The sequence below is a fragment of the Copadichromis virginalis genome, linkage group LG12, assembly GCF_057382275.1.
Source record: "Copadichromis virginalis isolate Kocher_CV1m ecotype Utaka linkage group LG12, C_Virginalis_male_GT1.1, whole genome shotgun sequence".
NCBI lineage: Eukaryota > Metazoa > Chordata > Actinopteri > Cichliformes > Cichlidae > Copadichromis > Copadichromis virginalis.
This window is the reverse complement of record NC_140629.1, coordinates 20,651,363-20,722,533: the sequence shown is the minus strand read 5'-3', so window position 1 is coordinate 20,722,533 and position 71,171 is coordinate 20,651,363. Positions and strand designations below refer to the sequence as shown.

General features: G+C 40.0%; 5 protein-coding genes across 10 annotated transcripts in view; 4 read left to right on the top strand and 1 right to left on the bottom strand.

Moving 5' to 3' along the window:
- The window catches only part of dimt1l (DIM1 dimethyladenosine transferase 1-like (S. cerevisiae)), a 6,414-nt gene extending 6,067 nt beyond the window's left edge, over positions 1-347 (top strand). Inside the window, exon 12 of the mRNA XM_085475247.1 lies at positions 1-347. This exon is cut by the window's left edge and continues 617 nt beyond it. The gene's annotated coding sequence lies outside the window, so the exon portion shown is untranslated.
- Positions 348-1,267: 920 nt separating this feature from the next.
- kif2a (kinesin family member 2a) lies at positions 1,268-26,411 on the bottom strand. 5 transcript variants are annotated; one of them, XM_085475244.1, is made up of 22 exons: positions 26,364-26,411; positions 12,991-13,085; positions 11,104-11,226; positions 10,285-10,339; positions 9,170-9,286; positions 8,887-8,931; positions 7,451-7,551; positions 7,244-7,339; positions 7,105-7,159; positions 6,851-7,013; positions 6,082-6,172; positions 5,889-5,952; positions 5,711-5,802; positions 5,483-5,625; positions 5,063-5,267; positions 4,779-4,889; positions 4,616-4,683; positions 4,213-4,338; positions 3,279-3,426; positions 2,551-2,652; positions 2,294-2,429; positions 1,268-2,206 (listed from the first exon to the last, which is right to left on the bottom strand). In XM_085475244.1, the coding sequence occupies exons 2-22, from the start codon at positions 13,066-13,068 to the stop codon at positions 2,121-2,123; spliced, it is 2,205 nt and encodes a 734-aa protein (XP_085331370.1). In that variant the 5' UTR covers positions 13,069-13,085; positions 26,364-26,411; the 3' UTR covers positions 1,268-2,120. The 5 variants fall into 5 exon arrangements, with proteins under 5 accessions (XP_085331370.1, XP_085331368.1, XP_085331371.1 ...); XM_085475242.1 differs by lacking the exon at positions 26,364-26,411 and adding an exon at positions 26,157-26,357; XM_085475245.1 differs by lacking the exons at positions 4,213-4,338; positions 26,364-26,411 and adding an exon at positions 26,157-26,357.
- On the top strand, positions 26,234-28,850 carry LOC146696900 (uncharacterized). Its single transcript, XM_085474228.1, has 2 exons — positions 26,234-26,262; positions 26,798-28,850. Exons 1-2 carry the CDS (start codon positions 26,234-26,236, stop codon positions 28,848-28,850), a joined length of 2,082 nt encoding a protein of 693 aa, XP_085330354.1.
- A 3,873-nt stretch (positions 28,851-32,723) lies between these two features.
- On the top strand, positions 32,724-39,608 carry unc45b (unc-45 myosin chaperone B). Of its 2 annotated transcripts, none has more exons than XM_085475239.1 (20): positions 32,724-32,898; positions 33,512-33,673; positions 33,771-33,807; positions 33,921-34,096; positions 34,353-34,442; positions 34,527-34,694; positions 34,828-34,993; positions 35,169-35,339; positions 35,433-35,604; positions 35,723-36,023; positions 36,124-36,218; positions 36,719-36,860; positions 36,948-37,088; positions 37,234-37,361; positions 37,516-37,582; positions 37,754-37,867; positions 38,019-38,134; positions 38,271-38,388; positions 38,484-38,639; positions 38,996-39,608. In XM_085475239.1, exons 2-20 carry the CDS (start codon positions 33,512-33,514, stop codon positions 39,266-39,268), a joined length of 2,793 nt encoding a protein of 930 aa, XP_085331365.1. In that variant the 5' UTR covers positions 32,724-32,898; the 3' UTR covers positions 39,269-39,608. The 2 variants fall into 2 exon arrangements, with proteins under 2 accessions (XP_085331365.1, XP_085331366.1); XM_085475240.1 differs by having other exon boundaries at positions 32,724-32,950.
- A 3,228-nt stretch (positions 39,609-42,836) lies between these two features.
- On the top strand, positions 42,837-68,610 carry LOC146696898 (uncharacterized). The gene is made up of 5 exons (XM_085475241.1): positions 42,837-42,922; positions 67,553-67,609; positions 67,712-67,948; positions 68,320-68,340; positions 68,424-68,610. Exons 1-5 carry the CDS (start codon positions 42,916-42,918, stop codon positions 68,561-68,563), a joined length of 462 nt encoding a protein of 153 aa, XP_085331367.1. The 5' UTR covers positions 42,837-42,915; the 3' UTR covers positions 68,564-68,610.
- Positions 68,611-71,171: the final 2,561 nt, after the last annotated feature.

Sequence of the window (71,171 nt, the reverse complement as noted above, 5' to 3'; positions counted from 1 at the left end):
GTAAAGAAACTAGAAATATTAAAACATAGTCTGGATAAGCTCAGAACAAGGATAATCAATTAATGAGTTACTAAAGAACAGACTGAGGGGTATAAAAACGCAATAAATGTTATGAAAGAAAATGGTGACCATTTGTTTTCTAACAATAATACACGTCTATTGGAAACACCAAAGAAACATGGATACAGAAAGAACACGTGTGGAAATTGTAGTTACTCACTCTCGCCGCTGGAGGGCAGTGAATAGCAATTAATGTCTTGGTCATGTTAAGGTGGAAACATTGGCTACTGATGCTGAGATGACTTTCAAAATAAAATAAGTTTGCCATTTGAGTACAATAATACACTGCAGGCTGTTACTGTTGTAAGTTAATATTTTCCTTTTTAATATAGAATAAAACATTTTAAGTATTGACATCACGCTCTGAGGCGTCTACTACAAAGGAGGATTTCGTCTTGAGCAGGTAATTTCAGGGTTAACCCTGAATATTCTATACCGCGAAGGTGGTTCACTTACCAGGGTAAATCACTATGGTGACGTATTCTACTTTCCTCATAAGAGATCCTGCTGACCAATCAGATCTCCAGAATACAACGCTCAGCAGTGAATACAGATTCTTAGACGTACCATTATTACTTTATTTTCGCCTCTCTTTTACCTACATTTTTGCGATTACTTTTGTTTTCTAAGCATCAGTACCTGATCTTAAAACAGGAGGATGCCTATACTGCTGCAGACTAAGCCTATGTTTGAATTCTATTTTTATAATTATCTTTTACAGCAGAACAGAGCGAACTCGGTGATAAAATAATTTGAGTTAAATGTTTATTTTACTGGTCTGTGCGCTAAATCACAGATTCACGGGTTCTTGTTCTTTATAGATTTTTGACAATCATTTTATCATCTGATAAAATCTCTTGATTGGAGCAGGTGACACTCATAGGGGTCATTTTATGTGGAAGAAAAATGAGCCATGAAACTTTTAGATTAGTCAGATACCGCTAACACCACCCCAGGGGAAACCTTGGGTTAACTTAGCCAGTTTATAACCAGCTTTGTGTGACTGCTTATCTTGATCGTTAGCGATAGGATAAGTGAATCCAGACAGCGCAGAGATACGGTTGTGTTAAACTCGCACTGATGGGAAAACTTAAAGTAGCGCAGTCAAATTCGAGGTGGTGAAGCGGAGCCCACCTTTAGATGCTCAATTTCTACTCAAGCTTGACTTTATGTTTGTGGCAAATAAAGATAATTTGGGTCACAGAAGTCATTGAAATGAAACATGACTTTTTATTAATTCTTCCAGCATTACATCTGGTGCAAACACTGAGCAACATAACCAATGATAGGTCAGTGATCTTCACTATACATTTATTAATAGTTTTTCTAGTTCCATTTTTTTTTAACAAAGTGTTAAATGGGTGGAAAACATGTTTTACATTAAGAGTTTTTTGAGTCAGTTGCCACATGGCACAGACTGTAGCAAACTACAAGTAAAAATCTGTCAGGGATGACAGAAGGAAAGAAACACAATGTGGTTTAACGCTTCCTCCAAACTGGTAAAAACTTTGAGAAGGAAGGGAAAGGGAGAAGAGATTACTTACAATGAAGTATGACTTTACGATGCCGACCGGGGGGACCCCCGGACCATGAAACAGTGGTGAACATAAGCTATCACAGAGTGAACATGCAGAAATGTCAGCCAGAGCAAACCAGAAATCAAATACTGGTTTTGTGTAGTAAACTTCGAAGCATGTTCAACTGAGATCTCCTCTGAAAACCGGTCGAAAAGTTTTAGTTCAAAGGAAGTACAAACGGGTATAAAAGAAAAATAATTTAAGTACAAGGAAAGGAAACTAAACATTCTCCATTTAAAAAAAATCATCTAAAGTGGAAGGAAATAAAAACTAGTTTCCTTCCAGTTTTCTAACAAGACCAAAGAGTGAGTGGAGAGCCAGTTTCTGTTACTAGAGGGATCAAAACAAACGATATTCATTGAGCCTGTTGGTACATTAGACAGTCTTTTAATTTGTGTTTTCACAGCTGCTAGCGTCAGCTCGACTTGTGCCAAACATCTAGTGGTTATGTTTCTCAACATGCCACTTAAACCTCTTCAGACTCTAAAGAGCACGTGGCCTCTTAGGATTGATCTGCTTACTGGCTTGCTCCTCCTCCTGCAGTGCAGAGCGGAATGACTTCACTTTATCTGTTGAGGAGAGCAAAAGCATTTCACACATTTAAAAAATGTAGCAGGATGGCTTTATTCTATTGTTAAGTGATGTTTCGGGCATACCTCGGAGCTCAGTGAGGATTTCTATCTTTTGATCTAGGATCTGCTCCAGCTGCGTGGCGTAAGACTCCACGTCATAATCCACCTCCTCCGTCATCTCCAGCAGCACCTTTTCATCTTCCAGCCACCGGATAGACTCCTGCTCAGAGGAGAACAAAGAGAAGTTATAAATTCACTGTCAGGAGCTGCAATTTATCTGGATTCATATAAGTATGTATGAGAAAAAGAAAGAAACGAGGAGAGCTGGAGTGTTTTCTAACCTGGAAAACAGCTCTGTGGTCCTCTAGGACCTGCTCCTCCATCTCCACCAACTGTGACACGGCCTCATGGAAGGTGAAGAGCTGAGGAGACACTTCTTCCTCCTGTGTTTACAGATCCAGCAGAAGATCCAGATTTAAACAAAGGAGATCAGGCATTTTTAAATAGCTACTTCTAAACTGTGGCTTCTTTCCCTTTATACGTCACGATGTCTCCAACAAACAAATATTCTTTAAACCTGAGTAAAAACCCATGTTTATAATTTGGGTTTTAAACCAGACTGAGTTCTTCTATTTGTGTTATTATTATATTATCTCACTCTTTTGTATGACGCATTTTAGTCAAAAATCTAATTTTCTTAAAATTGTTCAATTAAACGTACTTAACAAAAAGCTACAGCACAGAGATCATTTCTGAAATCTGGTTATCAGTGGACCTCACCTTCATCACTGATAAATAAAAGTTTCAATGTTAATCCAAAAACACTTGGGGTAGTGTAGGGGTAGTGAAATACGTGGCAGCTGCGATATGGTAAATAGGCTGGTACTTATTTAGTGCTCATATACCAGTATCTTGCACTCATTGCCCCTTGTAGGAGTCAGGGACTGAACTACTGAGTAATATACAGCCTTGTTTTACCTCCTGTTCCACAGCAGCCCTATTTTCAGATATAAGTTCCAGATGTAAACAGTCTGATTTGTGCTTCAAAGAATCAACTGTGAGCACTTACATTCTGCTCACAGAGAAGTTTAAGGTCGTCTCTTTGTGGTGAGATGCTCAGCCACTCTTCATCCAAGAGATCCAGCTGGTTGACAGCATGGATATTGGGGCGTCCCCCTTCCATCACTTGGTTGGGGTCCACCGTTAGTTCCTTTACCCTGCAGACCAAAAGAAGAAATAAAGAAACACATCAGATCGCAGCGACCACAGGTCAGACCTGTTCTTAACAAGGCTGATGTTTGGTTTGCGGTTCATGGTTTGTGCAGCATGGCAGCTTCATGACAGCAGTGATGTCATGCACAGGCACAGATGACAATGCTCAATTTCCAGATATCAGTTTTCATGGTAACTGGAGTCTGGGTGTTCAGAGCTCATGTTTAACTAGGCTCTCGCAGAGCTGATGAGGGATTACAGCACTGTACCCAACCTGCAGGTGCCAGCGCCAATTAATTAGGACTACGGCCGGGATAAGGGATTACCCGCTGAGTGTTTGGCTCAAACAAAAGCTCACCGTGGATGCATTTGCCAAACAGCTAAAAGTCGAGTTTTGCACCAGCATTCTGACTTATCACACCCAGCTATCGCAGTTATCCCTGACATCCGGGGCATGAACAGCGATGAAACAACAGAGCAAATAAAAGACACACCCACACACACAGACAGACAGACAGACAGACATATTGTTCTTCAGGATTTAGCAACACAATTTAAAAAAAAAAAAAGTTTTGTCTACAGTTCAGATCAAAGTCAGAGCAGGGATGAAAAGATGAATCACATCAAAACATGCAGATGAAAAACAGAAAGGGGAAGACAGGAAGTGTAGCGCAGTGAGGAGCTGATAAATGAGCTCATGGGTGTGTTCTATAATGCATTAGATACACAAAGGGACAGCATGCACTGTGTGTATTTGTGCGTGTGGTGCTGTGCTTTGGGGAGTGCTTGACCTGCTGGGAGAGGTAGCAGCAAAGTCATCATACTCAAAGGTATTGGTGGGCGAGTGCTCAGGGCGGCTTCCCTGACCGCTCTGGGAGAAGGGGATATCTGACGGACTAATCCCAAACTCCTTCACTCTAAACAGTCATCATACCAGCACACAGAGCAGCAGAGGGCGGGAAACAAGAAGGAAAGAAAGTAGGAAAAAAAGGGGAAGAGGATACAAGAGTCAGAACGAACAAGAGTAAGCAGAGAAATTTGGAGTAGTACAGCTAATTTCAGATTCTATAAAAGCCACTGGACATTACAGAGGAATCCAAAAGAGCTAAAATTTCATAAAGGTGAATAATCCAAGAAGTTCCTGTAGCAAGAAGATACTGTCTAAATCACTGGAGTGGGTTATCTCAACCCCACCTGTTAGCGTAGCGTAGTGTGTTGAGTGTGTTCTCACAGGATGTCATCCCAGGAGAAATGGTTGCAATCTGGAGCAAAAAACAGAATATGTCATTCAGATTTATTTCATATTTATTAACCTGTGGAAGAGATTTGATAACATGGCCAAAGACAGAGGACTGACCATGCATGTGCGTGAGTTTTCCCCAATAAAGGAGTCTCTGAGGACCTGGGTGAGCTTACTGGCTCTGAATGGTGTATGGGGCTTGTTACGACCCAGAGCTCTGATACACTCCTGAAACAACAAGAGAGACATACTTGGTAAATTAAAAAAAAAAAAAAAAAATTACAAATGGAAAAAGTATACATGACATTTCTTTGTTATTTTACAAATCAACAACAAAAAAACGAAGTGGTAGCCAACACTTGGGAAGGAGCTACTCCACTATCCCTTCACTGCACACAGACCTTCAGGGCTAACAAGCTTTTGTTGATCTCTGCTCCCTCCAGACGAGTCTGCCGGTCAGCGCTCGATGTATCCGCCCCCCTCTCATTGCCCGCAAGGTCGATGAGGGAGAACTTTCCATGCATCTTCCCCTTCCTCCGGAGAATGATCTGGAAAACGGCGTGGCTGCGAGATGAGTGAGCGTTGGCGGACGTCTGCCCTGATGTTCTTTTGGGGGGTGATCAAGATGATGATGAAGCAGCAGCAGCGAGGGCAAAAAATTAATAACTTCAGGAGAAGGAATAACATCCCCAAAGAACATGAATATTGTGCTAGACGACGTCTGCATGACAATAAACGAATTTCAGAGTTTTGATCTGATCACTGATCAAATACAAGAACACAAAGTCTTGGAATTCCTGAGAAAGTTCCTGCTGTCATACCTGCAGCTGTTTCCCACTTCAATGAGTTTCAGGACATCCTCTGTGCACTTGACCTCCTTCTCCTGCAGCCCCACCACCTGCACTTGCTGTTTCCCGTCCTCCAATACCCTCAGCTTAGCTTTACGATTCAGCAGGTCAAACACCTACAAACACAGTTCTGTCAGCATTAAATAAAATCTCTCCTTCAGAAAAAAATAAGAAGGAAAAAAATGATCACACATCACTTGCCTTCCCACTGTAGATTTCAAAGAAAGTTGCGTACACTTGTAGATCTAACTTTTTGTAGCTGGGTTTCTTCAACATGAGAAATACATCCCGAGCTGCATAGAAACACACGAGAGATCGAATTCCAAAACAGATCCAACTTATCCTTCAGTCAACAAAGAGCTACATCTAATGTGCTTACCAGCTAATGCATAAATTCCTTTAGAGCAGTCTTGGTTTTTCCCAGAGAAATCGCCACCCATAGTCTGTGACACAATGAAAAAATAAATATATACAAGTTAAAATGTATTTTATACACAAATTATATAAGATGCACTCCAACTACAAGGATAAAAGCCTTCTGTTTTCTTAAAGGCACATTAATTGTAACTCACGTGTGTTTTTCCACTGCCTGTCTGTCCGTAGGCGAAGCAGGTGGCCATGCCTCTCTCAAAAATGGTTTCCACAAGAGGTCTGGCTGTGAACCTGCAGGAGAAGACAAAACACAGTCATGCGCTACTCCATCCCCAAATTTATACATAAAATATTAACAATTCATTCATCTAATTTTGTTTGTTAGTCACCTTTCTTCTGACTAAAGGAATTATATTAACATGCAAAAAAAACAGATTTCAGTTTTTTATTATCTATGAATTTGCAACTTGAAAATGTCAAACTATGGCTGTTATTTGAATTAGTTTGGTTTAGTAACAATGCAAATAGATAAACAGTCATTTGTAGAATGTTTGTAAATGATTAAAAAACCATAAAACGATCACAATCAACACATTTCGGTCAAATTCCGCTGGCCGAGTGGCCAGGTCGCACCCCTCAATGAGTGTGGCTGCGCTGATCCAGGGTTTCCTTCCCCTAGCCGATAATTTGTGGCAAAACACTGACTTGTTCATTTGTAGTTTGTGCATCAGAAACCGTTCAACAATTTTTTTTCCCAGACATAGCTGTCTGCAAACATCTCTCAAAACTAAGCTAAGACAAACACTGCAAATACTGGAAAGTCTGGTTGTTCTTGATTGTGCGCCATTGCTTGGCAGAGATTCTCCGTCTGTGTCTTTGGTTGGCTTATCATGTGCTGCGTCACATAATATGAATCTGACTTGAAATTGAATAAATCTAACAGCTCAGATGTCGCTTCGGGTCACAAACCTGTAAACCATCTCGTTTGTGGTGCTGTCGTCAAAGGCGTAGTCAAAGCGGAAGGTCTGGTTCTCCAGGTAGCGGGTCAGGTCCACTTTTTGTTTAGGTTCATGAACCATCACCACATCCTTACTGGGAATGGTGATCACATCCAAATCTTTCACGGACAACTCTGAAACACAGCAGAGGCGACACTTTCAAATACAACAATATAAAAAAGTACTTAGCACGCAACATGAGGCGAAACTCATCAAAGACCTCACCTTTTTTGTTGAGTGGGCGTTTCCTCACACAAACGCATATTCTGTGCTCTTCAATCTGGGCAGTGCAATGAGAAGGACATTTATTAAACTTTGGATGAAGGTCAATTCTTACCGATCAGGAGCGAAGAAGAATTTTCACCAGGTCTGCTGTGGTCAGGGGCCGGTAGTCTAGACTGGCTCGGAAATCTCGGATCATGTACATGATCTCATAGTTGGGGATGGTGGTGTCCACCTCCTGAAGGACAGACAGACAACATGACAATTACTCTCATGTCAAATAGATACTCACTTCAATGTAAACAACTCTATGGCAAAAAGAAAAAAAAGAAGAACAACATCAGTGTACCTGAGCTCTTTTCTCCCTGAGCTCCTGCTGCTGAAGCCGGCGTCTTTCTCTTTTCTCTTGAAGCTTTTCCACCTCCTTCACGCAGTTTGACTTCCTTCGTGCTGCCATTTAGAAAAGAAAAACAGTAATTCTCCCAGCTTTCACATCATGTATCAACAGCTTTCTCTTCCCCTTTCATCTCGCTTACAATATGTCACTTCTACTACTTTCCCAGCGTCTTCTATCAGCTTTCCTTTCTGTTGGCCTTTATTTAAACAGCAGAGAAACCTTGGGCTGGCTCCAACAAAGCAGAGCAGTGATACAGCTACTACACACCCGGATGCAGCGGCTGGCACACAGTGTCTCCCGCATAACATTAGCTGCTTGCTCTACATAACCAACAAAAGGCCTTTGCAGCACTGTGTTTCAACACCTTTTTATTTTTATTTGTGTCCTCAAACACAACAGGACATGTGACCTCTGAAAGGAAAATTAAAAAAAACAAAGACAAAACCAAAAAACACTTACAATGCAGGATATGTGCCTTGCATTACTGTTTTAATCCAGTCTGATTACAGTAAGAGGCTGTTTCAAATCAAGAATGATCGTCTTAAGAAGGTTATTCCAAAGCTCCCGAGCACCACACCCCCAGATTAGTTTTGTTTCAGGTCAATCAAACTATTAGTCACCATTATAAAGGAACACAAGTTAGCAAACATGTGAGTAAAAGCCACTTTTAATTCAATGCAGAGTTCATCAAAACTATGTTATTCGATTAGCCCCGGCTCAATGCTCGCCGCTGCAGCCCCAGCTTCCCGCTGCAAAGCCCAGCCCAAGCCTTGTGACACAGTCCTGGCCTCCTGCTGGCTCCAGTCCCTGAAAACCCAGACTATCGGAGCAGAGGGATTAATAATCTGCTCTAATCTGTGAGGAGAAGATGAACTGGGTCAGCACCGGGACAAGAAATATAAGACGAACTCAGCACCGTTACTGCTTATGGGCTATTCAGTCTGTGTGGAGGGGAGCTGAGGGGGTGAGGAGGGGGGACAAGGCGTTCACATCATCCTCTCAGCCTTCCAAATGACAGCGAGCACTTTGAATAAAAGGCTATCATTGCTGTCTGAGCCCAGAGACGTAACACACATTACCGCAGGCTCTTCCACGTGTGTGCCCATGTGTGACTCAGCAGAAACCAGACACACACACACAAAAAAAAAAAAAGCAGCACAGCCAAACGACACCACAATTTTTTTCCCCTCCTAATACCCAGAAAGCCTGTCTGCTGGATGGATTGTGAGTGTGCTGCTTCTTGTCCACACAACAGCTCTGAGCAGTACGTGGCAGACATTTGGCTGAGCGATCTTCTTGTTTGACTAGCGGTCTATCGGACTCTATTGGAAACTATCAGAATCACTGTGAAACACTGAGGGCAGGGGTAACATGCAGGTGATACATACAAAGCTGTCCAAACTCCTTTCTGGATAGCGGCTGATGTGAGGACTCTGTGATGAACATGTGGTCAACAAAGACACGACATTAAAAGATTTTGATGGTATGCTTTTGTGCGATCGATGCATTTTTACTAACGCTGACAGTATATTTGGATTAAAAAAAAAGAAAAATCTTATATGGATTATACTTCACATTTACATAAAGGGATTAGGCTAGAAGCTTTTGGCCAACTGCTTAAAACTGGTTTCTTGAAATGATCATTTTCTTGACAAATGTCATGATTGTTACCGTTCTGTAGCTGCTGCTGTGTCTGGGCCTGAGTGGGCTGTGCAGGCTGCTGCGATGGAGGAGGTGGAGCAGGCTCTGGCTGCTGAGGCTGTGGAGGTCTGGCCCGGGTTGGAATTGCTTAAGACACAACACCACAAAGATTAAAATACAAATATCTCTGATCCAAATGCCACTACCAAGCAACACTAACAGCAAACCCCCCCCCCAAAAAAAAAAAAAAACCTTACACCAAAATAATTAAATGAATGAATATTAAAAAAGGAGGAAGGAGGAGGAAAGAAAAAAAAAAGATAATAATAATAATAATAATGAATAAATACCCAGAATATGTTTACTTTGGTCAAATTTGTTAGCACAACAAACGTGGATGGTTCACGTGTACTGAAACTATAAGGCTGTGAGTGTTATGTTTGTATTTCAGAAAAATGCTTTCTTATAAATAAGGAAGTAGCTGAAAGTAGTGGGTAGTTCTATATATAAATGGATTAGTCAGTATTTATTTATTAATCTTTTTTTTTTTTTTTTTTTTTTTTTTTTTTAAACACCGGGTGTCCGTACTGATGCTCCACCAAAGGGATTTGTGTCTCCTCCTGGTAGCTTTTTCTTGTTTGCCAAAAGTGTAAACGACTACACTGGAGTCACTATGTTTGCATTGGAGAACATATTCTATTAAACTATCAATTTTACATTTAAACAACTACTGCCTGTCCATACTACAGTACTGTTTGACCAGTGTTTGCTGCTTGCCATGAAATGAGTATGACAAGAAGCTTTTATGAGACCATAGGTGCATAAATGCAAAACGGCATATGTGTGGATGTAAATGAGAAGCTAATGTCAAGAAATAAAAATGATATGATGCTTTTATAAATGCTTAAAAAGTTAGTTCTTCCTGATTGCACAGGAAGAGTTGATGGACAAAAACAAAAACAAAAAACCCCACAGATTTTTTGCATTCTAGTAAAATAATTGCTAAACTAAAGTGGGCAAACTCATGATGGAAATAAACAAAACAAAGACTGACAAACAAAAAATAGCAATCCATAGAAAGCAAAAATTTCAATAACAATTAAACCACCATAAATATGTGAGGATAATGTTGCAGTTCCTCAAACCTCTATTATCTCTGGATGGAGTATCATTCTTAGGAGGTGCTATCGTCCGTCGGTTCTGTGAGGGGAAACCAAATAAAGAGAAATGACTACTGAGTTAGTTAGTGTGATTCCTACTTTTGTTGTCACAAAGTTCTAGACTTTTCTTATCGTGAGTACTCTGCATACAAAAATACAGAAATACACATGCTTTTTTGGAGGCGGGTGGTTAATGTATCCACATGCTGCAAGCCATACTGTGTGGCACAGATGGAGACACAGAGCGGCACAGGTGCAACAGTACCCTGTTCCCTCACTGGCAGAAATTTTCCTGTAATTTCTGATCATTTGACAAATGTGAATATCAGACAAAAATGTCTAATATTCAGTACTGGGTAAGTAACAATTTAAAATTGGACTTTACTAAAATTCTAGTTAGATCTCTGACAAAGGAAAAACCGTGATGATACAGCTCACGCCGCAAAACACACAAAAACAATCTTGAGTCTGGGTGGGCTGGTGGTGAGACAAAAGGATGGTGGGAACCTTGAGCCCTAAATATTTACTGAATTTAGAAAGAAAAAAACCACTGAAGACTCTCACCTGTTAGTCTATATTTATGACACATGGTGTAATTAACAGGACCAGTTAGCTGGTTCCTGAGAAGGATCGAGGTTCTATAAAAAGATCCATCATACTGAGCCGCACAGGTCACCCGAGGAAGCCTGGGTGCTAGCCCGTGAATGAGGGATGAGGGTGACAAAACAAAGAGCTGCAATTCTGAGCAATGTAAATCACACGCTACACCTTTAGGTGCTCATAAGGTCACACAGCACCACTCACCTTTGCAATTTTGTTGACCTTCACACATGTGGGTGTAGGAGGGGGTGGGGTCTCTGGACTAGGGGCAATTTCTTCATCTGGAGCCACATCTGGATTAAGTGCAAATATACTCTCCAAGTCAATCTGTCCAGAAACAGAGCAGCATAAAGTCAAGTGATTCTGTCTATGACAGGGTGTTCAGTCAGTTTGAAAATACAGTGCATCACAAAAGCCTAAAAAGGGCTTAAATGCGACCAGTTTTGTACATAATTAAGGTGGACAAGAGTCTTCAAACTACCCCCAAGTGCTTATATTTAAACTTGGATGTCTCTTGTGTGCTGAGTAGTCAAAATTATTCATCAGATTTATTGCAGTAAAGCCAAAGGGTGTTGACCACTTTCTAAAACTGCTGCTGAATGTAATTTTTAAAGTTCTGTACTGTAAATTTCACCAACGCTCCATGGGTGAAAAAGCTCAGAGACAGACTTGCTCCATGGACACTTTGTCATTTTGATGGGCTGAGAATCAATGCTGCAATTAATGGACAACTTGCTCCAACTTTCTCATTCGTTTTTATACTTTAAAAATCTAGGCAATGTGCACGCTGTATAAGCATTCACATTATTGAGATCCTCCTGCACTTAACTACTTCTGCATACTTTGTGCTACAGAAACCATTCTGGTATCAAAATGTTCAGCTTTTTCTGGAGAAGTGTGCTTTTATGAAGAATTCAATTTTTTATGGCATTTTGCCACCACTGTGTGATGACATCCCCTGCTCTTTAAACGGTGCTAGAAGAATAATGTGAAAAAACTTCTCTTTTTTTCATGCCCAAATCGTTTGCCTTACATGTATAAGATATACATCAAAACATAGCCATCCCTGTCCTCTTTCATCCAGTGTCATTCAGCAATTTCTCATTTCTCTTTCTGTTTTGTTGGAGGGAAAAAGTAAACAGCCTGAAGCTGCCATCCTCTGCAGTGGTTGCTTTGTTTAAAGTTCTTTCCACAAACTAAAGTTTTCAAACAGTTGTAACATCTCCCTCTGTGTGTTTGTATGTCTCTGAGCTTCTGTGCAGGATTATGATTAAAATTCAGCTAATAACCGGCATGATCATAGACTTGTGTCTTAAACACAACTGGGATGACTCCTTACAATAATCAAGAGGTGCACGACCGGCCGACGCACCACAAAGATTGTGTCTAGCGACACAGGAAGTTATGTCAAAATCGTCACACGGCTAAACATTTATGGATAAACATTTCTCATTTGAGATCATTTTTCATTTTGATGAGCTTCAGCTCCAAGTTTAGCATTTTTGAAGCTCAGTTTTGGTACCTTTTTCGCTTTATTTCGCATATTTTCAGTTTTTGGTACTGTTGCTGGCCGATATTTTGCTAATCTTTTGCAATTAAGCTGATTTAGCAAATTCAGCTTTGAATATTTCAAATATTTTTAAACATTTCAGGCAACATTTTCAAATTGCAGCATTCACATTGCATTTTTGGTAGGAAATGCTTTTTCTAGTATTTTTTATTGTCTTATTTGGACTGTGCGTATGTGCTCCAAAGACAGGGCTGAACCAAATGCAGAAACAGACATTTTTATATAAATAATTCTGCTTATCTTTGTGCTTTTTATTATGTCCATGAAAAATAATTATGAAAATGTGATGCAGCAAGCCTGCCGCCAGATGTACTGTTAAATTTTCACACTGTCTACATGTGATCAGAGCTGCAGGGTGTGCAAGGGGTGATGTGTGGTTGAACATGCAGCTTAGTTGCATAATCACAGCAGCTCCTGAATGCTTTTGGATCTATTATTCATTTCTTTGGAAAATAAAAAGCACTTTGTGCTGTTAAGGAAGCTTTAAGAGGTTAAAAAAACGGTGGTAAATAGTGGTTTACCTCTTTTCCCTTTGTGTCTCCATTTTCTATCCACTCCACTGTGACGCTCTCATTGTCCTCGTTAAGTGAGGTCACCATCGCCTGATGTATACGTCCTGTAAAAGCACCAGAGATAAGATGAACTCAAACATCAGATTAGCAGAAAAACATAAATAGCTGAAGGTAGAAAATATTGGGACAAAAATCACTGTAGTGCTATGGAAAATTAAAAGCATTTTATTGTTTAGTAAGTACAACAACAACATAACGTTGTTGCATTTGCCATTCAAACCCCATGATTTATGAAATATAAAAAGGTCTAATTATCACCTGCTACCATGATCAGATCTGCATGCAGTCTTGTTAAAATAAAACTGTTTTTATTTGGATATACACTGACTTTAAAGAATATGTTTTTAAATAATATACTATATAACAGGGTAGGCAATCTTTCTGATGACGAGTGCCATCTAAAATTTTATGATTGCATTAGCAATAAATTTAATAACGCTCTATATTAACAGTTACACACTATATAGAACCACTTTATAGAATTATATTTGTTCGCAGATGTTGGCAGCTATCAGCGAATAGTTATCAGCTATTTTGAAACAAAAAAAGACATTTTTATCCATAACAGCAAATGAACTGTACAACAGAAAATACAAATGCTATTTATGGTCTCCTCACAACAATAAGTAAAATAAACTGGGCCAATATGGCATGTTTGTTAATACAGGGATACACATGTTAATGTGATCTCTGGTCTCCCACTCAGAGACACAGGTCTCCGAGTGTCCAGCATTCAGACGGCTACCTGAGGACACTCTTCATATGAGAGAAAATCTGCTCACACAGATATGTAGAGCCAAATACTGTCAATAAGGCCTCTGCAATGTTCTGAAGACAGTTAAACTTGTCAGGTAGTGATGTCCAGCAGGTGAAAATGCGAGCTCCATGAACACGCACAGCTATGGATTCCAGCTGCTTCGATGTTGCATTAACTGGCATTAACTCAGCCAGTTAATGTGAGACAAATTCAGCTGCTCATTAAAGATTTCTGGTTTGATCAGAAAAGAAAACATTGGTCCATACACCTGAAAGTCCTAAAAACACATTGTGAATTCTGTCTCGAGCACAACGAATGTGTCTATCCGAGCTAATTTGCGATGTGCACCGCTGGCCTGGCCATTTATTTTTAATGCACCTTCTCAGATTAATTCACTGCGTGTCGTGCCAAGGGCTGGACTGGGACAAAAAAATCAGCCCGGGCATTTTGACTAGAGACCGGCCCACCAGGTATTAAAGCCATAAAGCCTTTGAATGAAAACAAACGCTGTTGTGACAGTGATGTACAGTCTTGTTGGTATATGTATGATTTCTATTCATTTTACATCAGATAAAAACTTTGGCTGTAAGCTTCAGATAATTATTTAATAACAGCCAGACATTTTAAATGAGAATAAGAAAGTATTTCTTTGTGCCCCCCTTTCCCTGTTAATGCCCTACCTGGCCCCCCTGGCAAAACTTTGCTAGACCCGCCCCTGCACAGTTACCAGCTGTCAGCTACATAGAAAAGGATCCTGGTGTTATTTGTCTCTCAGAAACAGTTCATAACTTCCCGTCAACTCATTCATGTCACCTAAAGGTAAACCTGTTTCTCCATCACCTGTTCAGCTCTGATGATTCAGTAAGGACATCTCCTGGTTTCATCCTCATGTTTCCCTCTCACCAGATAACCAAACCGATATCATGACCAGCAGCTTTACAGCTGTGGCTCCAGCAAACATCAGCTGATACTAGAAATTAATATTAAATAAATTCTAACAACAGCTTATCAAGCTTAAACGTGCTGCTGTTGTTTAGCGCGATGTCCGGCGGTTTCCTTTTTCTGGCGCAAAGTGGGCGACAAACAATAGAGTACAGCTGATCAGCTGATCATTGATCAGTTTCATGATTGAAGTAACAACAGGAGAGAGAGGAGAGAAGAGGCAGCTGTGCAGCATAACGACAGAATAACTCCTTTGTGTCTTTTTCCATTCTAGCTGAAGTCCGGGACAAACTGTTCCTTTTCAGCTCAATACAAAACGCATAATATTTTCTCTGAATGCGGGACGACTCCGTCTTTTTACGGGACGGTTGGCAACTCTAATAACTAACCTTATGAATAAAATAAAGTTCGCTACAACAATGCTGATGAAAACTCCGTCATGCTAGCTAGTACGCAGTACGAGTTATTGTAACTGACTGTAAAAAGTCAGCACAATGAAAATAAACTACACCAAACTTGGTTTATATTTGACCCAGATAGACAGGTAGGTCATAACTTCTTACCTGAAGTTCAGTTCACCTGACACTCGGACCAGCGGCCGCCTCGGGTCTCTGCTCCTCCTGCCTCCCCTCTCCCTCATCCACCTACCAGCCTCCACCACTTGATAATGTTACTGAATCTGTGGAAGCTCCGCCATAGCCACCACCAAACGAGTTATTTTTACACACCGGCCAGCATCTGGCCAATCCACCACCTGTCATTTTTTATACCCTTACAAAAAATAAATAAATAAAAAAATCATCCGCCCACCGAGCAAATGCCCGGTATGCCCGATGACCAGTCCAGCTATGGTCGTGCCATCAGTTAACCCTTCGCGTGCCAACTGTAGCACGCGTGCTTAGGGTTGCCGACCCCTGCTATATTATAATTGTTGTGTGACGACCCACTGATGTATTCTATACATTTTACATTTTCAGTTCTGTTTCTGAAGTGTTGTGCTCCAACTTTTTTATTATTATGCCATATACATTTAACCTAGCTTCAATTAAACCATTTCATTACTAATTATATAAGCTTATATTCACCTTTATCCTCACAAACAAAGAATCTAGTTCCAGATAATGCAGGCGTTTCAGTGAAATGTTACCAACACAAAACCCGCCTATGCTCACCAACAGAGGCTTTTATTTCATTTCCATTGTTCTGTAAGTGACTGAACAAATTGGGTTTCTTGTGAGAGGAAGGCAGCAGGCTGAGGCTAATCTTGGTAAGTTCAGACCAGGAGGTTTGATAATGAAACGTTAGCGAGACTCGGATAACGGAGATGAGAGCAGCTGCTGTTAGCCTCTGTGCTTCTCTCCGCCCCTCTGTCTTCAACACTGCAATACTAACAGCTGGAGAAAAAAAAAAGAAAAAGGACAAAAAAGAAAAAAAGCTGCTCAGCCCTCCCATTTCTGCCTGTGCAGATCCAACTGCATGCTGCAAAATCCCTTCACTATCTAAGCTCCAGTATCCATTATTTAGAGACACAAAGAGAGCAGGCCAGCAAAGATGCTTTCAGTGTTCTCATGTGCTGAACATTTGATCAATTTACCATACAAATGTTTCACATTTGCAAAAAGCAGGGAAAATGATTTTCTCGCAGGGCAGCCATTTATTCAACAGAATGCATATGTTCTATTTGTTAGGTATATATCGCGCACTTGTGATAGCGTTATTTCCTTAAAATTTTGGTGATTTAGCAAGATGTGGACATCCAGTATTTGAGCCATTCCTGTGTGCATTTATAGAGGATACAAACAGCCACAAAAATACACAGAATAACAAAGTTAACCCAACCCCCCACCCTAAAAAAAAAAAAAAAAAATTAGTTGAAATTGATTTACAATAAATCACAAAGTTTTAAAATGTAAGAGTGGTTTTATACTTGGTCCCTTTCAGCCCTCAAAACTAATTTAGTTTCTGAACACTCATTGTGGTTCATGTAATCTGTCACCTGTAAACACAAAGGGTTTTTTTGTTGTTGTTGTCATTACCTCCCAGCTGAATGGATAGATATATAATTAAATTATTAATTGATTTAAGTATCATGTTCATGTGCAATGACAGCTTATCTTACAAGGGAAACTTATACTACAATTCATTTGGTTTTGTTATTAGCAGGCAAGATGCTTTCACATTTTATTATCAGAGAAATCAGCCACATGCTATTATAGAAAACTTCCATACAGGCAGTAATGATAATAGTAACTAATCCAAACATAGACATGAATTTAAACAGGAAATGTACATGTAGCTTTTTTTTTTTTTTTTTTATTCTACTGCTGATCAGATGTTTACCAACAGTATACAGTCATCCCCCACTATATCGCAGTAGAGCAGGGCGATATGGCCAAAAATATTTATCACGATATATATTTGAAAATTTGAGATAACGATATAACTAACGATATAATTGATGTGAGACAAAATACAAAATACAACTCTACAACTTTACTAGCGCAAAAACAAAAACATCCATTTATTTTCACTTAAACAAGCAGCTGTTTTTTATTTTCATTAAAGCTATATAAAAATTTAACAGTGCAAATGCAAATTCCTTGCTGAAAGTTTAACCAAAGGGCATTTCCAGTAGAAATGGGCTGACATATCCTGAGCATAACCATGTAAAATATCCACTAAAGTTAAAAAGAGGTGCTTTGCAACATTAAACTGCAGTGTGCCAAATAAAAAAGTCAAATAGATATTTTTCGGACCATAAGGTGCACGGGATTATAGGGCACATTATGCGAAACAAAGCAGTCAGATAAATCAAACTTTATTCAACTCATTCTTCTTGTTTCCTCCACTTCTGTACCATTGATTCATTAATGCTGTATTCTATCACAGCTGCACTATTCCCATGTTGTTGCAGTATATTAATGACTAACTTCGTATTGTGGATGGATTATCTCAGTTGTTCGCCTGACTGAAGTTTGGTCCGTTTACTGCATCCTGCCATGCGATTGCATTTGTCTCTAACCATCAGGAACCCTCATGTTAACTTTTATCGAGTGGAAAAGTATTAGCATTCATCCAGTGGCGTGTCTAGAAAGTTTTTGTTGGGGGGGCCAGGTAGGGGCACAGATTTGGAGAAGGGTGGCAGATGTAATTGGCAGATAATGTTAAAAACAATTCTACCAACCGTTAACCATAATTCAATAACCCTGTAAACCTAATAACCGAATGCGCTTTTAACTCTTATTAGAATGAGATTTTAACCACTACGGTGCAAAGTTTTTAGATACTGCGTTGATAAAGTACAAGAGATACAATCAGTCAGTGTTTATTCAGCAGTCAAGGACATCAATATTTGCATAGTATTTTTACTGACATGTAGAGCACATATGTTTTGGGCAAAAACATTTTTGAATATTAAAATACGAACATTTTTAACATACAATTGGCAAATTAGCCAATGCAAAACCAATGCCTGTTAAAAAAAAAAAGAAGATAATCTTCTCACAAACTGGTGTTTGATTTTGAAACAGGAAAAAAGTGGGGAAACAAATGAAAAGACTAACATTTGAATAACACCTGAAAGCAAGTAAATACTTTATATGCTGCCTTATGGTAAACTTTGGTAATATTGATGTATAAAGAACAACACTGACTGATGATGAAATACAGTCAGCTGGCATGGTGACACTGCCAGTATTAACCTGCAGGGCTGCACTGGGACAAAAAATTGGGCATTTTCACTACAGACCGGCCCACCAGGTATTAAAGCCATAAAGCCTTTGAATGAAAACAAATGCTGTTGTGACAGTGATGTACAGTCTTGTTGGTATATGTATGATTTCTATACATTTTACGTCAGATAAAAACTTTGTGCCCCCCTCTCCCTGTTAATGCCCTACCTGGCCCCCTGGCAACACTTTGCTAGACCCGCCCCTGCACAGTTACCAGCTGTCAGCTACCTAAAAAAGGATCCTGGTGTTATTTGTCTCTCAGAAACAGTTCATAACTTCCCTTCAACTCATTCATGTCACCTAAAAGGTAAACCTGTTTCTCCATCACCTGTTCAGCTCTGATGATTCAGTAAGGACATCGACTGGTTTCATCTTCACGTTTCCCTCTCACCACATATCCAAACCGATATCATGACCAGCAGGTTTACAGCTGTGGCTCCAGCAAACATCAGCTGATACTAGAAATTAATATTAAATAAATTCTAACAACAGCTGATCAAGCTTAAACGTGCTGCTGTTGTTTAGCGCAACATCCGCTGGTTTCCTCTTTCTGACGCAAAGTGGGCGATAAACAAACAAGAGAGACGATCAGCTGATCATTGATCAGTTTCATGATTGAAGTAGCAATAGAAGAGGGGGGGGGGGGGATAAGAGAAGAGGCAGCTGTAAATACAGAATAACTCCAGCTTTGTGTCTTTTTCCATTCTAGCTAAAGTACGGGACAAACTGTGTCTCTTCTCAGCTCAATACGAAACGCGTAATATTTTCTCTGAATGAGGGACCATTCCATTTTTTAAGGAGCTGTTGGCAACTCTACTAACTAACCTTATGAATAAAATAAAGTTCACTATCAGTAACATCATAGCAACCGAACAGCTGTATAGAAACGCATCATGCTAGCTCACGCAGTATGAGGTATTGTAACTGACTGTAAAAAGTCAGCACAACGAAAATAAACTCCACCTAAACTTGGTTTATATCTGACCCAGATAGACTGCAGGTCATAACTTCTTACCTGAAATTCAGTTCACCTGACACTTGGACCGACGGCCACCTCGGGTCTCTCCTCCTGCCTCACCTTCCCTCATCCACCTGTTGCCTCTGTGGAAGCTCCGCCATAGCCACCACCAAACAACTGAGTTATTTTTACACATCGGCCAACATCTGGCCAATCCACCACCTCTCATTGTTCATGCCGTTACAAAAATAAATAAATAAATAAGTCATCAGCCCACCATACAAACGTCTGATGGCTAGTCCAGCTATGTTAACTTGTTAATCTTTCGCCGAAAAAATGTTTTCCGCAGTGCCGTCTTTCGTGCTTGGCTCTCCTACCTTTGCTAACATGATGCTCATAGTGCAGAAGCCGGTGCTGCATTCACTTACCCTCGAATATCTGAGCTTCACTGTGAAACCATAATCGTACATTTGATATTTCATTAAATTTTATTGTTTTAGCTTCGGGGTGGCACCTGGGGTGGCCAGTCTGGTTGGGGGGGTGGCCTGTGCCCCCCCAGGCCACCCCGTTGGACACGCCACTGCGTTCATCCTCCAGCTTCACTGTTTATGTTATGCTAACTTAGCTGTGTTGCTAGCGATCACATAGCACATCATTATATACCAGCTAGTCCAACTTCAGTAACCCTACAAACGTCACTGCTATTTCGTTTTCTGTCTTCATTTATGTTGGAAGTGATAGCAGAGCTGTAAGTTTTAATTTTTTCAGAAATCTCTCAGTCAGAACATGGTATACCATGGTTAGGTAACTAGCGAAACTAGCGAGCTACCTTCCGCTAACTTCCTGCTAACTTCTAACTCCTGTAAATGTAATAAAGTCTGTTTTCATGGATGTCTGGATGTTAAACTTAATTGTTACACCTGTTAAGCAGCAATCGTGATTGTTTTATTAAAGATGAAAGAATTTAGACAGTTCTTAACTCTCAGTGTGCCACAGTGTTCGTTTGACTTTGGGACCTGAAACGGATGGAGTTTTGGACCCAGATTACTCCCAGATTTACAAGCACCTTAGTCCGACATATACGGTAATAATGACGGTCCGCTTGCATGTTCTACAAAAAAAAAAAAAAAAAAAAAAAAAGTGCTTTGGTGGGTATCTGATGGATGAACACCAAACCAGTTCTGCATCACTGAAGTTGCACCATTTTTATAAACCGATTCTGTTCCATCCGTTTCATTCAATGATCCGCTTTCCCCCTTTTCATTTTCCGCTGCTGCCATGCTTCTTCGGCCATGTGCGTATGAAAACAAAGGCACTGCGCATGCGCGTATTACCCATATTCTATCGCAATATTTTCTTATCGTTGCCTAACATTGTACTGGTATTACCGTGAACGGTATAATATGGCCCAGCCCGATATCGCAGTTCACTATTTGTGGCCTCGCTGTTTCGCAGATTTTTTTTTGTGCAATTTCAATTTGTCAATCAATCTCATGCAGTGTCTCCTGTACAGTAAAGAATGCGTTCGGCTTATCAAATTTACATATATCTTCGATCACTAGCAGTGGGACTTGTCACCGGCGGGTTGACTGGAGTAGACAGATCTACTCTAAGATCCTGTGTGGCTGTTACGACTAGGTCGCTTTGGACCCTAGGCACGAGCCCTGAATGGTAACAAGATATTTCTGCCCGTTTTCTCCTCATACACATCAACTTGCACTGTAATGAAGGAAGTATTCACATCCTTTACCCAAGTAAAAGTACTAACACTATACTTGTACTAATTAATTAGTTACTTAATTCGTTAGAAAAAGCTCCAAAAACAGTCGAGGAGTCGAGGTCTGAGGGCTCTAAAGAGTGAACAGGAAGATGACCTAGAGTCAGAGTTGAAGGGTACCAGAAAAATCAGGTCTTTGTTTAAAATGCAATCACACTATAAACACAAAAAGAACTAATTTCTCTTTTGTTGGTCCACTTTAAGATTGTTGAGTTTGCGTCTTCTAAAAAGAACGATATGTAAAAACACTCTTGGGTGTCAGAAGCTATAAAAAGTTCTGTTTCCATTAGTGCTACTCATAACCAGATGGGTGACCTATCACAGGTATTGGTCCACCACAAACTACATTCATCCACAAAAACTGGTCTTTGGAAAGATAGACTCTGAAAAAAAATCTAGCTAAATTATACAGTGACTGGGGGGAAGAGACATGTGACATTAAATGTCACACCTCCAAGAGTAGCAGCACTCAGAGGATTTATGGAAACAACTGTGCTAAGCATGGCTCTCCAAATCACTGCTCCATCCTGCTAACCACCCTGGAAAAAAACGGCTGCCTGCTTTTGCCAATGTCAAGCAGCAAGCCACCGACCACAGACTTCCTGTGGCTTCATCGCGATCAGACTCAATAAACTACTTGGTGCATAAGTAACAGCAGCAGAGAAGAGAACAACTTCGCCCAAACTACTTTGATAAAACGAGACAAATGTCCTATTATTTTATAATATGTAAATCTGAAATTTAAAAATGAAACAATATGGAATGTAAGGGGTTATAAATAACCAATAATTATCTAAAACATAATAATAGCAACAACAAAAATATAATTTTACACAAGAAAATCTGCAGCCCGATACATGTACTACTTAGGTGGTAACCAACAGACACCGCACGATGTTATCACATTACTTAATTAATGATACGATACAATGACAATTTTTAACATTTTTCAGCATGCTGAGTACTGCAGTAACATATATTCTGATTTATGGCCGTTTTTCAACTCAAAGTTAAATAAAGAAGGCGGCCATGAAGTTAAAAGTTAACACAATTAAGTACACTTTAGTTATTATTTTGAGATTGTCAAGCACACCAACACTGTCAGTGAAGCCTGGACATAAATGGTGCCAAAAAGACCGAGTCAGCATGCTATCAGCCTGTGACTGAATGGGATCAAGCAAGCAATTACATCCAATCAGTTTCTGATAATAAAGTAATTAGCTGTGATGAATCATCAAAAAATGCTGTCTACATAGGAAGAAATTCACATATAATTATTAAAGTTGGTCTCAGTAACCTTCCTGATCTACAGGAATATCACCAGAATACAATCAACTGGCAGCCAGTTAAGCTGAGTCCCCTTGAGTTGTGCTCATTGACAAAGACTCATTCAGACTGTCTGTCTGCATTTATAAATTACACAGCAATTATTTATGAGTCTCTAACAATCTCTGAGAGCGACTGCAGTGAGTCCAAGTCCAACTGTGAGTGTTTGCTGGTCTGTCTCTCTGTGCTGGCCCTGCGATACAACCCGTTTAGGGTCTAGTTTGCCTCTCACACTGCGACAGCTGGGATAGATCCACCCCTAACGCTGACCTCAGTGGATAAGTGGTTAAGAAAATGAATGGATTAAATGATACATAAACACACTATTCTGTTTTTTATTACAGAGATGGAGATGTATTTATTTCCCAGACACAAAGGAGGAAATAAATAGCAACAACCCCCTCCCCCTCCAAATCAATCATCAGCCAAATTGTTATTTTAATCACCCATGAACACCACATCTCCAGTTAGAAGTTCTCTTAAAATACAGTACAATACACCTATTAATGGCCAGACCTCCCTACTATTATACATACTGTTATAAAAAATGCCCAATAAATATCAAACCGAAGTCCTTGAACTATACTATTATAAAAGGGGTAGATCTGTTACATTAAAGTGACAGCTAAATGACACAATGCTCAACAGGTACTAGGGGTTGAGTGGATAAAGTTCGTCTCACTCTAAATGTCAATTTTACACAGGTCATTAGGTTCAGATATAATAAGGACAAGGCTTGTTTTAGGCTCATTCATAACAACCCACAAACACAAGAATAACACTAAGGCAGTGTAACATATGATCCTGCTGAAACTGATGAAGTGATCACTTTCCTCCCAAGTCTGCTAACTTTGCAAGATGTTTGTTGTGTCAATGAGCCAACAGTTGGATCTTCACTGTAAAATGCCAGCAATTCGTCTTTTCTGCTATCAGACGAGACTGTTTAACTGAGCCTTATAGTGAGTGCAAATGCCAAGAGAGGCAGTCATGATGAACCCATAATGCAACAGTACAAGACATTTCCCATGAAGAGGCTAAGCAATGGTGCTGCTTGTAGACATTTGCTGTTAGCAGTGGCAGGAACTATGTAAACTGAACCTCAATAGCAGTAAATGGCACTAAACACAACACTGAACATCAGGAGCTTGTGTAACCTGTTGTACCCAGAAACGCATGTTTTAAAGTACTAACAGCATAGGTATTAAAAAACGATTTATTGATTTAATTAAAAGTAAAATTATTATTTTTGTTATTACATTTACTTTCAAATGGCAAGGCAGACATGCCTTTTAATAATCGAGAAGTGACAAATTTCCTTAACTGGAAACTATCCTACCGTTCTTTCTGCAAAGCTACAGACCCAAACGGACAGGTTTCAAGGACACAGCATACGTCCAGACACTGTACATCTACAAGATCCACATGAGCTATTGTGCAGCTGTACTCTCTGACCTTGCCAAAGACGGGAATATTTATTTCCCCCCCCAGACTTTAATAAACTCTAACGGCTGCCTACATCTTCCTCACAGACATACACTGTATCCTTAGACTTAAAAGAGCTGAAATACCAAGTCACAACCGGGCTTGTTTTACTGAATCCCCCATCAAGTGCCCCACTTTTTTACTAAAACCTTGCTGAATGGGTACACTGACACCTCCCAGGAGCAGAAGGGGCTTAAAATGGTGTGCTCTAGTTCTGCTAAGCCTGTGGAATAAACAAAACCCTCAAAGCATCGTTTTCACCCACAGAACCAGAGACACCTATTAATGAAACCATATCAACATGGCACACATTCAGAAAAAAAATGATGTAGTGTACAAACACCACACAGACCCTTGCCTCTCCGGTACTCCACTCTGCTCTGAAAGACTTTAAAATATATAAAATGCCAAACCATAATATTTTACTTAAAAACAAACAAACAAACAAACAAAAAAGATAAAAAGAAAAGAGGAAAGCCCAAAAATTAATACTCAATATTGATATCCAGGAACAATTAAGAGTATAATACCTTTAAAGGTGCACACATCATCCTCTGATGACTGGAGGTAGTCTAATTAAACTGCTCCTAATTATTTTCTATAAGACCTAGCTCTCAACAGGAATAAATATGAAATGGAAAAAACACAGAGGGAGCGAGTGAGTCCTGGCAGAACAGAGGGAGCCGGCTGCAACAGATGGGGTGGTGGCTAATAGCATGAATCTGGCTTGAATCTGAACCAGTCCCCAGAGAGAGAGAGAGAGGGCAATCCCTGCTCTGGATACAACACCAGACAGACAGAACTGGTTCTTTCTGCAGCCCTGCTGTGCATCTAGTTCACATCTCACTCTTGATCTTAGGACAGAGATTATGGATTTAGGGACATTACCAATGATACTAACCAGCACCAGTGGCTGCAGCACACCTCTGGCACTAGCTTTCAAGCTTATTCCCGTGTGCTTTGTGTACAAGATTGGTGCTGTTTGAGGGTTTGTTGCAAAACAATTTCACTGGGTGTAGCAAAGTCCCAAAAGGACCAGCAGGAATGACACAAACTTCTGTGTCATCTTTGGCTCTATAGCCCTGAAGCAATGCCGAACAACTACACAGAGCAGCAAGAATAAAGCTGGCATTCACAGAAAGGAGAGTCATACAACAACCAGCCTCTCCCTTTTCTCGGTCTACTCATCTGCTAGCCTTCAGAAACAACTTCAGCTCATGTGAATGCAGTTTAACCCCCCTTTTTTGTAAGCTATTATGGCTACATTTGTAGTACCACTACAGAAAACCGAGGGCATCAGTAGATGCCTCATATTTAAGGTTACACTATCTACAATTATATATCCTTGGCATTGCCTCTATTAAATAAAACACTATCATCTTTTATGACCCATGCAATACCAAGAGTAATAGAGGAAATAAAGGAAAGAGTTATAAAAAATGGCTTACGTATATGCTCTTATTACAAATGTATTTTTATGGCAAATGACCGTGATAAAAGACAATATTAATACAGGATTTTAGACCTCAAAAGGGTTTCCATAACAACTAGCGGTTCGGTTTATTGACAGAGCATTTAATAAGCTAACAATGAAAGAAAGCGGGGATAAAATATAACCAAAAACCAAAGTGCATGTTAACGAAACCGATTTTACTGCAGAGCCACTGCTGTGTGAAGCCGGGAAACAGCACACAGCCTTTGGCTAGCCATAAGCTAACGCTAATCTTGCCGTCTACGTTAGTTAGCTAAGCTAACCGGGTTAGCAATCCCGCTAGCTTGGCTAATTACAATTTTGAATTCCCTGTTATAATAAATAATTTAAGAGACTAGGTGGCGCTAGAGTTAATGTTTGTATGCTTGATAAATTCCAATCAAAGACATTTGCAGTTATCTAATGATAAGAATCTAGAGGTATCGGGAAATATCTTCTGAATGGGCATGCTAACAAAGGTAAGGCGCCCATTCAAAGGCTTAGGCCGTGCTGAAACTCTCCGCCCTGACAACTAATATGAATCTGCAGCTAGCGTTACGTTCTGCAGCCAGAAACAACGGTTGCTATATTCAACAGCAGCGCAGCAACAAAGATCCCCAAACAACTTACACATCGCGACGGGAAAAATAAATAGACAGGGTGAAACTTACCATCGCTGCGTTTTATCTCCACATAGGTACCAACGACTATCTTCCCAAAGCCAGACGCCATTCTACATCACTTAAAAATGAACAAATACAGGACTAGAGACTTATTGTAAGCCGAGTAAAATCAGCTTCTTTGGCAGTCTTTGGTTTGGGAGGAAGATGCAGTCAGTGGCAGCATTACGCATTACGTCAAGAGCATTACGTACCTACCAAGAATAGCAGTTTCTTTCCGGTCAGCTTTTTCAAAATAAAAACGTTATGCGGCTCATAAAAGCATTGCATTTACTACAGTGTTTATAATTGTTATTTCTTTAATCATAGGCTGTTCCTGTAAAATATTGGATTTCCCATTAAAGTTAATTGCAAAAACTATTACCTTTACTTGTACATGATCACTTTGGGTGCAAACACACCATAATATATTATAGCTATTATAGGCTGTTGTAATTGACTCCAAAATGAACAGATGTTGTTAAGATTAGTTTCCTCCTAACCAACTCAATGATTTAAAATGCTAGGTAATAATAATAAATGCGCATTTTTCTGTAAAACGAGCACTTACATTGAGCTCATGTTTCAAATATATGATACTAATCTATAAACATATATGACATAAATAAATAACTGATAATAAAGCCCATTAGACTGGATGTAGACTGGTGTATTGGTATACAATATACACAGAACAATAGTAGTTTTATCATTCTTAATATTTATACTCCCTATGAATCTTGTCAAAATGAGCAAGAATACCTCAGTAGGCTGGCTTTTATTAATGCATTTATTCAAGACAATGATACTTACAGCATATATGTTTTGGGTGATTTTAATGCTGATCTCACAGACAGCAGTTCTCAGTTTGCTGACCACTTAACTCATTTTTGTCAAGTTAATAATCTTATCTTGTCTACCAAAGTGTTACTGCCTGCAGATAGCTATACATACATAAGTGAAGCCTGGCATAGTACATCATGGCTGGACCACTGTATCTGTACAGCTGATGGACATGCAGCTTTAGCAAACATGACTATTAGGTATGAGGTAACTGTGTCAGATCATATACCTTTTGGTTTTACTGTGAATGTGGAACAAATGCCAGCAACAACTGGAAACAATATTGCTAATATTGCTACCAGTGTAAAATTAGACTGGTCAGCTTGTAGTGAAGATGATTTCTTAGCTTATCATAGTAATACCGATATACATCTGAACAACATTTCTTTGCCGAAAGAAGCTATTTTGTGCAAGGATGTCAACTGTAAGAATGCTGTGCATAAACATTTACTCTGCTCCATGTATGATGATATAGTGACTGCTCTGCATGAAAGTGGTACACTGCTTGATAAACAATATAAGCATAAGAAACCTAACATCAGACCTGGCTGGAAAGAACATGTATCCATGTACCATGATGAAGCTCGCATAGCTTATAAATGTTGGGCCATGGCTGGAAGACCTAAACAAGGCCCAGAATTTGAACAGAAAAAATGTGCGAATGCCAGATATAAGTACGCTGTTCGCTTTATAACTAAAAATGAGCAAATGCTGAGAGCAGATTCTTTGGCCAGGAAAATGTTGTGTAATAATATGGCAGATTTTTGGAAAGAGGTGAAAGCTCTTAATAACTGTAAACCATCTCTACCATCAACTGTTGAAGGTGTTTCTGGGGCAGATAACATTGCAGCATTATGGAGACAGCATTACAGTGCGTTGTTTAACTGTATAAAAAGTGATCCATATGAGGACAATCTTGACATGAGTAATGACACAATAAGTGTAAGGACACATGAAGTATATGAAGCCATTCATAGGTTGTCTGATAATAAATCCTCTGGTTTGGATCACATCACTGCAGAACATTTAAAACATGCTAGTTTAAGGCTAGCTCCTCTTTTAGCACTCTGTTTCACTGGGTTTATGATTCATGGCATATTACCAGACTCAATGCTGTGTATTTTACTGGTACCAGTTATGAAAGACAAAGCTGCAAAAGTGAGCTGTTTGGATAATTACAGGCCGATTGCACTAGCCAGTATTTTATCTAAGGTGTTAGAAAGAATCCTGTTTGATAGAGTTAGTGTGTTCATCTCTTCTCTGGATAATCAGTTTGGCTTTAAACCAAAGCACGGCACTGACATGTGCATATATGCACTCAAGGAAATAGTCAGGTTGTATAGGGCTAAAAATTCATCTGTCCTCATGTGTTTCATTGATGCCTCTAAGGCTTTTGATCGAGTGAACCACAGAAAACTTTTTGATAAATTGAAGACACGGGGAGTTCCTCAATACATCGTGAGGATTCTCTCTTACTGGTACGCTCATCAGAACATGCAGGTTATATGGGGAAGCAGTATTTCTGCCCCCTTTGGTGTCAGCAATGGTGTTAGACAGGGTGGGATTTTGTCTCCAATTTTATTTAATTTATATGTCGATGATTTGTCCATACAGCTGAGAGCCTGTAACACTGGGTGTATATTAGGTGAAGCACTGATAAATCATCTTATGTATGCAGATGACCTGGTTGTTTTTAGTCCAAGCAGTGCTGGGTTACAGGATCTTCTTAATGTCTGTACTGAATATGGTGTGCAATATGACATTGAGTACAATGCTGCTAAAAGTGCTGTTTTGATATGTAGAACTAAGCAGGATAAACAGCTAAATTTCCCTTTGTTTAAACTGGCACAAAAAAACTCTTGAAGTTCATAAAAAGGTGAAATACCTCGGTAACTTTATTACTGAGCAAATGAATGATGATGATGACATATACAGACAACGATGTAAGCTCTATGTGCAGGCAAATACTATTGCACGCAAATTCAGCTTTTGTTCACTTCCAGTTAAAGTGGCTTTGTTTAAAGCGTATTGCACACCGCTATATACTGCCCCCTTGTGGTCATCCTACAAACAATGTAGCATGCAGAAGCTGCATGTTGCATATAATGATGCGATGAGAATCCTTTGCAGGATACCTAGAAGTGGTAGTGCCAGTCAGATGTTTGTAGCTGTGGGTGTCTGGACTTTTAAAGCACTTTTAAGAAAGTTAATGTTCAGTTTTAGAGAACGACTGGATGGTTCGAGTAACAGTATAATTTTAGCACTTACAGATCCGACAGTGAGTGGTTCCCGTTACTCATCCAGTCTCAGAAAGCACTGGTTAAAGTGTTTGTGTATTTATTGATTTATTTTAAGTAATTGTGTTTTATGTATATTATGGTTTTATATTTTTACAAATGCTTTATATACTTATTTATATACACATATATATTTAATGGTATACCTTGTGTTGTGTGTGTGTGTGTGGGGGGGGGGGGGGGGGGGAGTTGTGTGTGTGTGTTTCTTGTCTTGTTTTTATGGACATGTAGTCTGCCAATAAAGATTGAATTGAATTGAATAACTGATAAGTAATGCATTTTTTTTGGTATGAACAAAATCCCTCTATTGTGCAATTTATGCTGCAGTGGATGCAGTATACCACCTGGTGGTACTACTGCTCTAATAGGTCCAGATAAGATGCATCACAGTTCTCTGACTTCTTCACCACGTACGTAATGTGGAAAAGATGCCAATAATTTACCTACGACATTTATGACGTTTCATGTGTAAACCTCTAGGACTATCACTAGGATATGGAGAGGACCAGCACACCCAACAGTCGTCATTTACAAAAAATGAAAAAAAATATTACTTGCACTTTGCATAACACTGAAAGTGTAATTTTGGTCTTTAGCAATATTTTACAGGCATTTTTTTCAGCCCAGTCCTTGTACCTGATTCTCAGGGGATTTTTTTCATGTTTTTTTTTTTAAGCCACAACCAACCTATGAATCATTCAATAATAAAAAGAATGCATTCAACTTAAGGAATGAATCAGTTTTGCGTCTACACATAACGAACAAGTTAGAGATGTAACATTATCTTTAGATGCTTTGTTACCAGCAGCCTGTCAAAAAGAAAAACATCATTTGTTTATACAAAAAAAATGCAAAAGAAAACATAGTTCGATGGGCAGAAGATAGTATTTTTGCATCAGAGATCAATTCTCAAAGAGCTATTAACTGAAAAGCACTTCCTGCCATGCTGTGAACTGTATCTTTAAAAAAAAAGTAGGAAAGTGGACAAGTAGAGGACAAAAGCACAAAAGGAGAAGTTGCAGGATTTACAAACTATTTACAGCAGATGAAGAATATTGAAAGTCATATCTTAAGAAACAGGACAAAATAACACCAAAGTCCCGAAACAGAACCTGAGACACGCCTCTGACCATTCAGTTTATCCATCTTCTATTCACTGAAATCTACTCTGAAATGGTCTCAGCTGTAAAGATGTCACCCTTAAAGAAAGAAAAGGTTGAGGCACACCAAATTACAGAAGAACTAGACTGAAAATCTGTTGGTCTGATGAATCCAAATGAGAATTTTTGGATATCAAACACGCAATGGATTACTATTACTATGGCTTCCCCAGAGCCCGGACGTCAGCATTATTGAGGCAGTGTTGGATCATCTTGACAGAGAACAAAAGAAAAGGCCTCAAGACTTTAGCACAGCACTGTATGGGCAAAAACATTTGAACTCAAATGTTAATGAAAAAGAAGCAACAGTAGGTCTCAAGAAATTCACTGTGGCAATAGAAGACGAATCTTTGCTGGGTTGTCTTGTATACAGGTGTAGTACTGTATGTATTAACTATTTTTGTTTTTAAGGGACAGTCATGACTTGGCCCTGCAGTATGCAGATGGCCAAGGCAAAGACACACTGTGACTACTGGGGGTCTGGTGGAGATAGTGTCTATCATTTAGGAAAATGTCATTTGTTGCAAGGCTCAAAGTGGGATATGAAGTCATGCTGCAATAATGCTTGAGGGGAAGCCATGTAAGGTTGAACATACCATGTGAATGGTCTTTTGAAAATTTTTGAAAGGACTGGTCTTTTAAGCAGGTACAAACCCATTTTAACAGAAATATTAATGATACAAAAAAAAGAAGAAACAATAAACTGCTTTCAAACACACTTGCACCCTATCATCCACATCAGACAGTTGCTGGTGAGTTCGGAGGTCAGTGCAAATATAATTAGTATCTCTTTCCCCAACACTAACATCATTATTGATCTTTCCTCTGGTCTGAGTCATGTATCAAAAAATGTCTACACAGTTCACAGATGGAGTTTAACACAGTTCTAATACAGAGCATGAAACTGATGTGCTGCACATGGAGTTTATAGTTACTGCTAGATTTGAATTACATTGAGAAAATGCAATTACATAAAACCATAATACACTATAAATACAAAACTACAATATATGCCCAAAATAGAAAAATTATTTCCAAAAGTATGAATAATTGTGAAATGATATCAATAAAATGCTCGCAGCTGTCTTTTGATATGCATGTCTACTTTAAAATCCAATCCAAAGCAAACTGATTTAAGACTCAAAGCAAAAGGCAGGGAGGCAGCGCCAGAGGTTTTATGAAGATGAAGGCCAGACAAGGTAAACATTTGAACACAATGGCCTGCATGAGTTGATCATAACAAAATAAGTAAGCGGAGCCCCACAATACCACTGTGGAAAGCTGAACGATCTGGTGATGTTGGAGAGGAAAATCCGGTCTTAAATACTGCAGTGGTGATGAGACAACACAGTTGTGTCAATAACCACTGCAGCTGCTGAGACGCATGCTTCTCAAAACCTCAAACCAACCACTGAACCTGGGACAGAGTAGGTGGAGAGAAACAATGAGAGTCACTGGTCTTCAGGACAATGACAACTCTTCTTAAAACATATTTTTATCATTATGCGTGTGCGTACTTGCTCTCAATTTTTTCCATGTAATTTGCAGTAATCATAATTTCTATTTTAGATGTTTTGAATTTCTCAAAGTCTTCACAGATTGTTTTCTTTTTGCGTACTGACTTGTGAAGCCAGAGCGCTTCTTCATTGGGGCGTCACAAAATGAAAAACATCTTGGGACCTCTGTTGGGTGTGTGTGTGTGCTGAGAGGATACCAGTTACGATGGGACATTTTTAAGAGAATTGCTGAAAACCATTTGAGCGCACATTCAAAGGATGTAAACATACACTCACATTTACACTTGTGAGTCTTTCCACCTTAAACCCTGAACTCTCCCCCTAACCATCAAAACTAATTGCTTGATTCAATATCAAACCTTATGTATGTGCTCTTTCCAGAAGCTACCAGTTTCCACCAGGATCCCCCCCCCACACACACACACACACACACTCTTCACCCCCCCCCCCCCCCAATCAGGCAGTTGCTGGTGAGTTCTCAGCTGTCTGTGCCCTAAATAGACCTCATCAGGAGCAGACCACCTTTGAGGGGTTACTCTCCACTAAATTACCAAATCTAAAGTTTGGGGTTTTTTTTGTGAAGCTTTAGATTATTCAACAACCCTTAAATTATATGTTTTTCAATACAAGTCGTCATAAACGTACACCAACCTTAAGCACAAAGCTGTTTTTTGGGGGGGTTGTCACTGTGGAAAGAACCCTTTTGGTCACTGGTGGTCCACCTTAGTTCTGTCCCACCTCCTTGAGAGTCACTATAAATATAAATTGTGATACTGGTAGGGGGAGGTAACACAAGACAGATAAAGTTTGTAAGAAACACTCGGGACTACAGGTCCAGATCATCTACGCAGGAGGAAAAAGAAAAAAAAAACCCACAAGAGCAAAGAACAAAGAAGAGGACTGAAGAAGAGAGACTCAACAGAGATACAATCTAACGGTACAAAACAGCTTCCACACAGAGCTGTGATTCTCTTTTGAGGGACACTCAGGTATGCAGAGGTACTTAGTATAAGGGTAGACTATGGCTATCAGGGGAGCAGGTGGAGATAGTGTTGGTCATCTAGGAAAGTGCCATTTGTCTCAAGGCTCAGACTAGGGTGGGAGATCGTGCCCAAATAAGGCCTGAGGGGAGGCCATTTAAAGTTAGAGATAGCATGTGCATGGCCATTTTCTACGGGGGACCCAGGTCAGTGGGACAGGGATTAGCAAGAAGGTGAGAATGAAAATAATTTCTAATTGTATGTTAAATTATTTTCATTACCACTCTGTCGTTTGTTTGAATGGTGTGTCTTTATAACTTTGAACTGCTTGCACACTGCTTTTCTAACACAATTTAAAGAGACAAAAAGAGTCAGCCACGATCATTATATGTTCAGCTTATTTGACGTATTTGTTTTTCATCCAGAGAAAAAGTAAAAAGCTTAATTTAAATTTGATTGGCAGAATTTGTTAAAGTAAGCTTTGCCTGGTGAGCACAATAAAACAACACACAGGTTTGATTTTACATTTCACATATACATAAATATATATATATTCCAATTTTTTGCCAGATGGGAGACCCAATCCAGTTAAAAGAGGAGGGAAACAAACACTTTCAGGCAGGCGATATTGACAAGGCCATTGAGTGCTACACTAAAGCCATCAAGGTGTGCCAGGACAAAAAGGTGCTGGCTGTGATTTACAGGAACAGATCTGCATGCTACCTAAAAAAGGTAAGCACTCTGATATGGGACCAAAACTATATCAAACTGATTATGCTTGCAGGTTCTCTGACAAACTGTCTGTGATTGTCTCTGTTTTTTCTTATAGGAAAACTATGTTAATGCAGCATCTGATGCAACTAAAGGTAGAGTAATACGTTAAGAACTTTGAACAGCTGTAAATATTCAGTCAACAGCAGAACAAAAATCCATAGATGAAAGCTAGTCATTAACTTAAACAATTTGCCCTCATACATAGCGATTGATGTTGATGCAAAAGACATAAAAGCTTTGTACCGGCGCTGCCAAGCTCTGGAAAAGCTGGGAAAACTGGATATGGCTTTCAAAGATGTGCAGAGGTGTGCCACGCTCGAGCCAAAGAACAAAGCCTTCCTGGAGACACTCCGCAGACTGGGAGCAGAAATCCAGTCCAAGGTCAGCATTAGGCAGATACAACTGCACACAGAGCACCATACAGGGCAGTAGAAAACTACATATACTACTTATCTAACTGCAATAAGTATCCATTAAACTCTAACATACAAGTAATCAGCAGGCTAAACACTGAAGTAATTTTCATGACTGTTCATGGCCATATCACCAAACAATATAAAATGTAGTCTACATAGCAGGAGCTTAGATGATATGATCATTTATAGTCATTTTTCTTTATCATTTTTTCTCTCCACAGCTGAAAACTACATTTTCCACAGATTCGAGGGTACAAAACATGTTTGACATTCTCTTCGATGAAGAGAGCGAAAAGGACAAGAAGGAGAAGGTGAGGATTTTCTAAACTTCCTATTTCTATATTTGTTGTGGCAACAACGCACAGTTCACACAGTTTTGCTTCTTCAACCTCTAGGCCGCCAACAACTTGATTGTCCTTTCGAGGGAAGACGCTGGAGCAGAGAGAATTTTCCAGAATAATGGAGTGACTCTGCTACTCAATATGATCGAGACTGGCAAACCAGAAATGATCCTGGCTGCTGTCCGTACGCTGTCAGGAATGTGCACGGGACATAAGGCTCGCGTGAGTCATGGTGCATGCAAAGTGAAACTTTCAGCAACTCTTTATAAATATATAAAATTCCCATGCCCATGTCACCGGATGTATGATTTTCTTCCCATTTTCCTTACAAAACCCTTTACACTTACTGCAACAGGCAATGGCCATCATTCAGATGGTGGGTGTTGATAAAATGTGCAGCATCATGGCTGTTGACAATGAGGAGATTGCACTGGCAGCCTGCAACCTCTTCCAGTGCATCAATGATTCCCTCACTGGTGGAGATACACGAGAATATGGGAAAGAAGCAGACCTTGTTATGGGTATGAGAGAATAATTACAGTATGTGTAATAAGTATCGGTTAGATTTTCTACTTCTTTTTTCATCCTTACTCCTAAAAACACAGACTTCATTCTAAAAGGGCTCCTCTATTGGTGGTATTTTTCACTGTATTATTGACTGATGGACAATCTTTGATTTAATGTGTCTCCCCACAGATCCGTCTAAAGACTTGAAAACTATTCTTCTTTCTCTGCTGGAGATGGTTGCCAGTAAAAAGGTGTCTGGCCATGGCAGAGACCAGGCATTAAACCTCCTGAGCAAGAATGTACCTCGCAAAGAGAAGAAGGAGATGGATCATTCCAAAAGCCTTTTCACTATTGACCATGGTGAGCCCAACACCTGATTCCCTAACAGATTCCCTAACACAGGCTTTTTGAGTGATACTAATCATTCAACATCTGTTTTTGTTTTTTCTTTAGGTTTGAAAAAGATCCTCAAGGTTTGTGGCCAGGTTCCTGAGCTGCCAGACCAGTTGCCCTTGACAGAGAATACACAGCTGATTGCTAGCGTGCTCCTCAACAAGCTCTACGACGACCTTAAGTGTGACCCAGAGAGAAACAACTTCAGGGACATTTGTGACGAATATATCAAGTATGTCCATGAAACATTCAGTGTTAATAAAGACACTATAAATGAGGCCCAGCAAACATATCTTGTGTAATAATCAGATTTTTTTTCTTTTCTCTAATTCTCCATTCATTTTCTAAAGATCCAAAATAGACCCCAAAGACATGGACAAGACCATTCATGCCATCAACTGCATCTCAGGACTGCTGCAGGGACCGTTCGATGTCGGTAATGCTTTAGTTGGTCGGCAAGGCATCATGGAGATGATGGTGGCACTGTGCGGCTCAGAACGCGAGGTGGACCAGATGGTTGCGGTGGAGGCCCTGATCCACGCCTCCTCAAAGATGAGCCGTGCCAGCTTCATTATTACGAATGGTGTCTCACTGCTCAAGGATATCTACAAGAAGACCAAGAATGAGAAAATTAAAATACGTGCGCTGGTGGTGAGTGTGCCAAAATGCAATAAAAGCTTACTTTATGTTTTTTTCTTTTGTCTCAGGGTCTGTCTGTCTTTATGCATACTCATGCGTCTGTCCTCTCCAGGGTCTCTGTAAACTCGGTTCAGCAGGAGGCGATGATTACAGTTTAAGGCAATTTGCTGAGGGCTCCACAGAGAAGCTGGCCAAGCAGTGCAGAAAGTGAGTATTCACAGAGACTCTGTACTAACTATATGCTAATGACAGTAATATTTTAAAAATACGATAAACTACCTTATAGGGCAAGGATGTTAGAGTCATTTTACAGCGTGGGCGAAATACAGCCCACTTTGACTGCCCTGCAAGTATAAAACATGAAGTTTTCATTAATTCAAAGAAAATGTCAGCTTTTGGGTTTTGTTTTGTTTTTAGACTGTGAACAATGTAAGAAGAAACACACAAACAAACAAACAACAAAAAGAAACATTTCTATAGTAGAAAGTGGAAAAAAAATTAACTTTGTCATTTACTTGTTTTTGTATTACTTAATTACTTGAAAATACAGTTAAAAGTCTGTGCACTCCTTCACATTTGCTAAAGCTGTCTAGTGGCCAGTCTTTGCTGGGCCGATTCTGGCCCTAATCCAAATGTTTGACACCCCTGCAGGCTTCATATTTGTCAGGTTGCAATCAATGATTCATGATCATTTTTGACTTTTCTAGGTGGCTCTGCAATCCCCAGATTGATACCAAAACCAGGAAATGGGCTATAGAGGGTCTTGCATATCTGACTAATGATGCTGATGTAAAAGATGACTTTGTGGATGATGAGCCTGCCATGCAAGCCATGTTTGAACTGGCTAAGGTACGGAAATAACAACCTGAGAAAAACTCAGAAAAGACTAAGAGGAGACCTCTTAGGATAACCACTTCCTTTTCTCTGTGTTTTTAGTCCAGGGATAAGACGATCCTATATGCAGTTGCTTGCATCCTGGTTAACTGCACTAACTCCTATGAAAAGAAAGAAATTCTCCCTGAGCTGGTTCAGCTGGCCAAGTTTTCAAAACAGCATGTGCCTGAGCAACACCCCAAAGTAAGAGAAGAATGTAAAAGTCAGACCTAAACTGATGATTCAACAAACAGAACAGGAAATGTCACACACACACACACACACACACACACACACACACACACACACACACACACACACACACATATGATGCATTTTTTCTTGTCAGGACAAGAAGGACTTTGTTGACAAAAGAGTGAAAAGGCTGCTGAAGGCCGGAGTCACATCAGCTCTTGTTGTCATGGTGAAAGCAGAGAACATCATCTTGACGGATCAAACCAAAGAGATGCTGGCAAGGTGCGAAAGAAAAAAAAAGAAAAAAAGACTGATGAGGCTTAACAAAATATGTAAAACGACATCTTGTGACGTTTGTAGTCTGGAGGGGAATTCCAGTTTGGTGACAGCTGAATAAATGACATCATGACTCTTTGACACATTTTTTAATCTTTAGGGTTTTCTTGGCCTTGTCAGAGGATCCCAGAGATCGCGGTACTATTGTTGCCCAGGGTGGAGGAAAGGTAAGCAGTGTGAAAAAAAAAATCAAAGTAGACTTGAATTTATGGCGCTCTATAAAGCCACGGTTAGATACATGGTCAGCGCAAGCATGATTTGTACTGATTAACTTAAAAAAAAATTCCACACGTGTACGTTACTGTTATTTAAACATATAAATGTGGTTCTGCCCTCAGGCTCTCATACCACTGGCTCTGGAAGGAACAGAAGCAGGAAAGGTGAAAGCCAGCCATGTCATTGCCAAAATAGCTGCCATTTCCAACCCAGAAATCGCCTTTCCTGGTGAGAGGGTAAGACAGAAGCTCCTTTGTTTTCTTCAGTGACAGTTTTGCCTGTGGCAATGATTTTTTTTAAATGGTTTAAATGAAAGTGTTTAGACTTGTTTTTACTTGGAGTCTGTGTCATAGCTATTCAGCTCTCACATCTTTTATTGTTTCACAGGTGTATGAGGTAATACGTCCATTAGTGAACCTCCTTCACACAGACAGAGAAGGCATGCAGAACTATGAAGCTCTGAGAGGTCTCACCAACTTGGCTGGTTTCAGTGAAAAACTGAGGTGAGATTTTTTTTCTTTTTAAGATCACATGAATGAATGGACACTGTGACATTAAATAACTCATTTTCTATACAACAGTTTGCTACATTCTGCAGATTTTTTCATTTTCAATTATAACCTTCATCTGTTTTTGTAGAGTGAAGATTGTGAAAGAGAAGGCTTTGTCCGAGATTGAGAACTACATGTTTGAAGAGAATGAACAGATCAGATTGGCTGCCACTGAATGCATGTGCAACCTAGTGACATGTAAAGAGGTGAGGACAGCTGCAAACACATATTGATGGACGACACACAATAAGTAGGCATTCCAACAGGTTGGGGAAAATGAAATGAACTCTGTATGCTTTAGGTGCAGGATCGCTACCTGGAAGATGGCAATGATAAGCTGAAGTTGCTGGTGTTGCTCTGCGGCGAAGATGACGACAAACTTCAGATAGCTGCAGCTGGAGCTCTGGCCATGATCACAGCTGCTCAGAAAAAGCTGTGCACCAAAATGACTCTGGTGGTATGTGCAACAGTTTACTACAACCCACCCCCTTCTCTGATTTTTCTTTTTGTATAGAGATATCACATAAATGAGGTAATTTTGAAAACTTTAAGAGGTACTCCTACAGTTACATAGTAGGTTTTTGGACAATAACACAGTTTTGCCTCTGTTACCGCTAAAGTGTATATACAAATATCTGTAATTTCTAAACAGTTCATGCAACACTTTTGTTAAGTCCCTGTGAACTAAAACTAAAAGTCTGCACTACAGTCACACCTTCACAGACTTACAGAGTCAGGTGTATATTAGCCAATGATGTTTATGTTTAAAAAAAACACAGTGTCACTGACAGAGTACCTTATCTGTACCAACAGACTTCCCAGTGGCTTGAGATCCTGCAGAGGTTATGCCTTCACACCAATGTTCAGGTTCAACACCGCGGTCTTGTCATTGTTTACAACATGCTCAACTCAGACAACAGTGACCTGGCTAAGAAACTGATAGAGAGCGAGTTACTGGAAATCCTTTCAGTGGTTGGCAGAGCTGAGGACAATCCGAAGAGGCAGGAGGCCATTGATGCAGCACGCACATGTTTGGTCAAAGCTATGGATCTTGGTCTCATCAAACCCTTCGCCAGCCCTTCTTAAAGAAAAAGATCAAAGATCAAAGGACATTCTTCATTTTCCCCCTCTGTTAATCAGAGACCCCCCCACCCAAATAACTGTTTTTTCACATAAGTGATTTTAGGAGTCATCACCCTGACTCCCCATCTCTAAATACAACCCCTCACACTGTGAAGCAGGGATTATTTTTATATACAGAAAGGGGTTGCGTGATATAGGAATCATATATGTGGTGGGGGTTTCCAGCGATTGGTTTTGATAAAGCTGTAACTGTGTCTAAATGTTTAAAGACTGATGCATTTACATGTGTTTATATTTTGCCATTTGTGTGGTTGATGAGCCATAATACACCATTTAAATAACACCTAAATGTTTCAGTGTCTCTTTTTCTTTTCTAAACTCAGTGCAAATAAGCAGCACAGACTGAAAACATTAAATCAAAAATCTTTACAGATCTTTTTTACAAACACCATCTTGTATTTACATTAATAAATCTTTTTTGAATTATAATTTGAAGTAAGACTATCATTCCTCCTGAATAACTATATGTAAATAGACAAGAATCAAACATTTATGTTTAGCAAATACAAATTATTAGTTTTTTGGGTGTTTTTTTGCTCTTGGGTTTTCAATTCAAAATTCAAAATGAATAACTATGAAATGCAGTAGAATGTGTAACTTTGACACTCTGATTCATTGTTTTTATACATAAACTACCACATGTTTACAGGTAATTAGTATGTTTCCTTTAACAGGTTATTAATATGTAATTACATAGAAACAGGTAGTTTTGCATTTTGCAGTCATGATTCCTGCATATAATAAGCCATAACAATAAACATTATTGCCATTATTTACCATTATTGTTTCCTGCAAACAAAGAAGAATACTGAGGACATGAGACAGAATTAATTCCAGGATTACAAAAGTATATCTCAGCATGTCAAAGCATTAGGCAGTATTACCTTACTCTTTTTTTAGCTTAAAAATTCTAATCACTTCATGTCATTTTATTTCTAAGAGGTAATACTGTTACCAATACATTGATATACAGTTATTAATATACAGAGCTCGACAGTCATCAAAGAAATGAGTGCCAGCTGCTGGTCAATGTTTACCACAGCTGCAGACGTGCAGCAGTCCATGTGCTATTGCAGTTTATTCTTACAGTGTGCACTTTCACCCTGAAGACTACACAATTGTCACGGTCCTGGGTCGGGTCGACCCAGTATTTTGAGTTTCTTATGTTTTGGTTTATTTTGCATTATGGATTAGTTATTCTCTGATGATGATGTTGATGATGATTATTTCTGGTTTAGGTTTTGTTATCTTGCCCTTATGTTTGGTTTAGGTTGCCTGTGCTTAGTCTTCTCTGCCCGTATGTCCCTCTGTTTGTCCATGACGTCATTATGCCTGTTTACGAGTCTGTCTCTGTCTGGCGTGTGCTTCCTGTTTTATTTTGTAGGTCTGTGCCCTTTGTCAGTGCGTTCAGCTTTGTGCTCTCCCTGTCTCGTCAGTGTAATCAACGTCAGCCGTGTCTCCCAGCTGTTTCCTCTTTGCTCCGTTCACCTCTTGTATTTAGTGTCTGTGTCTTCCCCTACTCGGTGTCGCATCGTTAACGTCTGTTTACCCTCGCTTCCTCCGTGTGCTCCGTTTGCCAGCCAGCCTTCCTGCCTACTCATTCCGTTCTTCCAGTTTAGTTAGTGTTTTTCTGTTCTGCTTCTTACCAGCAATAAAGCTGTGTGTTTTGAATTACTTCCGCCTCAGTGAGTCCTGCATTTTGGGTCCTCTCTTCCTGCCTGCCCACACTCAGACATGACAACAATATGACTTGCTCTTCCTAACTTGTATTTCCTTTTCATTTTAAAGTATTTTATTTTAGCATAACAATCACTCCCCTTTCACTATTTTTGTCATTATGCTTGATTTATTTCAAACTTTAAATGTCCACTAGATTTCATTAATCCACAGTGAAGATGAAACATAACAAAGTGCAGGAACCTCTATCATCTTCTTCGTGGCATGCTCTGAATACACAGACAAGCATATCTTTGACTAGATGTGTAAAACTAAATGTTTTTTTTTTAAAAGTCAGTACCATGAAGGCTACAGCAGTAATAAGCACTATATGCATATGTAATATATGAATTTTACTATACGTTCTTGTTTTTGAAAGAGATCTTTTTATTTCAGACCGTCCCTTTGTAACCATGGAGAGAAGAAAGGAAGAGCAACGGTCTGGCAGTCCATATGTAAAGCGCTTTGGGGTCCTTAGGGACTAGTAAAGCGCTATATAAATACAGGCCATTTACCATCATCACTCTCAGCATCTGCATGATTTAATATTTACAACATCACAGATCTGTGATTATTTCTCTCTGCTCACATGATGTTCCTAAAACCTCTTTAATGAGTGACGAATTTGTTGGTCAGTTCATTCAACTTATTTTACTCGTTCCTAAAATTCTCTGGAACTTGGAGTCATTTTTGACCAACATATGTATTTCAACATGAACATTAAACAAATATGTGGAACCGCCTCCAGGCAATAATACTCAAGTGAGAAAGATCCTGACTGGAACCTGAAAAGGATCCAAAATGGCGCAACAAGAGTACTGGCAGGGACTAAAAAGAGAGAGCATATTTGTCCTATGGCTTCTCTGTATTGGCTCCAGAATCAAATTTAAAATCCCTCTCATAACATACAGGTCTTAAATAATCAGCCCTTTCATACCTTAAAGACCTCATAGTACTTCATTATCCTTACAGAGCACTTCAGTCTCAGACTGCTGGCTTACTTGTGGTTTGTAGTTTTCAAAAGTAGAATGGGAGGCAGAGCCTTGTGCAACATTTTGTGCCAGTAAAAATATATTTAATTTGAGAAAATATCTAATAATTATAATATTACTCATTAATACTTGACATACAAAACCAACATTTGGTGGTACTTTTATTCATTTATTTTATTCATTATTATCTCCCGTTCAGTCATGTCAGGTATGTTTATATATAGTGCCAAATAACAACAACAGTCACGTCATGTTCTTCGTACTTTAGAAAACCCCAACAAGCATTTTTACGGTGGGAAGGGAAACTCCCACTTACAGGAAGAAACAGCTTCGTGTAGGCAGACAGCTGCCACAACCGGGCAGGGTGGGGGAAGAGAACAGAAAAGCTGAGCTAAAAGATACGCTCCAGTGGCATCTGATCAAATGGGTTGTGAAAAAATGGGACTGGGGGATAAATGCTCAGTGTGTCACAGTTAAAATTTGTTAGAGTACTGATTAAGTGGAGTGGTGCATTTCCATCAATTAAAACAATATTAAATAGACTTCTCCCAAATATAACCGTAGAATACTTTTAAAAAAGAGCATTTCAGAGTACTAAATGAAAAATGTTAAATTAAAATATTTTAAATGCATTTTTTTGTGCACAAGATGCAAATCTGGCAAATTAAAGTGTCAAAGGAAAGGCCTTTTTTTGTTCTTGCATGTTAGTTTGTGATGGTTGCAGACTTCTTTCAAATTCACAACTGAATGAGTCATGCAGCGTTTCCGGATGGGCCTAAGCCACACTTAAATGAAGGGTTAAACAGTGAGTTTCTTCAGACTGTCATCAAACCGTGTAAGAGAGAGGATTCCAGCTCAGATCCTGAAGCGTTGGTGTTGAACATGAATAGTAAGTCTCTGATTCATTACTTAAAGTTAAAAGTGTTCATACTCAGAAATGCTCGATTTTAGTTTCTATTTTTCTCTTCATAGACCTGCTACTGTTTACTTTTGGACTGTTTGCTCTCGCAGCAGGTGATTCATTCATTCAGCTATACTAATCTCAAGATTTTTTTTAAAAGTAGCTCATGTGAGATGTTTTATGGATAATCTGTGTGGTGTTACAGGTGGAAACGACGTGCAGGTGTTTTATTGCGAGCCTGAAAAATGTGCTCTTAGTGTAATTAGCGTGTATTGCAACGATGAAGCCCTGCTCAATGACGGATCCATGACAGAGTGCTCTGGTCCTCCTCCACACAGAGCTGTCTGTCAGCATGATGGTCGAGCATTTGTTTCCATGTCTGGGAATGCTCATTGTGAATTTGAAGGGAATAGTGGATACATCACCACAAAAAATTGTTCAGGTATTTACATTTTTTAAAGTTGTTGCTTTTCTTGCAATCATTCATGCCTCTCTTTAATTTATTTTTCTTTTCTTTTTCATTGCACTGAAAATAACAGATTTCTTTCACTAGTGTCAGAAATTTGACCAGCTTTGGAAAAATCCACAATAGCCCACTTGTGTGCTCAGAAAGATGGCGGATGTTGAAGAATTTTAAGCTCTTATTCAGGTTTTTGTTTACTTCCATTTGTATTTAAACAATCTCATAAAATAACACATGATTCTGATCATGCTAGCTGAATGAGGAAAACAGTGAATTGAGGTGTGCCACCCTTGCTGATAATGGTCAAAGACTTCCAGTTTATTCTGTTCTATATCTTCTGCATCTTTTCTACTCTTACTAAGTCGACGTTTATTTATGGAACGCACAGACGTAAACAACAACAGTGAAACTGATGCCACAGTTGATAACTACTTTCTGTTAGAAGATATTCATTTACTGAAGATGTCCGAGAACTTATTTTCTACAATTAAAATGTTGAAACTTTGGTTGTGAAAGAAATCTCAACTCGTGATTGCAGTTGTTGTTGCTGGCAAGTTGTTGCAGTTGTTGTTGCTGGCAAGTTGTTGCAGTTGTTGTTGCTGGCAAGGGTTGCACAACTGATTATTAGGCTTAGAGTGAAAGTACTTCTACACACAGAGCCAGATAAGTTCTTATAGCTTTTTTCCCCGCGATAAATGAAATAATTTCGGAACTGCATTTTCTTTTTTCTTTTTATTATCTGAAACATTTCTGTGTTAAAAATATGGAAAACAACTAATAAATCAGAAAGTGGGCAAAGACATTTTGACTGCACTGTATAAAATCCCTTTTTTAGAGTTATATTTATTTTGCCATATAAACCGTGAGCTGACTAATGTTGATACTTACTGCAAATAAGAATCTGAAACAATGTACATTTTCTTGACCAAAAGAGTGACTTTTCTGATCTCTCTGATTTCTCAAAAAGACCTCAGCAACCTGTGCTCTTTCACTGGAAGTAAGTACAGACCTTTCATCTGCTTCTCATTATTTTGACTTTTCACTAAATGGAAATTCTTCCTTTCCATTTAGCAACCAAATCCTCACCAACCCCAACGGGTTTTGGAAGTCTTGCGGAGGGCCTTACGCAAACTCATCTCATCATCATCGTAGTAGTAGTTTGTAAGTTCTGACCATTAGTTGTTTTGGCTGCATGCATCACATTTCTCATGCTAGTAAATCTTTAATTGCAAATACAGCTTTTATCTAGGAACAAATTCATGATTGTTCTTCCGCAGGTTCACAAGTACTACTAATAATATTAATACTACTGGGACTACTGAAATGTTTTTTCAGTAGTTTCATGTTTATGAAACTAAAGAGTGAGCCGAATCAGCAACAAAAAAAGTTACTGAAATATAAAACCAGTCATTTTTATGTGTTTAGCTAATGGGATATCTTTCTCAATAATATAACCTTGTTTCAGCAAACCTGGTGTGACTGTTCCCCTAAAAGAGGGCTGCAGTCAGCTGTGAAAGGTTAGTGAACATTACATACACTTACAAACTGTATAGATGGAACTATTCTCATTTTACTTGACTTTTTTTTGTCTCTTTAGACTACTGATCAATAAGTTCATGCAACCAAGGCTCAAGCCTGACGTGAACCCCCTGCTGTAACGACAAAATAGCTTATCCCACATAACCTCTCCACTCTGATATTTTAAATTTGTTTTATGTCTTATGCTTTTATGATTGTGTAAACTGCTTGCTTTTATGTTGCTTTTATTATTCTACCATGTACAGTGTCCTTGAGTGTTCTGAAAGGAGCTTTCAAATAAAATGTATTATTATTATTATTATTATTATTATTATTATTATTATTATTATTATTATTATGTTATGGTTACATGAGACAAAGACTTAGATATTTGGCATGAATGATGAGAGGTATGTTTGGAGGAGAAACAGTTAGGTTTTCAAACCTAAGAACATTGTACTGGCTATCAAGCATGCTGGTGGCAGCATCGTGCTTTGGGGCGGTTTTTCTGCCAGTGGTACTGGTGCATGATACAAAATGGATGGAATAATGAAACATTAGGATCACCTCCAAATTCATCAAATTCGCTTAAAACTTGGACACAACTGGGTGTTCCAACAGAACAATGATCCCAAGCACACATTAAAAACTGGTTGTGGATAAAACAAAGAAAATTTGAGAAGTATTCTACCTTTTTGCCATGAATGCAACCAATTTAAAGGAAATGTCAAGAATAGTTTTTAAGATATCTGATAATTGACTACTATTCTCTGTCAACAATTGCGGTCAGTTATCCAGAATTATCCTTTTGGTAGCCAGAATTATTGCATCTCTTCAAGGTTTCAATTTGCTAACGGACATTTAAACAAATATTATTAGACATCAATAATACTTGTATATTTGAGGGGGGTGTATATTTGAGCCTGTGTGGATTAGAGAAAATGTCATCCACTTGGGATGTTTTTTAAGTCATCAAAAATGTATGCTGTGCAATACACAGCATACATTTTTGTGTCAATCATTCCAGCCTGGAAAAAGAACAGTTCAAACAAATCATTAAAAGCCCAGAATTCCTGTGACATTCATGCACATCATGAGTGTATCTTAACTTCTGGCTCGATTGTGCTAGGATAAAGATTGTGAAAGGTTGTAAAAAATAAAGCAAGCGAATGGCGGAGCGACACGATGGTTTTACCGTCGTTGTTGCACAAACCGACGCGTAAACCAGCCTCTTGTCCATCCAGACTCTTATTTTAGATATAAGAGAAATAGAGAACTCCAAGAAGAAACAAAGATAGCCACTACATTAAGTAAAACCATCATGCTCCCGAGCAAGACGATTGCATCGCTATGAGATCGTGCAAAGTTTGATACAGCAAGTCAGTTAAGTGCACAGAGCTGTATGCATGAAGAATCTAAGAAAAGAAGAAATAAACTTTCATGGATAAAGTTTTGGACTATGATATGCTGCTAAGCTACAAGTCGTGTTAAAACTGAACAATTGCGATTCTCAACTTCTTACAAATAAGTCAGTGACAGTGTTTTTGGTCTTAAGAAGATGACACTAACTACGAAAGCCTCAGCTTTGTGTCATAGACCATTTTGTTTCATGAACACTTTTTGAATAAGAAGTTGTGTAAAAGGAGCAGAGATGGCAGATAAAGACCCGCAAGGTTGCAGGCCCAGGGCACAGAGCTGCAGTAGCGGGACCGGCCATAAGAGGGCGCAGAAGTACACCGAAAGAGGTTTGGAAGAACAGCTCGGCAGGCACATAAACGCAAGAAGGTCCAAGCTGTCACAATTAACTTCAAAAATGAATAAAATTAGCGGACTGATGAAAGAGAATGAAAGCCTTGACATTGTTGATGAACATTTAAGTAACTTTTCAAAGCTGCATGAAGAATTCTTACGGGCAAATGATGATGTACTGTCGCTGTTGCCAGAAGATGAAAGGAATGTGGACCATATGCTCTGGTTCAATCCAAAAAAGGAGCAGTTCAGTGCGTTTATGACCGAAGTTGAGAAATGGATCATCGTAACAAGACATCAGCATCAAGACGACGTGAGCCCAGATGACAGCGTGTCAGTGACTGCTAGACCAACTGCAAAGAAATCAGGTACCAGCGTTGGAAGAAGCTCAGTCAGTAGCCACTCATCAAGATCGTCCAGAGCTTCTTCGGTATCATCTGTACGGCAGAAAGAAGAAGCAGAGCGCGCTGCTCTGCTCGCACGAGCTGCATCCTTGAAACAGAGACAAGCCTTGGACATTGAAGAATGTAAGTTAAAGGCAAGAAGAGAACAGCTTGAGATCGAGACAGCTATTGCTGCTTCTACAGCCAAAATAAGAGTGTTAGAGGACTGTGAATATGACAGCTGTAAAAATGATGTGGAACAGTGTGAATCGGCTGTTAAGCACTTCAGCTTCCAAGAGCCAAAGGTACAAGGTGAACATGATGGGCATTCAAAGGTAAACAGTCACAGTGTAAAACAAGATGACTTGCACCAAACTGATGCCAGTGTTATTCCAATGAATCTATGTGAAGTCATGCTGAAACAGAATGATATCACTGAGATGTTAGTCAAACAACATAGACTATCACATTTGCCTCAAAGAGACATTCCCATTTTTAGTGGTGATCCACTTGAGTTCATACCATTTACAAGAGCCTTTGACCATACAATTCATGATAAAACTGACAGTGACAGTGACAGGTTATATTACCTTGAACAGTTCACCAGAGGTGAGCCCAGAGATTTGGTAAGAAGTTGTCAGCACATCGATCCTCAACAAGGCTACAGTGAGGCAAGGAAGTTGCTGTTTTGTCATTATGGTAATGAACTAAGAATTGCAACTGCCTACATGAACAGAGCATTCAATTGGCCACAAATCAAAACAGATGATGCAAAGGCTCTTCATAGCTATTCACTGTTTCTCACTGGTTGTAACAATGCAATGCAAGACATCAGTCAACTGCAAGAGATGGAGATTCCCACGAACCTCAGAGTTATAGTCTCCAAACTGCCATATAAAATGAGAGAAATGTGGAGAGTCTCTGCCTTTGACATTCAAGAAACAAGTGGAAGGAGAGCAAAGTTCTCAGATCTGGTTAGATTCATAAACAGACAAGCAAAAATAGCTGCAGATCCTTTGTATGGTGACATTAAGGATGCTGAAGACAAAGCAAAGTCATCTGCAAATGTGAGAATGACTAGGTCATCCAGGCAAAGGGGAAGCACATTTGCTACAAGTGTAACACAAGCTGCAAATGAAAGGTCACCTGAAATTAATAAAAGCGCTTCTTGTCACACTAGCAATGCCTTCCAGAAACCATGCATATACTGTGAAAAACTCCATACACTGGCAGAATGTCAAAAGGTCAGAAACCAGCCTTACAAAGAAAGACTGGAGTTCCTTAAAGCAAAGGGTCTGTGCTTTGCATGTCTGACACAAGGTCATCTGAGTAAGGACTGTAAGAAAAGATCATTGTGTGAGTACTGCTCTAAGAGACATCCAAGTATGCTTCATTGGACAAAGGAGGAGGACAGTAAGGCAGACGATTGCATCCAGAGAAATGTCTCAGACATTCCCACAACAAGTGATGAAACACACAGTTCAGGCAGAATTTGCGGAGTCACAGGGGCCGGAAAAGGCATTCATGTGTTATCGATCGTTCCTGTGTGGGTTAAGTTGAAGAAAGGCAATAAGTTGATTGAGACTTATGCATTCATGGACAATGGGAGCCAAGCCACGTTTTGTTCAGAAAAACTGATGAGACAACTGGGTGTAGAAGGTAAGAAGACAAAATTCATGCTTCGCACAATGGGACAAGAAAAGATGATGACAAGTTACCATCTGTCAGGATTAGAAGTGTGTGGTTTAAATGAGAACACCTATATAGATCTTCCTGACATTTACACTCATGCAGACATTCCAGTGTCTAGAGAGAACATCCCTACACAGGATGACTTAAAAAGGTGGCCACATCTTCGGCAAATCAAGTTCCCACATTCAGATGCAGACATTGGATTTTTTTTTTTTTTTTTTTTTTTTGCCTGTCCCATTTGGTTCTTTAGCCATCAGAATTGTTGTCTGAAGACCAACAAGGATACCCAATGGATTTACTTTGCCAAATGGATCATCGTGGCATTGCAGTATTGGTCCATTTGGTCGATCTTTGTTTTTATTATTTATTATATTTTATTTTCAGATGTTACAGACGGGACAGACATGAGTGAGGGATAGGAAAGGAAGAAAGAAAGAGGAAGGAAAGGAAAAACAGAAGGGGAGAGGGACAGTGAGACGGGGGAGAAAAAAAAAATCTCCTGGATCACCTGTTGAGAGAAAAATAGAAAACAAGCAAAAAAAACAAAGCAACATACTAAACACAACACCATCGCATTAATCTAGCTAAGTGTAAACAGCAGTAAATACTAAATATTCAATGTTATTGTGCAGCACGCAGGACAGATGTGCTTCGAAGTAGCGGCCAAGAAAGGTGTAATTTGGGTCTACGAGCAGTGAACACCCGTGTGCATACCTGTGTGGATCAGCGCGCTTGTATTCCAAAGGTTTCTCCATGTAACGATCTGCTAGGGAGTGTGGGGGGGCCACAGCCCCATCCTCCAGGGTGTGAAGTGGGTATGGAGGAGATCAAAACTCCAGACATCCAGAGGCCCCCAGAACACAAGAGACCATGGAAGACCAACAGAGGGGCAGCCGCGCCACTGTTCCAGTAAGAGCTGAGGAGAGTCCCAGATGAGGGTTCACTCAGCAGCCGCGGAGCAGAAGCCAGGGGGAGTTGCAGTGACGCGCCCATGAGCTCCGCCGGCCCCCAGCTGTGACTGAGTGACCGAGCCCCAGGCCGAGAGGCCGGGGGCACCCCACCTCCGAAGGGGCCCGAGCGAGCCCCAGGCCCCAGACATTGGACTTTTGATAGGATGTGATGTGCACAAGGCTATGGAACCATGGGAGATTATTCATAGTAAAGATAACGGTCCATATGCTGTTCGAACAGTCCTGGGTTGGGTTATCAATGGCCCTCTCAAGAGAGATTCCTGCTCTACTCCTTCTGACAGAGAGCTGAGTGTTTCAGTAAATCACATCTCTGTCACTAATGTTGAGGATCTTTTGATGCAACAGCTCAACTATGATTTTCCAGAGAAAGCTTCTGAGGAAAAACAGGAAATGTCACGAGAAGACATTATGTTTATGGATTCTGTCAATGGCACAGCTGAAAGGATTAATGGTCATTATAGCATAGGTCTTCCTTTGAGAAACAAAGCTGTCAAAATGCCAAACAACCGCAGTGCACTAATGCAGAGGGCAGAGAATCTGAAAAGAAAACTAATCAGAAACACAGAGTTTCATAAGGAGTATCAGAGCTTCATGTCTGACTTGCTGAATAAAGGCTACGCAGTTCAGGTACAAAACATAAAGACTACCCCTGAAAATGAGAGAGTTTGGTACATACCACACCATGGGGTGTACCACCCTCAGAAAAGAAAACTCCGTGTAGTTTTTGACTGTGCAGCATCCTTTCAAGGGAAATCACTGAACGAAGAACTCTTGCAAGGGCCAAACCTAACGAACACACTGATTGGAGTACTAACAAGGTTTAGGTGGGATCACATTGCCTTGATGTCAAACATAGAAGCTATGTATCACCAGGTGCGAGTACCTCCAGAGGACAGTGATCTTTTGCGTTTTCTCTGGTGGCCAAACGGGAACTTGAATGAACCTCTGCAAGAATACAAAATGATGGTGCACTTGTTTGGGGCAACATCCTCCCCAAGCTGTGCAAACTATGCACTAAAAAAGGCAGCAGAAGATGCTAAAGAAAAAATGCCACTAGCAGCAGTTAATGCTGTTCTGAACAATTTTTATGTAGATGATTGTCTTCTGTCAGTTTCAGATGAAACAGAGGCATGTACTATGGTCAGGGACCTGTCTGCATTGTGTGAGAGTGGAGGATTTCACTTAACAAAGTGGATGAGCAACAGCAGAGCTGTCCTTGCTTCCATTCCTGAAAAGGAAAGAGCAAAGGAGATGAAAGATTTGGATTTGAGACATGATGCACTACCAGATGAAAGAGTCCTAGGAGTGAACTGGTGCACAGAGACAGATGTATTCAAGATCAGGATAACTGAAAAACATGTGCCAACGACTAGGCGAGGCATCCTCTCATTTGTAAGTGCAATATATGACCCATTGGGCTTTTTGTCTCCTGTCATTCTGACAGCAAAAATCATCCTGCGAGAGCTATGTGGCAGGAAGATTTCATGGGATGAGGAAATCCCAGCTGAACTGGCTCAAAGGTCAGAAGTTTGGCATTCAGAGCTTTCAAAACTTCATGGCTTCACCGTCAACAGGTGTTTGAAACCTGCTGGATTTGGAGTGGTCATATCTACACAATTGCACCACTTCGCTGATGCCAGTGAGAGAGGTTACGGAGTCGTTACTTACCTCCTTATCACAAACCAGAAAAGAGAAACTCACTGCTCATTCATTATGGGCAAGTCCAGAGTGTCTCCTCTGAAGCAGATAACAATTCCACGTCTCGAGTTGACAGCAGCTGCAGTTGCTGTAAAAATGGACAAGCTCATGAGAAAGGAGCTGCAAATGCCACGAGAAGAATCTGTGTTTTGGTCTGACAGTAGCACTGTTTTAAAGTACATTTCCAGCGAGAACATCAGATTTAAGACATTTGTAGCAAACAGAGTGTCACTTATTAGAGACAACACAAAACCAAGTCAGTGGATGTATGTAAACTCTGAATTAAACCCTGCTGACCACGCTTCAAGAGGAATGAACACAGAGACATTCATGAAGTGTTCAAACTGGATTGCTGGGCCAGAGTTTTTGACAAAAGATAAGAAAAACTGGCCAATTCCACCGGACATTAAAGAAATACCAAAAAATGATGTCGAAGTCAAAGAGGTGATGAGTGTAGATGTTACAAAATTACCTGAAAATCCAGTGAACAAACTGATCTCTCACTATTCAGACTGGTACCGTCTAAAAAAGGCAGTTTCCTGGATACTTACGTTCAAGCAGCTGCTTGGCAGGTTAAGTGCGCATCAGAGGCTTCTCATGTCACAAGCAAGTGGCTGTGACAGCAGCAAAAGGAAATCTGAAAAGGTTGCAGGTCAAATGCAGCAGTTCAAAACATGTATTAAGGGATCTTCACTTACTACTGCAGATGTTGCAAAGGGAGAAACTGAGATTGTTAAGTTTTGTCAAAATCAAAGCTTCGCAGAAGAAATTCTGCGATTCTGACCGAAAGAACGAGATCGCGGATACAAGCGGCAGAAATGAGCTTCCTCCGAAGGGTGGCTGGCCTCTCCCTTAGAGATAGGGTGAGAAGTTCGGCCATCCAGGAGGGGCTCAGAGTAGAGCAGCTGCTGCTCCACATCGAAAGGAGCCAGCTGAGGTGGTTCGGGCATCTGACAAGGATGCCCCCTGGGCGCCTCCTGGGTGAGGTGTTCCAGGCATGTCCCACCGGGAGGAGGCCCCGGGGCAGACCCAGGACACGCTGGAGAGATTATATCTCTCGGCTGGCCTGGGAACGCCTTGGTATTCCCCCGGATAAGCTGGAGGAGGTGGCTGGGGAGAGGGAGGTCTGGGCCTCTTTGCTTAGGCTGCTGCCCCCGCGACCCGGCCCCGGACAAAGCGGATGAAGATGGATGGATGGATGGATGGATGCTTGAGAGCCACCATCTACCGGAACCAAATTCCTTGTATGTGTCTGCACATATACTTGGCCAATAAACACAATTCTGATTCTGATATTAGTCATAGAAACAAGAGTAGACCTTCAGGGAGAAAACATTCTGATTGCGTACTCATAAAGGTTTCAGTGATGGTGTCCAACTACACGTTTCCAAAAGTAAAAAAATAAAATAAAATGAAATAAAACTTTATATGTATATAATCTGGATCTTAACTGTCTCATGCTGATTCTGGTTTTTCTTATCCAGTGCTGGTAGATCATGACTCAATGTTACTGTAGTTTAATAAGAAAACTGAGATAATGGAGATAAACTAGGTGAGTTTGTCTCATAAGACTGAAAAACTTACTGGACACTATATTAGGTGCACTCTGTTTGTTGCTCCTCACAACTGCCTTAATTCCTCATGGCATAAATTCAACAAGGTGCTGGATGCATTCCTCAGACATGACGGCATCACAAGGATTTGTTATTTAGACATTTATGACATGAAGCTCCAGTTGTACCAGATCCCAGTGGTGCTCAATTGGGTTGAGACTTGGTAAAGCTTTGTGGTCATAAAGGGATGGACAGGGTCAGCAACAATACTCAGGTAGGCTGTGGCATTTAAACGATGCCCTGTTGGTAGTAATAGGCTAAAAGTGTGTTAATAAAATATCCCCCACACCATTACAGATGGATGGATCCATGCTTTCATGCCTTTTCTGCTTAATTCTGACCCTATCATCTGAATGTAGTTAATAAGCAGACGAACAGATGTCTCATACTGGAATTTACCTTTAAAATGTTATTATGACTCAATTCAATAATATTTGAGGAAAAAAATATGACAAGGGAAACTTTTCCATGATTATGAGTTTTAGAATGAAGTACAAAACAATGACCATTGGCAGGAATGGGGGAACTTTTACTCTTTTGTCTCCATATAGAAATCTTCCCAATAATCTTCCCAGAATGTCTTTATGTAACCTGGACGTGTGTCCCTCTATCTATAAAGAGATGATCTATACTGCTCGCCCAAGTGCAATGTCTACAATATCCGAATCTAGGTTTGGGAAGGAGATTGGCGGTAGCAACTCTGTAAGAGCAATAAGTGTCATGGTCCTGGGTCGTTGACCCAGCGTTTTGCGTTTTTTCTGATCTGTATTAGTTTAGGGTTAACCTGAAGTTTGGTGTATTGTCAGCCCTACCTGTGTCTGTCCTTGGTGCTCTGTTCATGTCCCCGTGTTGTGTTGTACATCAGTCTGTTTCCTGTTTTATTTTGAAGGCTCGTGTTCTGGATTTCCTGTTCTGTTCTGAAGGTCTGTGTCTGTTATTGTGTTCAGCTTGTCTCCTCCGGTCCCCAGGTGTATTAGGTTCAGCTGTTCTTCCCTCCTGTGTGTGATTACCTGATTACCTTGTGTGTGTACATTTAGTGGGTGTCGGTCTGTGTTCGTTGTCGGCTCGTCTGCGTTCATCCATGTATCACTGTGTTACTCCGTGTAAGTCTGCATTCTTCCGTGTATCTCTGCGTTCTATGGTGTTCCTCTCTCTGCGTCTCTCTGCCCCGCACCCCTTTTGTATGGTCTCAGGTTTGGCATTTAGTTCTCCCAGTTTAGGTTTCTTCAGTTGTTTTGTCATGCCTCACTGCCTGTTTCTGCCATTGTCACTTTGTAAATAAACATCACTCGTATCATCAGTTTGCTGCATTTTGGGTCCTCCTTTTCCTCCACTCCACACGGCTCACTCCGCCAGCCGTGACAGTAAGACTTCCAACCCACATAACACGCACGACCACAAGTTTGTGAAACAAAGTTTGCTTTATATATTTCTTCTTTGGATCAGTTCCCTTTGCTCATCCTCAATGTAGGGATACCTTCAAATGCAGTAACCATCTAGAATGCATCACAAAAATAATTGAAACAATCAAAATAGATGTAAGACAAGAAACACAATATTTCAACACCCCAAAGAAAAGGAAAAAGAAAAGAAAATAGCATGTGAGTGTCCAGTTCCTTATGGTGTCAGTTTATTCAGTTACCCACTGTCCTGGGTTAAGAACTGAAAACGACCTGAATCTCAGGCGGAGAAAAAGTAGCAAAGAAAATGGTAAGGTGTCTCTCAGGTGGGCTTCCTTTTGTTTTTTCCCTACCGCCCTCCTGGTACGGCAGGCATCAACATGTAGCGTCCTGACACAGAGAAGGCCTCCACAGCAGCAACAGTGTCTTAGACCCACGATACCAGCTCCTCACTTGGCACCCATGGAACTGTACCTCAAAAAAACCCAGTCAGAATAGTTCAAAAAGTTCGAAGAAATACTCCGACTCCTTTCAGGTAGGTACCCGTCTGTGGTTCACCGCTAACGACAGCTCTCTCACAAATGTTAATTAAACCTCTTTCCTCTCTTTCAACTGGAAAAAAAACCGTGCTCCGCGGCAGCATGGAGTTTTTCCTTGCCGTCCTTTTTCCTCTATACCACACCTTCACGCGCATGGAGCCGCAGACGGTGCCTTCAGGGCAAGCCCGGAAATTAAACTATCAGACAAGGACGACGATGCATTCAAAGAACCCTGTACTTCTGATTGCTGTAAATCTTACCAGGGTTACATTTACAATATGTTTTGTCCTTAGTTAGAGCTTAGATTAACATTTATTATCCTTGAAGTGTACTGTGAGTTGTGAGCAACAAATGTTGATACTTACTACAAATAAGCATTTACAAAGTACATTTTTCAATCTAAACATTGATGGTATATTTGCTATAGCTCAGTATCTTATTGAAGTCTAATAATTATGTTGTTCTGTTTTTACTGTGTTATAGAGTTTTTACTGTTTTATTTGATTATGCTTCAAATGTTATGTTCACATATTTCACCAGACAAAATGTACTCACAGTTACAACACCCACAGCTGTTTCTAGAAACAGGAAGTTCACCCTGTGACATTTACACGAACTTAGACACACACACACACACACACACACACACACACACACACACACACACACACACACAAACTGTTTCCCAGTTTAGTTGAGTTTGCTCTGTATGCTTTTCACCTGGCAGCAAATAAAGCTGAGTATTTTGAGTTCATCCCTCGAGTACACTTTCTACAGAGGCACCATCGAGAGCATCCTGTCGAGCTGCATCACTGTGTGGTTTGGAGCCTGCAATGCGTCCTGTCATAGAACCCTCCAACGCATAGTGAGAGCTGCAGAGAGGATCATTGGTGTCTCTCTCCCCTCCCTCCAGGACATTTACAGCACCCGTCTCACTAAAAAAGCCCTTTGCATAGCGGCTGATCCCATGCACCCAATGCAAAGCTTCTTCAAGCTGCTGCCGTCAGGGAGGAGACTGCGGAGTCTCCAGGCCAGGACCAGCAGACTGAAGGACAGCTTCATCCATCAGGCTGTCAGGAAGCTTAACTCCCTCCCGATTCTGCCCCCTCTCCCCTCTTCTCCTCCACGGTCTCACTGAACTCTGTCACACACACACACACACACACACACACACACACACACACACACACACACACACACACACACACACACTCTGACTCACTCACTGGCCTGCACCAGTTACCAGTCACTTTGTGGAGCATTGGACTGCCATTACCTCATAAGACTTTGTTGTTACACTATCTCTTACCGTATATTACTAAATCTCCATTTGCACTATTTGCCTATTTGCACTACTCTGCCTGGTTTACACTCAATGTCATTTACCCTTACTTGAATATTGTATATTGTATATTGTATATTGTATAGCTTTCTTGTTATACGTAAAATTGTATTGTATTTATTTAAATTTTTTCTTTTTAATTATTTTACTTGCATTTTTTAATCACTCTCTTATATTTAAATGTTCATTTGCTATTTCATCTAGGGTTTGAGAGTAACGAAATTTCTATTCTCTGTATGTCCTGTACATGTGGCAGAATTGACAAATAAAGTTGACTTTGACTTTGACTTGACTTTGAGTCTGAGTGCCTGCATTTTGGGTCAACTCCTGCCTGCCACACAGTGCTTCCTGATATTTAAATTCTTTATTGTCCCACAAGGGGACATTAGTTTAGCAGAAGGGAACATAAAAGTAAAACAATAATATAAAATAATGATGACAATAATAGTAATAGAAAGTCACAGGGCGGTTATTTGCCATTAAGGAGACAGAATGCGGTGGGGATAAAAGAAACCTGTTTTACTGCAGTAAAAGTTGCAGTACTAATCTGTATCCTGTCACCCTTTTGCTCTCTCTCCTATTAAAAAGGTTAATCATGTCATCATTTATGGTCAGGATCCTGGATTATATAGCAGGGTTAGTAGCCTCTTCATTCATCTGATCAGGGGCTCATAGCTATTCCATGCTGTCATTTTAAAACCAGAGGAAACCATACTGCTGAAGTTGTACGTATACAGCACTTTTATACTCACTGAGCACTTACAGCACTCATTCACCCAATTACACCCACACACTCAGTAGCCCAAGAGTACTTTGATATGCAGACTGGAGAAGCTAAGGAGTGAACAACTGAACTTGTATTTGGTAAATGACTTGTTCTACCTCCTGAGCCACAGTCAAAAGTGCCTAAACTTTGAAACTGTCATGGTCCCTGTGCCTGCCCAGCCGGCCTCACAAGTCTACACTTGTGTTTTTGCTTTTTCTCTCTCTCCCCTACCTCTCTGCCTGGGCGGAGCTCACAGCTGGCTCCCACCCTTGGCTCACACAGCTGTTGGCGATCAGCTGATTGGCGATCAGCTGATTACCGATTGAGGCTGGGTCACAGATCCTCTCATCGCTGGATGATTGAGCTACTGACTTTATCTTCCCGGACCTGTGACCTCCCCGCGGTACGGACGTGTGTGAGTCGGATGTGAGGACGTGAGCGAGCGTGAGAGAGAGAGAGAGAGAGAGAGACTTCCCCTAATCCCCTGGACTTTCCCCGTCACTGTATATAGTATTTCACTGGTGTGTAAATAAATCGTGTTCTGAGACGTCAACCTGCTCTGCGCTTGAGTCCCTGCTTTCAGTTTGTGACAGAAACAGCCTTGCAAACTGTTGTAAAAACCCCAGAGTGACTCTGTGGTTTGCTTTCTTACAATATTTTTGCCCTACTTTGCATCTAATGTGTGTATAGAAGTGTGCTTTTTGGACTAAATGTAAGCGTATGTGTTTGAGTGTGTGTCTATATGCTGGAACCTGTATACTTTTTTTTAATGTGTAGTTTTATTAAAACTGTAAAGCACTTTGTAACTGTGTGGGTTTTTTAAAGTGCTATAGAAATAAAAGTATTATCATTATTAATATTTTTATTATACCACTTATTTAACTTACACTGTTATGCCTCAATGCATTTGTCTTTATAAGTTATAACTAGTCACACCAAATAAAGGTAAGTTTACACTTGTCAGAAGTGGGCAGGTTGCGGGCCAAAATGGAGATGTCTTAAACAAAAACAAACTTTTATTGAAGTGACACAAGTAACCCTAAAAGCATCAAACAATAAGAAAGATTTTTCTTGCAGATAAAGTGACAATAATAAGTACTAAACATTTTAAAAAAAAGCATACATACGCAAAAAATGCTTTCAGTTTTGGCAGTTTAGTCTTATTTATCAGCGCAAAACAGACAACAGTTAAGCATAATAAGCGCTTCTTGAAACTTCATTCACAAATAATACCGATAAAAGGGACACTGAACTAAAGTTCAGCATTTTCAAAATGAACACACACAAAGGAATTTAAGTCAGTGCGAACTCAAATGAAAAATCAGGTATATAAGTCCGTCCTCTCGTGATTCAGGTGCTTTGGACACACTCCATATGTAACATGAGTTTGCTCACTTGACCCCTCTAACTCCCGGTGTTTTTTTTTTGTTTTTTTTTCTGTGGCGGGTGACATGACACCATGTGACACGTGCCGCAGTTTTGGTGTCACTTGAGTTTGTTCTGTCAAATCAACATACATTGTCAGATCGGCATACGTGCAGCACAAGGTGACAGCTATATTTGTTAGACAACAATAACCTGTGAGACCAGCACAAAATCATATATCAGTAAAAAGAAAAAGTAATGATCATTTACTTGCCGTTTGTCTACTGTACAACAGAGGCGGAGCCAGACATTTGAAACACCCGGGGCTTAGCCCTAAAGGGTAGTATGCATGTGGGATTTTTTTTTTTTGGGGGGGGAGGTTAGAAATGACTGAAAGATTAATTGGCTCTGTTTTGAGTTTTGTTCAAAAAAGAATGACTTCATATAGGGAAAAATATATATCACATGTGCAGGACACCTGAAACTAGTTTTTTAATTAAGCAGCAAGGAAGAACAAGGTCAGGGCTGCATCAAGACACGAGGACTAAACCCCAATTCAACCAGACCCAGAACTGATCCAGAATTAAAACAGGACTACAACAGTTCAAAATCAGCACTACTTAGGATTTAACCAAGACAGAACCAGAATCAGAACTAGATGATAGTAGTACTAAAAATCATCATAGACCTGCACTACACTTATTTTTTTAATTCTACCAAAGTCCACTATTTAGATTGAGAAAAGTTTATATAATTATTTAGCCTTGTTGTGCAAACAAGCCTGCATAACTTAATAAATGTAGAATTTGAAAAATAGCAAACCTAAAAAGAAACACTAGGTACGAGATACATGATGATACGGTGATACTTTTGGTAAACAACCATTTGACTAACATGTGTGTCTCACCTGCTCTTGTTCCCTCTCTGTTCCTCTCTCTCCCTCTTTGTGCTGACAATCATCAAATATACAAATATTTACAAACTCTTCAGATCAAAACACAAACACTTTTTTTAATTGTAACATCAAATCAGACTAAATGTTTATTTTTTTTAGATTGATAAATATAAAAAACATATTTGTTAACTTTAAGAGTAAAGAGAGAAACTATCTGTATTTCTTAATTGCAAATGGCACCAAATTGTATTCAAAATTGAGCCACACTTATGGAGATCCACAATTCTTTTTCTGGTGTTTTGGTTGACATCTCTTGATTTTCCCATGTTAAAGAAACAGGTGTTTTGCCTTATATGCATCCACAGCTGTGCCACCAATTTACTCACATGGACTCTACTAACCTATCAGAAGCTTCTTCAGCTCAGAATGGAATCGTCTGGAGTTTTCTTATTAATTAACAAACTTAGTGTATATGTACTCCTAAATTTGATCAAAGTGATAAAAAATAGACAGATCTCTCTCTCTTTATTCTGACATTTAACTAATTCAAAAGATATTTCAATATTTATCTAAAACAAAAGTTTACTCTAAATTGATGTTGTACAGTAAAAATGTTTTATGTTTTCTCCCTAAAGTGTATGTAAATATCTGGTTACAAATGTGAATATCCTGCTGTGTACTGAAATCCCTCTTGTTTTGCATAGAAATATACTGAACAACATACAAAGCATAATATATAAAATAACATTTACCTGAGTTTTTTCTTTGAAAGAAGCCTCTAATGTCCATTCTTATATTTCAGTACATAACTGAAACCGATTTAGTCGGGGAGGGTAAGAACTGAAAATGTGAAATAAACACACGTAAGCTAAGACTCTCTAAAAAAAATAGCATTTGTTCGGCTTTTCATTTCGCCATTTGTTGATTCACTTGAAGAGCAAGTAACGTAATATTGGTCAAGTGATCAGTTTGATATCAATCTTTCGTGATGCACCGTCATCAGTGTTGGGGAGTAACGGAATACATGTACCGCCGTTACGTATTTAGAATACAAAATATGAGTAACTGTATTCCGTTACAGTTACCGTTTAAAAAGGTGGTATTCAGAATACAGTTACTTTGTTGAAATAAATGGATTACACTGCGGTACTTTCCTGTTTCATTTTGTTGCGGGTCAGGACTGTTTGGGTTTTGTTTGACAGCTACGTTCTTTCGTTCCAGGCGGCAGCGTTACGGTTGCCATGGTTACAGGGCGACGCTCTCTCTCTCTTTCTGCGACTGTGTGTTTCCTGGGTGAGAGAGCGCCTTTTCGTTGTTGTTGTTGTGCTAAGCTAACAGGCAGAATGCTACAAGCATAGCTCTAAACAGGGCTGGACTGGGACAAAAAATCGGCCCGGGCATTTTGACTAGAGACCGGCCCACCAGGATAAAGATTGAAAATGTGACGTCATTCAGGGGTAAAACCGCAAAGGATTCTGGGAACTTGTGGCAAGAGGTACTAGCGATAAAAAGAAACCCAAAAAATGCCAAGAAGCTGTTGTATTATTAACTGCAATAGCCGGTCGCATGACAGCCACGGGAAGCCGACGGGTAAAGAGATCGTTTTTTTTTTTATTGGATTACGTCGTTGAAGAGAAATTTTTTAAGCCATGTTTCCGAAGTAAGAGCCGACGGATGGTCTGGATATACCAAATATAACGTCTCAGAACACTCCAGCTCACAGGTTAGTCTGCTCCAAGCATTCCCACAAAGGTCAGAGTTTTGTAGTTAATACGTCATTTTTCTTAACATAATTGGTGATATAGGTTACAAGCAAGTCTGGCGCTGAACAGAAATTGTCGCGCTATGCTCCTTTATTTATTGTGTTTATTGTGCATAAATAGTAAATTGTCCTGACACAATATTGCGTTTCGCTTCTGTTATTACCATGGTACATGACAAAAACATATACTTTTATTCACAGGGTAAAACAGTTGTTTTGTATCACTAATTGTCCATTGCGATTACAACATACAATATTATTGTCACTGCTACATTTCTGTAATGCTACCAGAAATTATTTCCACTACTAATTAATTACCGTTGAGCTCAAAGGTTATATTAATAAACGGTTAACGAATGTGTATTTATGAAGACGATTTGTGAGACTGGTAAACTTACCTTTGTTCATACGATGGTCTTTCGTTCTACACGGTGCATTTCAAAGTCCTGTAACCATCCGTCGGTAAACTGTACCTGGGCTTGTTGCAGTGACCTGAAGTTACTAAACTTCATGAGTGCATGCACTCACTGCAAGAACCGTATAATTATAAATATGAGCGTGGTGAAAGTTGGGCAGCACGCTGACGTCTTTTGTCCACTCTGTGTGCTCCTAAGGGTCTGACCCTTTCACTCCTTTGATTTTTTTCCTCGTATTTTTCTTTGTCTTTTCGTCGAGTCTGTCTTTGTACGGACCGGCATTGTTCTCCTTTTGTTTTGTACATTCCTTTTTTGTGCGGCAAAGAAAAAACAAGAAGGTATTGGAACCGGAGAATGAACGTTTTGCGGTGCTGCAAACGCTTGCATTTGATGCGGTACTTGGATTGTTTTGCCACGAGTTCCCGGCATGCAATGCGCGAAAATCACGTGATTGCTAAACAAGGGGGAGGGTGCATCCGGCCTCCTCGGCTGTAATTGGTCCAGTCCAGAGTCGATCATGACCAATTGGCCAATCCAACACCTTTCATTATATATACCCTTCCTAAAAAATAAAAAAAAAATCCATCGGCCCAAAAAAACCAAAAAATCGCCAGCGGCCCACCGGGCAAATGCCCGGTACGCCCGATGGCCAGTCCAGCTATGGCTCTAAAGAATGCAGCATCATGGGCAGTATAGTCCGTGTTGCAGGGAGAATGCACTGCCATACACGTTATGTGTCTGTGAGCGCGAGGAGGGAGAAAAAGGCGAGTGGAAAGGTACGAGTTGTCGTCGAGGAAAAACGGGAGCTGGAAACATGTAAATATAATAATAACCACTGCAGCCAAGAAGAGTGCCTGACGAGCCCAGTTGTAAGTAAGCTATTAAGACTCGACTGTACACCGTGTTCGTGTTTTCCTCCGAAAACAATAAGTTCCGTTGGAGCAGTCTTTCAACGCCTCTCTCTGTCTCTCGCAAGAAAAATTGACCCACACAACAAAGTAAAGCTATTTTTCGGCTATGAGCCGACAGGGACCCCGCCGTATTAGTCAGAGGTCCCTTTACTACAGTTCGGAGTCGCGGACCTTCAGTAATAGTAATAAATCACACAGCAATAGTACATTCACGTTGTTGTAAAAAGCACGATAATATATTAAGTAATCCAAAGTATTCAGAATACGTTACTCTCATTGAGTAACGTAACGGAATACGTTACAGAATACATTTTGGGGCATGTATTCTGTATTCTGTAACGGAATACATTTTAAAAGTAACCTTCCCAACACTGACCGTCATATTTACATTATTTGTACGGTACGAATGATTCGCTTTGGTACCTGGTCAAACTTAAGCTCTCCTTAGTATGGCTGGCTCCGTTTCTCCAACAGCGCACTCACAGGTAGCTAGTGATGGGTTGTTCGCGAACGAAATGGCTCTTAGAGCCGGCTCTTTGACGTGAACGACACGAGCCGACTCCTTATCGCGAGCCGTCACGTGGGTTTTTTTTTCTTTCTTTCTGTCACTCTCTCTCTCTCTCTCGTACTTTTTTTCGCTTCACTCTGCACGCGAGCCTTGTGCTTTACGCTGGGCAGAGGGGGGAGGGGCGGTAGTTACACTCAGTAGCACAGGAACAGAGCCAGAGGGAGAGAGAGAGAGCCAGGGACAACAACGTCACATTAGAAAGGTATAGTAATCATCCACAACTATTTTCAGTTGCAGATGATAAAGGATTCAGAAAGTTTATTCATGCAGGCCCATATGACAGAGAATATGCATGTTCTTTATGTTTTCATATTTTAATTTATATTTAATTGTGTTGTGGTTTGCAGTGTTTTGTGTTGTTTTCACTTTAAATTTGTAAAAGGGAAAAGCTGAAAATTTAAATAGTTAAAAGTTGAAATGTGAATAGTTGATTTTTGTATTATATGATTTATTTATTAAATTTTATGTGGAGTGAATAAATAAAAGTATATTTACGGTGGCCCCTACAGACAAAGCACATACAAACTTCAAATCACGTACGAACTCTGAAGCATGTACAAACTCCAAAACACGTACAAACTCAGAAGCACATAAAAACTCAGAAGCACATAAAAACTCAAAACATGTACAAAAGACAACAGAAGTGCTCCAGGATGCTAGGCGCAGTGTTGAGCTTTTGTTATCTTGTGGCTACACAAGCCAGCAAGTACCAACGACCGGATTTGGTGTGTGGTAGTAACAGGTAAATGAACTTTTTTTTTTAAATTATTTGAATATATATGAGTGCTTGTGTATAAATACACAAACAATACACACAGGGCCGGCCCGTGGCATAGGCCGTATAGGCAAATGCTAAGGGCGCCGTCCATCAGGGGGCGCCACGCCAGTGCCACAAATGTTGAAAGAAAAAAAAGTTGGTACTATTATTTCTAAATACAAAAAATAATCCCACGTTAATTAAAATGCAAAGTAAAGCTTATTTAATAGAAATATTATTTGTTACAACATTACACTACACTGCTGATGTAGGGGGGCGCCACCTAAAATCTTGCCTAGGGCGCCAGATTGGTTAGGGCCGTTTCTGAATACACATATGCTTTCATGCTTTCAATTGTGTAATTTAAGTGATCTAGTAGCTCTGCTTTGGAAGTTCAGTTCATGCTAGAAATGTGTATTGGAGTTTGTACGTGTTTTGTCTCTAGGGGCCACCGCATATATTTATATATAAACATATATAAATAAAACCACTTTTTTTACGTTAGTAATTCCTTTTGTGCGTAATTTTATATTATTGTTAATAATAAATTAATTAAAGCAACAAAACAACCTGAAGAGCCGGTTCGGAGCCAAAAGAGCCGGCTCTTTTTATTGAGCCGAACCGAAAGAGCCGGCTCTCTAAAAAGAGCCGGAAATCCCATCACTACAGGTAGCAGCTGCCCCGCCCCCTCGCTCAGTCACTTAGTGCCTGAGCTCGGATCATACCAATATCAGGGGGGATTCACGCACAGACGTAAATTCCCACAGTGTGCACTATGTGCTTCGAATATTATGTGTGCTTTTTGTTTTATACAGTTGTCAGCCAGGCATCTAACTATGAAAAAATTACACTCCAAAAGACCCCGGGCTTCTGACAAAACAACCCGGGCTTAAGCCCAGTAAGCCACCCCCACGCTCCGCCCCTGCTGTACAATGAACTGATGACTCCTACGCACGTGGAATTATTCTACAACGCGCATGCGCATGCATGCAAATTAATGTGATGTAATGCTACTCTTAGTTGTATTGGATCACCCCTGATAGGAAGCGAACAGCGCGCCATTCAGACCACGCTACTGTGAGCTTATAAAAAACCATTTAAAGAATAATATACCAGCAGAGGGTAGCGACAGACAGACTGCATTTGCGCAGAAAATGATTGGTAAGTCTCACATTTAAACTTCACATTTAAACTTCATCATGAGAAAAGCTTTAACTCCAACCGTGTGCCTTATTGTGCCTCATTAACTTTAACATTATTTTAAACGAATGTGGTGTGAAGTCACTAGATTTTCAAACATTATCTACTTTTTATCTAACACATTAATTGGGAAACTCCCTCAGGGGTTTTTACTGGGAACTGCACGTGAATTTTGCAGTGAGCGGGGCCAGGTGTCCTCGTGTTCCTTCTGGCTGTTTACTTGGGGGGTGTGAACCACGTTACAAACATGTTACATAGCCCTCGTTAGATGATTCACACAATGCTAAATAACTGTTAAATATGTGCTTGAACATATTTAAGTAAATAGCCACAGTCAGTGGTGGTCCTAGCCTGTTTGGGCGAACACTCCCTCTGCCCCCCCCCCGCCACACACACACACACACACACACACACACACACACACACACACACACACACAAAACATATTAAGGATAAAACCTCTGTTGGAACCATACTGAATTTCACCAGAGAAACACACACACATGCGCACACACACACATATGAAGAGAGAGAGAGTATGCATAGTATGCAAACGGCTACCAAGCAGCCATCATAATTCGTCATACAATGAGAACAGGACAAATCAACAACTGACAATGACTAATTAATATTAAAATCTGTAACATAATGTATTGTTTGGAGTTTAGTCTGTTACTGTTACTATTTTACCATTTCTTCTTGGAGCAACTGTAACCCACATACTTTCCTTAGGGATTAATAAAGGATTCTGGTTCTGATTGTTTCAGGATAACCTGCCATTATCCAATGACACATCTGCTTACCTGTATCTTTTGCTCGTTTCTCCTCCTCTTCTTTTCTCTTTTTTGTAAACTGAGCACCTGATGGCTTTGAACTTTTCTAGTCCATCTTCCATCGGTTTTAATTTTGGACTCCAGTATGAACACAAATCCCCAAACCCAAGGATCACCACAACATAACCTAATAGACCTACACCTTAGTTCACAGATTCGCTTTGTCTATGGTCCTGGGATTTCGCACAACCCAGGATCCAAATCATGAATACATAATGGACTTGGATTTACAACATTATGAATGAAATTGCTCTATTTGGAAGCAGCTGGCCCCCCTCCCTTTTCGACAGATTGTGTGTGAGATTTTAAATCATCAAACTGTAAATTATAAGTTTTAAATTGTTATTGATCCCTTTACCCCCAGTCCTAAAGTGTATATTTATTTTCTTACTCTTCTTATATTTATTGTTTGTTTACTTGCACTGCTGGAGCCTCGTCGTCTTGTCTCTCTATATACTGGACTGTATGTAGCGGAGATGACAATAAAGTTTACTTTGACTTCAGCAGCGAGCAGGCGCACCGAGGGCTCTCGCGCTCACTTTTCGCGTATAGATTTTCGAAAAAACATTGGTGCAAATTATAAGTCTGTATCATAATGTCTGGTGTTTTCGTGTTTGTTGGTTGTTTTTATTTTGTTTTATTTTGCGAGTTGGTTATTAGATGCTGCTCCAGCCAGCCAGAGAATCCCCCGCCGCCCCACCCTTTGGGGTGTTTTGTTTTTCTGTTGTATTGTTTTGCACCTTAAGCCCCTTTGGCATTAGTACCTACTCGGGTTAGATTGCCATGGTTTTCAGGGTTTTCCATCAGGTCGTAGTACCTGGTGCCAAGTACTTTTTTAGTACCTACTCCGCTGGGGTTTCGAGCAGTCCGAGACTACTGCATGCCACCGATTGACTGGTCAGTTGTGTCACTCGATGAGTCATGAGAGCGTAATGTAAACCATATTTGTAAACTGGCAACGAGGGAAATGACTACAGAAAGCAATGCCGTGGTTCCCGAGTCTGACAAAAAACCACACACTGAGCAGCAAGTATATTGTCGTCTCAATGTCCACCTTTGTTGCATACTAATTATATGACAGGACACTCAGCCTCATTGATATAACGACTACCTCGCATATTAGGTGGTACTTGATTGTAATGGAAAACGAGTCAAGGCAGGTCGTACTGCCTCAAGTTGCATCAAGGCAATCTGAGTATGTAATAATGGAAAAGGGGCTTTAAAGTTGGCTTTTATTATTGACCAAATGTAATCACAGTGATTTTCACCTGGCAAACAGTGGCTAGAACTTAATGAATATATATTCATTTTAGGCAATGTGTTTTTCAATAGAACAATTTACTTGTTAATTGCTTGCCATCTTAAGTAGAACTGCAACATCATATATGATAGCAAGCTTTTTGGAGGGGGGGTCGCCCCAAACTATTCCAGGTTAGACTTTGTAATGTGCAGGAGTGTTGCTTTTATCTTGTGAAAATGTTGACTTTACTAATAACATTTCAAATATTTTTCTTTTTTTCTTTAGTGCTCATATTTAAAATATTGTTAACAGACACTTTAAAATAAGACATTTAATTAATTAGCCTATTTGTAGTTTGTGTGTATGTGTTCTCTTCATGTAGTTATGAGCGGTGTGTGTGATTTGGTAGTTGTCATGGAAGTGTTTTAGGACTACATATAAAATCTTGTTTAAGGCCACCAAAATCGTAGGGCCGGCCCTGGTCAGCACCCCTCATCAAAGAGCATTCAGCTTAGATCGTATTCTTTATCTTGACAGGGGTTTTGTTGTTCGTCATCGCTGGACTCTTTCCTCCGTGCTCTTCCCTCACATCAGGTCAGAAATCTCTCCCATTGTTTACAATTTTATCATAATAAATGTTTACATTACTAAAAACTCATTTGTGATGTTTTATGGATAAACTGTGTGGTGTTATAGGTGGAAATGGTGTGCGAGGATTTTACTGCGAGACTGAAGGCTGTGTCAATGATGTAAAGCGTGTTTTCTGTGACGACGTGGAGCTCCTGGGTAACAAAGAGATTTCAAATTGTTCCCACGGTCCGCTTCCACCCAATACCATCTGCCAACACAGAGGCCGCTTGTTCGTCTCCACCTCCTTAAAGTCCTGTGAATTTGAAGGTGTCACAGGATATGTAGAGACCAAAAATTGTACAGGTATTTTCATGCAAACATATTCATTCTTTTCTCCCATCTTGCTCTTTCTTCTCTTGCCAATTCCATTTTAGTTTGTGAGATGCTGCTGCAGCTGACAGGGGCTGTTTGACACTTTTGAAAATGGCCCATGCATGTGTTAGTAATTTCCCGTATACGTATATGTATATGTACATGTCAGTCATGACTCATAAAAATGACCTGAAAAAGTTCCCATATATCATTTGGAAACCACTCTGTCTTATCTACGTGGGATCTCTGAGCTCTCTGCACCTCTGATGCTTAGTCAGATCCAAACTACCTGGTACCTTTTTGATATCCAGTAACTGATGCTGTTCTTGCTATTAACCATCTTTCTCTTGTTTCTCAATTAGACTGCTCTTTTTTAAATAGAGGTAAGATTTGTTTTTTTAGGTACACATTTCACCAGTTTCTGATTTTGTTAACTACTAAATTAAGTTTATCCCTTTCCATCCAGCTACCACACCGGCAGTCACCCCAAGCACTGTGGAAACATCTTCGCAGCCCAATTCCAAACTTCCAGGCGTTGTAATCACAGTAGTCTGTAAGTGTGGATACACAGTTAGTTACCATACTTACTGCCTACATGTTTTTTGAGTATAGCTTCTGCTACTAACACAGCTTGTTTTCACTATGCAAATTTAATCTAAACTATAACCTATTTTACTTTTTTGTTTTTGAAACATGTTCTATAGGTGTGGTACTGCTGTTAGTGGGTTTCTTTTACAGAAAAGCAAAAAATCAGCAACAACAAAGGTAACTAAAATTAAAAAATAACTTGAAGTATTTGATAAAAGTATCCAAATTTAAAATAATGTTTTGTATCTTTAGACGGACTCAAACCAGTCCTGGGTTGCAGAATGACAGCTCTTTAGTCTAATGCCTTGGACCTAACATCATACTCCTGGTTTGAGGCCAGGGCATGCCTCCACTATGGGTCCTTCCTGCTACCCAAGCCTACTGTGAGGGACAACTGTAGCCATGCCGGCTCGGATGTCGTCTGCACGAGGTGTTGAAGAACCAGAAGAGTTTTCATAAGCAGATAGCATCATTCTGATGCTTGCACTATTGGCTAGTACTTAAATAGGGCTTTTCCAAGTGATGGCAACATCAAGAAGAAGGAATGCTTAATAGCAGAATAAGCTGTTTAGTACTACCTGAAAGGATTTGAGGAGTTTTTCATGTGGGAAACCCAAAAATGTATTTTCCTCACAAATGTGGCACATTTATGTGGAAATACACAGGCTTTCCAACAGTGAAGTACAGAGTGGGGCATTTATATGGATACACCGTAATAACATGGGAATGGTTGGTGAGCAAATTTCAATGCAAGACACCCTTCAAGACCACCCATCTCCCATGCTACAGTTAGCAAACTGCTTGCTAAGTTTCATGAAACTGGTTCAGTGTTGGATTTGACAAAATGTGAACGCAAGAAAACTGTCACTAATGAAGAAACATCAGTGGCTGTCCTAGCTTCATTCAGCAAGAGCCCACAGCGTAGCACTCGCCGCATGTCACTAGAGAGTGGCATTAGTCGTAACTTTATTCTTTCATGAGTTATTTACAAGTTTCTGACCACTTATAAAATGTGTTCAATGTGCTGCCCATTGTGTTGTATTGTCAATGCAACCCCCTTCTCCCACTCTTCACACACTGATAGCAACACCGCAGGAGAAATGCCAGCACAGGCATCCGGTATCCGTAGTTTCAGGTGCTGCACATCTCGTATCTTCACACCATAGACAATTGCCTTCAGATGACCCCAAAGATAAAAGTCTAAGGGGGTCAGATCGGGAGACCTTGGGGGCCATTCAAATGGCCCACGACGACCAATCCACTTTCCAGGAAACTGTTCATCTAGGAATGCTCGGACCTGGCACCCATAATGTGGTGGTGCACCATCTTGCTGGAAAAACTCAGGGAACATGCCAGCTTCAGTGCAATTTCAAATATCCAGTGGCCTTGAGGTTTCCATTGATGAAGAATGGACCCACTATCGTGTACCCCATATACTAGGGGTGCAATGATACACAAAATTCACGGTTTGATTTGGTTCGATACTTTGGTGTCACAGTTAGATATTTTTTTGATACAAAAAAATGTTCATGCCTTTTTAATTTGTCATTTATTAAAATTATAAATATATATTTTAACTCAAAAGTAAAGTTTTTAAATTTAATGTTGCTGAAACAACAAAATAATAAAAAAAAATAAATCTATCTGATCGAGAAATCACTCATCTTTGGAAAAGAGAGTTTATTATAGAGAAATGGCTCTTTCCAAAATAAAAGCTATACTATACGCTTCTTCTGGGCTATATTCTCAGCAGCATATTAAACATATCAGGTCCCCATAAGGAGAATCATGTGCTAACGGCTGTCTAAATAACGCGGGTAAAGTTTGCAGCATGCGTGCTTGTTGTTTTTGTCTGCTTACACTTATCTTTGCACTAGGATGATGTTGGCGTAAATGTGCAGTCATATTTGTTGTGTTCCCACTAGTGCTGTCAGCGTTAATCTCGTTAAAATGACATTAACGCCATAACGCGGCAAATCTCCGTTAACGAGCTACCACGGATCGCCCCGTGCGTGGGGCGAACTATCTGGCCATAGTTTGAAACGCCAGATCTGAATGAGGGTGGGGGAGGTTCAATTTTGGGTAGCGTTGAGGCAGTTGCCATGTTGCAACGAGCTTAGCTTCTGACTTGTTAGCTTGTGCTGCGCTCAGTGGACAGTGCAGCCTAGGCGGAGTACTCGAACGCAGATCCACTGAGCGCTCAACACAGACAGCATCGTCAGAAGAAAAGTTGATAAAATAAATAAAAAAATTTGTATTGTTCGATACATATGTGTACCGAATCGAAAGCACTGTATCGAACGGTTCAATATCGATACGAGTATTGTTGCACCCCTACCATATACCACACCAAACCATCACTTTTCTTGGTCCAACAGTCTTGGAGGGATCCATCCAATGTGGGGTAGTGTCAGACCAATAGCGGTGGTTTTGTTTATTAACTTCACCATTCACATAAAAGTTTGCCTCATCACTGAACAAAATCTTCTGCATGAACTGAGGGACCTGTTCCAATTTTTGTTTTGCCCATTCTGCAAATTCTGTGCGCCGATCTGGGTCATCCTCATTGAGATGCTGCAGTAGCTGGAGTTTGTAAGGGTGTCATTTGTGAGTAGCTAATATCTGC

Excerpts from the sequence above, each read along its gene's own strand:
- kif2a (XM_085475242.1), bottom strand. The coding sequence starts at position 26,217 with ATGGCGTCTGGCTTTGGGAAGATAGTCGTTGGTACCTATGTGGAGATA. Across the intron at positions 4,684-4,778 it reads AAAACTCACGCACATGCATG|ATTGCAACCATTTCTCCTGG; the intron begins GTCAGTCCTCTG and ends TTTTTGCTCCAG. Across the intron at positions 2,430-2,550 it reads ACCACAGAGCTGTTTTCCAG|GAGTCTATCCGGTGGCTGGA; the intron begins GTTAGAAAACAC and ends TCCTCTGAGCAG.
- LOC146696900 (XM_085474228.1), top strand. The coding sequence starts at position 26,234 with ATGAACAAATACAGGACTAGAGACTTATT. Across the intron at positions 26,263-26,797 it reads TACAGGACTAGAGACTTATT|ACTGGATGTAGACTGGTGTA; the intron begins GTAAGCCGAGTA and ends AAAGCCCATTAG.
- unc45b (XM_085475239.1), top strand. The coding sequence starts at position 33,512 with ATGGGAGACCCAATCCAGTTAAAAGAGGAGGGAAACAAACACTTTCAG. Across the intron at positions 33,808-33,920 it reads AGCATCTGATGCAACTAAAG|CGATTGATGTTGATGCAAAA; the intron begins GTAGAGTAATAC and ends CCTCATACATAG. Across the intron at positions 38,640-38,995 it reads GCACCAAAATGACTCTGGTG|ACTTCCCAGTGGCTTGAGAT; the intron begins GTATGTGCAACA and ends CTGTACCAACAG.
- LOC146696898 (XM_085475241.1), top strand. Across the intron at positions 67,610-67,711 it reads GTGCTCTTCCCTCACATCAG|GTGGAAATGGTGTGCGAGGA; the intron begins GTCAGAAATCTC and ends GTGGTGTTATAG. Across the intron at positions 68,341-68,423 it reads CTGCTCTTTTTTAAATAGAG|CTACCACACCGGCAGTCACC; the intron begins GTAAGATTTGTT and ends CTTTCCATCCAG.